This window comes from Ursus arctos, unplaced genomic scaffold, assembly GCF_023065955.2.
Source record: "Ursus arctos isolate Adak ecotype North America unplaced genomic scaffold, UrsArc2.0 scaffold_32, whole genome shotgun sequence".
NCBI classification, from domain to species: Eukaryota; Metazoa; Chordata; class Mammalia; order Carnivora; family Ursidae; genus Ursus; species Ursus arctos.
The window spans coordinates 15,709,615-15,766,439 of NW_026623008.1; the positions used below are offsets into that span (position 1 = coordinate 15,709,615).

The following is a 56,825-nucleotide window of genomic DNA, read 5'->3' on the forward strand; positions in this document are numbered from 1 at the left end:
GTGACACCCCATCAAGATATTGCTGCTCATTGAAAGGGCAGACATTGTCTACGGACATTCATGGGATCGTGAGAGGGGATGAAGGAAAGGTCACTGCCAACTGGCCTTGCAGAGGGAGAAAGCACAACCAGCTTTCCTCAAGTTTAAAAAAACAAGCGTACTCATTTTACAATACTCAAAAAGTTACAGTAGCCGAAAACGACCTAAATTCCAATAGTAGATTGATTAAACATATATTGTAATGCCCATACAGTAGAATATGACCTTTAAAAACAATGTTTCATTTGAGATGGAAAGATATCAATGTAGTTTTGCAAGAGAAAAACAGTACAGTTTTTGTGCAATAAATGTGTATACACCTCTCTCCATCTCTATATATCTGGGAAGCTGTACACCAAAATGTTAATATTTTGTATCTGTAGGGATAGGACCACAGCGGAAGCTTATCTTCTGATTTCTTTATAATCACCTTCTGGGTAGTATGATCAATTAGAGCCAGCCCCTTGGGTCCAAGTCCCAACTCTGCCACTGCCTGGTTTGGCAACCTTGGGCAAGTGCCTTAACACTTCCGAGCCTCAGTTCATTCATCAATAGATGGTAATGGTTCTTAACTGATAGAGTAGTGGTGAGCATTACATTAGCTACTATTACATGCAAAGCTGTTAGCAACGTGCCTATAGTACACACTCAAAAATATAGTTATTCTTCTTGTGCAATTGAAAAGCCCAGAAGAAACTACGACTATTACATCAGAGGTATTGGAAATAGGTGTCTTTCTTGGCCAAATAGCTGTGGTAGTCACCAATAAATGAAGTATTATTAAGATAAGCGTTTTTCCTCTAACACTGGGAAACATCTGAGACTAAGATCGAGAGCTCCTATTCTCCCGAAGCCTGCACACTAGCAGGGAAGACAGATGATAAACAGGTGCTGTGAGGATAGGGTGATCAGGAAGGCGGTGACATTTGAGGGCTGAGAGCCAACCGAAGGCTGCTGAAGAGAAAGCCAGGGGAAACGGAGAGTGCGAGGCCTTGTAGCAGGGAGGAAGTCCCGGAACCAAAAGACTGCTGAAGTGACTGGAGCGAGGGACACTGCAGTGTAGGCAGATGAGATGCGTGGCGCTGGGAGGGGGGTGGTCTCAGGCAAGTCGTTTCCCTTAGGCAAGTCAAAGCCTCCGTCTATTTTTTTTTTTTTTTTAGCCTCCGTCTTTTTTTTGCAGAATAGGGATGATAATACTTTGCCTCAGAAGGTTGGAAGGAACAAAAGCATTGTCAGTGGCAGCGCTTTGCAAATGACTGTTTGTAGTATCATTACAAACACAACCGTCGGAGAAACACAGCCAGAGCTTAGGAGCGAACTAGCAAACCTTGCTGGTCGGCGCGTGCGCGGTAACCAGCCAGAGCCGGGGCGGGGGATGAACTCAGGCCCCGCCTCTAACCGCTTTGCCTGGACTAGCCTCCGGGCCCCGCCCACTTCCGCGGGCACCCAACCCTGCGTTGCCTGCGTGCTGACGTCAGGCGCGTGCCCCTGTCCGGCAGCCGAGGAGACCCCGCGCAGTGCTGCCAACGCCCCGGCGGAGAAGCTGAGGTGAGTGCGGGGCCCGAGGCTCCCCGCGGGAGCGGCTCCCCCACCGTCCCGTCCCCGCCGCGCGGCCCCCGGCCTCTCCCCGTCCGCGGGGACACCCCGCCTCTGGGATCCCGGGAACCCTGGGAGCGCGGGGCGCGGGGAGGGGTGCCGGCTCGCGCGGCGCCGTCCGGGCGAGCGCGGGTCCGGGTTCTGTCGGGGAGCGGAGGGGAGAGGGTGGTGGTGGGGCAGGCGGGGGTGCTCGGCCGCCGAGAGGTGCGCGGCCCGGGGGCGCGGGGTGCCGGCCTGAGGGCGCGGGCGGGGCCGGGCTGTCACCGGGCAGCGGCGGAAGGAAGGGGTCACACCCATCCCGACCGCCTGGGCGCCCCCCCCCCCCCCCCGCCCCGGCCCGGCCCCACGGGCTCGGAGGGCGGGCGGCGGGCCGGGGCCGCGGAGCTGCTCGCGGGTGGCTCGGGCTCCCGGGCCGGGTCTGCCCCCTGCGCCCGGGCTTGGACTTCCTGCTTCTCCAGGCGCCGCCGCGGACATTTTGCGGCGGGCGGGGGGAGGGGAGCGGAATCGCTAGCGCGGCGGGGAAGTGGCGGCCGGGGAGGGGGCGGCTCGCCTACCCCTGGGCTGTGCCTGCGACGCGCTTCCCTCCGCAGCCCCGCGGCCCGGCGCCCGGCGCCCGGTCCGGCGGGCCGGGTCACTGTTTCTTCAGGCTCCTTTATTCCGGCCTTAGGTTGAGTTCCTAGCACTATTTCCGTTTGCTTCTCCAATTCTCCTGCTTATTCAGCTGAAGCTTCCCTTTCAGGGAGTTACCTAACCACCTCTCGAAACTGTCGTTTTGCCGCTTGCTTAATTCCTCTTATAAGGGTGAAATTTTCTTTGTTCATTTGTTTTTTCCTCCCCTTTAAGTCCAAGAGAAATGCAGTGTGGAGGATTACGTCATTGCAATATAAGGGGTGAGAGTTTTAACTCCTACAAGTCAGGGACTCACCGAATGAAGACAGCGTTTTGCAGCCTCAGTTGGGCTCTCAGTGGCACATCCTGCCTGCTTCCCAACGCATCGTGTTCATAGACGATCCTTTGAAATCTTTTGGCTGTCTCAAAGGCATCTAAAAGCCAGGAGGGTTTAAAATCTCAAGATTAGCTTGTGCCGGGGAGTATAGCGTAAGACAACACCTACAGCCACTTGTGTAGGCAGTAACTTCGAAGATCCCTTTGCAGTCGAATGAAGTGATTTGTGGGAGTATTTCTTCGGTCCAAAATGATTTTTCCAGACTGTTTAACTTCTCCCATATAACTAACCGATGCCCAGTACGGACCTAAGTTGGCTCACGTGCGTTTTTTGTGGCAAGGGTGTGGTGGAAAGAGAATTAGTTCATTTTACGCCTTACCTTGGCTTGCTAGACAATTTAATTTTGTAATTAAAAACGAATTTTGGATTTTTAACCAAAAACACTTAAATAACATTTTCAGACTTTTGGGATCCCAATATTCGATCCCCAGAATATTAGATACATCCCCAGATGTATATCCTTCATTGATTACAGGGATATAGCCCAGAAAAATGTTAGCGTTGTAAAGCAAATGAGATCCCATTGTGTAATGGCATTGTAATAAGGGTAGTTCACGTTGGAACAAGTACTTTCCTATTGTTTCTCTTGTGTGTAGAGAGAACATGTTTTGTTAATAGACTTAAAAGAAGGGGTAGGTTTAAATGAACTTTCTGTGGTGTGTAGGTGTTGTAGATGGTTGGATAGGCATTGAGCTTGGATCTTCTGAAAAAATCTGTCATGTGGTATTTCATTTTAAAAACACTCTCTGCTCCCATATTTCTTAAGACTTCTGCATTTGAGAAGTTTAAATATACGTACATCAGTTTGCATCTTTCTTTTTAAAATATAGCAGAATGGTTTAAATGTACAGTTTTTAAACTGAGGCAAGGAGATAAGAGATTGATAAGTAACTGAGTATTAAAAATGAGCTGTTTTCCAGTAATTTCTTCAAGACCCGGAAGGTATCACATCCTCTTAAAATGTTTTCTCGTGCTAACGAAAACCTGTGTTCAATTAAACTTAGTTTTTCGGGAATCTAAGGCCCGTGTTACAGCAGCGGAGGTCAGGGGTCTTAAATCAAACATCTGTGAAATTCTTAAAGTCCAGCAAGACCAAATCTTGACGTTTTCTGTAATTTCAAGGTTGGTTTTCCTTCATTCAGATACTTCTTCTGCTTAGAACTTTATGGTCTATTAGAAAAGCATTTCTAATTATTTTTAAGATGGTTACACTAATACAGTGTTTTGATTCAAGAGCTGTCACATTTGGAAAACTTTGAAGTACAGTTTATTGTGCCTGTCTGGGAGTAGTATTTATAGGCATTCTTGGGAGTAAAAGATTGTCCTTTTATTTGTAGATACATTTTAGATGCATTTCTTTAGTTTTTTTTTTTTAAGATTTTATTTTTATTTATTTGACAGAGAGAGACACAGCCAGTGAGAGAGGGAACACAAGCAGGGGGAGTGGGAGAGGAAGAAGCAGGCTCCCAGCAGAGGAGCCTGATGGGGGGCTTGATCCCAGAACGCCGGGATCATGCCCTGAGCCGAAGGCAGATGCTTAACGACTGAGCCACCAGGGCGCCCCATTTCTTAAGTGTTTTTAGGGTCTTTTTGAGAGGGTAAGAAACACAATGAGAAGCACTTCAGTCTGTAAGGGCTTCCTCTGCAGGGGAAGGAGGGATTACTATTTTGTTGACTTATGTCCCATAATAGTTCCCTGTATCCTCCTATATTAAAAGGCTTCATTCTAGACTTTTATGATAATACCTTTTTCAGTGTTCTGTTTCAAATCTATTATTGTCCCCCACCAGAATGTAAGTGATATGAGGGTAGGACTTTGACCTGGCATGGTCACCCCTGTATCCTTAGCACCTAGAATAGTGCCAGATATATGGTCAGTCTCAAGAAATGTTTGTCAAATGAATAAATTTAATGATGTCTGAGGGTTAACATTTTCTCTTTCTGCATATTCCATAGGCTTGTTTACTGTGTTCCCTGAGACTTGTGCTTGGTCAGCCATATCCGTATTCAGGCTCATTGAAGTGATGATTCCTAATCAACTCTTGCTTGATCTTACCCATCTGTTTAGTCCAGTGTCTTCCACAGCTGTACTGTCTGGACTGTTCGCCATCGCTTAGAACGTTTTTTCTGATGACCAGTTCTTATTCTCCTGAAAATTATTTAGGCTTTAATGTTTGCTTCTTTCCTGTCTTTCTTTTGTTTGTTGTAGCAGCTTATTTTTGCCACTTTTCCCACTCTGCTCAACAGTTATCAGATTCCTGGTCATGTTATGCTTTGTCCCTTACCAGTTTCTACTTTTAGTTACTCATCCTTTCAGTCCAAAATATTTTTGCTAAAGCAGTTTTTATTACTTGTTATTTCGTTTATGTCTGCTGCTGCTGTTATAATTCCTGGATGTTAAAACTCTACTAGTTGCCCCTGAGACATTGGTCTCAGAATGCTTATTGCATGAAGTTAAACCAGGTGGTTTGGTGTTTTTTTTAATTTTTAAATTTTTTTAGGATTTTATTTTTAAGTGATCTCTACACCCAGTGTGGGGCTCGAACTCAAAACCCCAAGATCAAGAGTTGCACGCTCTACCGATTGAGCCCGGCAGGCACCCCGTGAAACCAGGTGTTTTCCTCCTTTAAAAAAATTTTGTAGGGGCGCCTGCGTGGCTCAGTTGGTTAAGTGTCTGACTCTTGATTTCGGCTCAGGTCATGATATCAGGGTGGTGAGATTGAGGCCCACGTGGGGCTCTGCGGTCAGTGCCCAGTGTGCTTCAGATTCTCTCTCCCTCTACCCCTTCTCTCACTCGTGTGGACGTGTGCTTTCTCTCTCAGACAAATAAAATAAAACATTACAAAAAATACTGTAGAGAAATATTTCTCAAATACTTAGCTATTATGCCGTCTTGCTCACTCAGTTCTTTAACTCGTGCTTCATTTTCTCCAACAAAAGTAAGCCATTTTGATTTGCCATTTTAATTCTGCTGTCTTGGGAGCTATACTGCTAGTATCATAATTAAAGATGTAGACTCTGGAACCAGACTGCCTGGATTCAAATCCTGCCATTTACTGTCAACGTGCAGTCTGAGTGATGTCTTTGTGACTCAGGTTTACCTTCTGTAAAACAGGGCCAGCAATAGTCCCTACCTCACAGTGTTGTTTCAAGAATCGAATCAGTTAATCTATGTGAAGTACTTAAGACCACTGGGGCACATACCAGGTGCTCTGTAGGTGTGTGTTCTTGTTATTATTACAGCCTCTCTCAGGCCCTCATGTTGGAGAAGCTGGATTTTCTCCCCCAAATCAAAATTTTGATAACCACCCCTCCCCCAGATTAATCTCATGAAACCATAACAATTATTAAATGAAGTGGAGATTGTTGCCTGCTCTAAGTTTTTGTCCACTATCTTAACCAGTGTTACATAAACAAGGGTGTAAAGTCAAATACAGTGTGTGGACTGTGGACCAGCAGCATAAGATCACTTTGGAGTTCCAACCCAGTCCCACCGAATCAGAATCTGCATTTTAACAAGACACCCACGTGATTTTTATGCACATTATAAAGTTTGAAGCATCCTCTTTAGGACTGCTAGAGTGATGTCTTAAGAGATTTCAGAAACAGCGTTGGGTGCTTTATTTTTATTTTTCTTCCTGCTTAAGTGTGAACTGGTTTCTTTTAGGCAGTGTACCACAACTTATTGCGAGGATCCTAATCTGAAAGGGGGTGAAACCAGTTTGGCTTTTAAAGAAGCGAGTTATAGTGTCTTGCCTGTTGTGTAGAATCGCCTCATGTCTGTGCTCACTATCAGGAGTGTAAAGTTGTTAAAGTACCATTGCCTGCTTAGTACTAGCTAATCATAAGTTCTAGTTTAGAATCTCAGTTACACATTTGAACTCAAATGACATTTTATTGAAAACATTGTTATGAAGAGCATATGATCAGGATAATTCCTATAATTGTTGGTTATGAAAACAGGTGAATGACGAAGCTGGCATTTGGCTGGTGATATGTAACAAATCTTTTCTGTTTTCTTTCCTAAAATAAACCATATTTCTAATCTCAAGGGAAAATATTAATAACTAAAGTCTAGTCTTCTTTAGCTACCATCTTTTTTTTAAAGGACCAGATTGAATTTTTTTCCAGTAACTTTTTCTTAAACTGTTTGGTGTAGGAGAAATCCACCAGTACTATCCTTGTGCAGTATATGCTTTAGAGTAGTGTTTCCTAATCCTTTTCAAATCAAGGCAGACATAGAAAAGGATTCATATGCCACACTGAAGTGAATGGGTGAGGCCCCTCTTGGCTGGCTAGATATGTTGCAGACCCCAGGAGAGCTGGGGAAGCAGTGTCTCAGGCATACCTGTGTCCGTTCTGTTCCAGATGGCAGTGTGAAGCCATCTAGTGTTGGATATCTTAAGGCACAGCCATTCTTTTCAGTTAAAAAGATTATCACTGTTTGCTGCTCCTTGTGGGAACAGAAGAAAAGAGAACAGACCAGATGAAGAGAAAATGAAACCAGGGGGAGAGTTGGAGGCAGAATACAAAAAGGCTGTGTTAATTCGTGTTAAGGAGTATGATAAGATGATCATCGCTTATAGAAGAAAGCATAAATGAGGCTTCAGCTACAAGTCATTTGTTTTGTTGATAGGCAGTTTAAGAGTATTTGTAATTTTGGTTTGCTCTGAAATCTGTTTAAAAGCAGATGAAGAGCTGGGGCACCTGGGTGGCTTAGTTGGTTAAGGTCTGCCTTCGGCCCATGTCATGATCCCAGGTCATAGTTCCAGGGAGCCTGCCTCTCCCTCTGCTCCTGTCCTCACTCGTGTTCTCTCTCTTTCTCTCACTTTCTAATAAATAAATAAGATCTTAAAAAACAAAAAGTAGATGAAGAGGATTGGGAAGTAATTCAATAAAGTTTCTTAGCAAGTAATTGTTGGTATTTGTGGGATTTTCATTATATAACCTCACTATAGCAACTAGTATTTATTTCACTAGCCGAATGCTACTTGAGAGGAGCTCGACTTTAGAATCTTTTGAAGTGGAATTAAACCATCTATATATCACTTATTAATTCCCAGAAAACCATATTTTTATTGTGGAGTTTAAGATTAACAGGTTTTAAATAAACTAGTAGATTTTATTTATTTAAAAAAATATTTTATTTATTTTTAGGGAGAGAGAGAGAGAGTGACCCCGGGGGGAGGGGCAGAGGGGGAAAGAGGGAATCTCAAGTAGAATCCATACTGAGCATGGAGCCTGACGCAGGGCTCAGTCTCACCACCCTGAGATCATGACCTGAACCAAAATCAAGAGTCCAGCGCTCAACTACTGGAGCAGCCCAGGTGCCTCAAACTATTAGATTTTAGAATGTAAATTTTCATTTATCAGATAACTAGGAAAAAAAATGAATTGTTCCTATGAATATTAGAGGGCTAGGGTTTGTTTATTGTTTATTTTTTTTTAAAGATTTTATTTATTTATTTATTTGACAGAGAGAGCACAAGCAGGGGGAGCAGCAGGCAGAGGGAGAAGCAGGCTCCCCGCTGAGCAGGGAGCCTGACGTGGGGCTTGATCCCAGGACCCCGGGATCATGACCTGAACCGAAGGCAGACACTTAACCGACTGAGCCACCTAGGCACCCTAGAGTACGAGGGTTTAAATCAATATCTCATGCCCTCATTTGTTTCAGAAAGTGTTCAGACAGAATAAATAGTACAAAATATAAGCTGTGGAAATGTTTGAATTATTTTAGGTTATGTTATTTATTTACTCTGGTCACCACAGGGCCAAAGGTTGTTAGATCATTCTGAGAGCTCATAAACCAATAGAAATGGGGTTAGGGGATAATTTTAATTTTAAGAGCAATGCCTGTGTTTTTCAGAGTACCCGAGGAATGTTTCCAGGGGGTTGGCATCAAGTTGGAAACTGTAGTTTGTATATCCCCATCTTGGAAATTCCTAATCTACATGTAAAGTTTATTAAAGGTTCAGAAAAATTAGGAGTCTGTTTAATTCAGTGTTTCTTAAACTTGTTTGATGGGGGCCCCCTTCTTTTTTTTTTTCTTTCTCCTTTAAAGTTTTGAGAAAATTACTGGGAGGTGTGGTGTCTGGTGGTTTATTCATCTCCATTAGATTCAAGGACTGTTGGTGTGTCCAAACAATGCTTGCTATGGATAGAAAAATGGGAACAATTTTCTCAAGTTCTTGAGGCAGGTGAATGAATGGTGGAGACTTCAGCAGAGGCCATGGATGTTCTGTTCTTGGTGTATTAAGCCCCACTCAAGAGGTGTTGCATAGAAATTGCTAATTTGCAACTTCTTGGGATTGAACCGAGTATGTTATATATGAAACACACCTTTGGGGTCTCTGGGCAAGTAGCTCCCATCTCAACTTAAAATTGGGGCAAGGTATTGGAAGGGAGAAGCAGACCAGTATTAGGAACTGGAGAAGTGATTGTCCAGTGACTGCAAGGGAATCCTCTGAAACGGGTGTTACAATCTTGTTTCTTCTGTTCTTGGATCAGTGATCCTAGTTAGAGTATTAAACTGTGTTCCTGTATTCTGAAAAGCTTGCAGTAATTTCAAAGCCAACATTTTAATGTTCTGAAAGTTATAGAATTCATAACTTTTATTTTTTTAAATTATTTTAAAAAAAGATTTTATTTGAGAGAGAGAGAGACTGAGACTGAGAGCATGAGCCAGGGGGAGGGCCAGAGAGAGAGGGAGAAGCAGACTGTCTGCTGGGCAGGGAGCCCGATGTGGGGCTTGATCCCAGGACCCTGAGATCATGACCTGAGGCGAAGGCAGATGCCTAACCAACTGAGTCACCCAGGCACCCCCTGAAAGTCATAGAATTTATAACTGTTTTATTTGTGATTCAAAGAATTTCTCTGACGTTTTTAAAAAATAATTTTCACATTCATGAGAAGTTAAATTTTCTTAGGAGCTTGTAATCTATAAAGTCTTTGTATTTTACCATTTGACATTTCTTTTGCTTTCTCTTCCTTGTCACACATACTGCCCATCCCTGCCCCCAAGAAAGAACCCTATCTCAGATCCTATCTTTTAGATGAATGTTTTTTTTTTCCTGGTTGCACCTGTTATATTACATGGCAGTGAAGGTATATTCTCCTAAAAACTTGTCCTTGGTTCTAGTTAAATCAGAGTCAGGAAAAATCATTTCACTTATAACTGTGTTGCTAATTATTCCAGAGACCAGAGAGAGGGGAAAGATACGACTAGATATAACTTTATATATCCAGGTCAGGGTTAGATACTTAGGTTGGGCTGTCTTACTTCTTTAAAAAAAATTACCGTTTTTTAGTAATTTAGTACATCTTCAGGAGCAAGATTAATTCATGTCCTGGATGTGACGTGTTAAAGGTACAAAAGTTTGTTTTCTGCTGAAACCAGAGTCTTTACCTCTGCTGCTTTCATTTGTAGAAATTGGTATCATTTTTGACCTTATAAAATATAAATCTGTCTCTCTTGCTTTCAGTCTTTTTTTTTTTTTTTAAGATTTTATTTATTTGACAGCGAGAGACACAGCGAGAGGGAACACAAGCAGGGGGAGTGGGAGAGGGAGAAGCAGGCTTCCCGCTGAGCAGGGAGCCCGATGCGGGGCTCGATCCCAGGACCTTGGGATCATGACCTGAGCCGAAGGCAGATGCTTAATGACTGAGCCACCCAGGCACCGCTCAGTTTCTATTTTTAATATGAAAATGAGATGATTCTTTACAAAAATTTAAAAAACACCAAGTAAAAATCTATCTAAAAGAAGAAATTACATCGAAGCAGCTTTTAAAGTAGAACTAATCAATGGTAAAGATTTTTGTGAAGACCTAAATTCTGAGATAAATTTTTTGGCAATTTTGTGATTCCTTAAGTTCATTGTACACTTTTAATTAATTTGAATCTAAGTGAATTGTTCCAAAGTTAGACTAGACATATTTTCATTATCTAAAACTACTGAGTGAATGTAAGATGTATGTTAACTATTTCACTGTGGTACAGTTGCAGTCACAGTGAGATACACAGTAATTCTTAGGAATGCTGCTTTTTTAGGTTTTTGTTTTGCTTTTTGTTTTGTTTTGTTTTTGCTAGTTTGAAAGTTGGTAGAATTGGGCATTCCCAGAACAGAGGACAGAGTATTCCCTGAAAATAATCCTGGGTGGCTTCGAACACTTGGTGTTAACTACTTCAGCTAGTTCCTGCCTTAGGAATATGAGTTTTCTCTTCAGAAGGGTAGCAGTTAATTTTTGTTTGTTTTTGGTTCTTTATCCAGATAGTAACAGAAGAGAGTTTAGGAGCCTAGAGGACAGTTAAAGGCGATATTTTGAGTACAGAGAACAAGTTTTTTGACCTGCGTTGCTCATCCATACTATCTTATTAATTTACGAATTCAACAACTCGAGTGCCTGCTGTGTATCAGTCACCGTTCCAGGGGTTGGGGATAAAGCAGTGAATGAAATAGGCCCAAACAAAGCTGTGCCGTCATGATTTACATCATGGTGTGTGAGTTGGAGGTTTGTGTGGAGAAGAACGAAGGGGAGGGTGATCGGGGACGGCTGGTGGTAGGGTATAGTGGAGTGCTTCAGAGTTTGGTAGAACTTAGGGTGCGATTTAAAATAAGATGAGGGGCGCCTGGGCGGCTCAGTGGCTTAAGCATCTGATTTTGCCTCAGGTCATGATCCCAGGGTTCTGGGATCAAGCCCCACATGAGGCATGAGCCACGAGCCTGCTTCTCCCTCTCCCCCTCCCCGCTGCTTGTGTTCTCTATCAAATAAATAAATAAAATCTTTAAAAAGATAGAGGAGTTCTTCAAAATGACATTCAAGCAAAGACCCATGGGAATGACTGAATGAGCTATCCAGGCAAGAGCATTCTAGAGGGGACAACTGTAACCACTTTGAATCCGCAACAAGTACTGGTACCATTTTAGTAGCTTAGTTTCACAAAATCTGGTGTATGTGTCTGTTAACCACAGAAACAGTTGATGGTCAGAGGAGAAGTTTGTGCTTTGATGGTGTTGCTTTTGGTTTCAAAGTGCTCTTGAAAAGGCACATTTGTTGCCAACACATATTGGTTATTTTTCAGAGTATTTGCAACTCTGTCTTTGTTGTTTTTGTTTCTCTTGCTCTCTTAGAGTGGATAAAACTACACGTATCTGCTGTGCAACCAAACTGAAACGTCCGTCTTCATTCCGGGTGTCCTGCATGGACACGGACTTTGGTGCAAATGTTACAGCCTCTCTCATTATTCTTTGTCAAACTATGCCTTAAAGCATGTGGTTGAATGCTTCTGTCGAAGTTCACCCCATTAACAATAAATTCTACATCAAAATTGGTAGACTTTTTTGATTTAGGGTCTTGGTAATCTTGTCTTGTTCTTTTAAAATACGGCTTATGGAGATTGTATGAGAATCTAAATGAGATACCGCTGCCTCATCAGATGTGACAAAGTCATGGTTAGTTTTGTTGCTGGCATCTCACTTAGTAATTTTTCAAAATAAAGATTCTTAGGTTGTCATTCATTTTACGGTGTATGTTGTTGCCTTGGTAATATAGTGACTTATTTTTTTGCTGCAAATGTATGCTTGTATGTGGTATTTCTGATACAGGCTGGCACATGATTTCATCCTCGATAGACTTAGGACCAAATTATTGTGTACTGATTGTGAAAAGGCTATTGTGTGTTTTCTTACAAGAGGGCTTTAAGAACATACAGCCTGACCTTAAGGTTTCGTCTAGCTTCTCCATCTGTGGTACAAACCAGTCCTCTAATTTTCAAAACTAAAAAACTTCCTCATAATTTACCATCTTAAACCCATTCTCCACTCCCAAACCCATCAACTGTTTCTACTCTTTTTCCATGCTTCTACCCTAGTGCAGATCCTTCATTATTAAAGTAGTTTCTTAGCTGAGTTCGTTTAATTTCTCTGGTTACCTTTGACAGTCCACCTTGGAATACAGGTACAAGATTGGTAGTCTAAAACAGAGCTTTTCTTCATGAGTTTCCCACCCAGGTTAATTGCAAACTCCTCTGCTTAGCTTTCACAGGCTGTATGACTTGGATTTACCCAGTTTTTTTCGTTTCTTCCACTTTGCAGGTTGACACTACTTGTACTCTTTCTGCTGATATTCCATTTTAGAGATTCTCACATTCTTCTAGGCCACTCTGATATCATTACTCTTTTGAAAATCTGCGGCATTTGTAGTTTATAGTGTAATTTTGTAACAATCAGACTACTAAAACTGTGTTCCCCTGTAGTGTTTATAACCTGTTAAAATATATGTTGTTATATGTGACGTATGTAAAGCTATTTAGCATAATGTTTGGCACAGAGTAGGCATTCAGTAAATTATTGAAATGTTTTGAATGCCTTTAAAGGCAGGATTTCTGTCTTACCCAATGTAGTGCTATAACAGGCACTTAAATATCTTGCTGACTTACAGTTAATAGAGTTTTTCTTGGAAGAACAGAAGCCTATTGTAACGTGCTCTAAGTCCCAGCTTGTGTCCTGATTCAGGGAAGATTGGAGATCTGTTAGGTGCTTGGATCTTGTTCTTTAACTGACCCCCACACATGTGCCAACACAGCTACTGTTTAACTCCTTTTGCATTTTTTTTTTTTTTTTGCACATGAGAACTCAAAATTTTAACAATTAGTGATAATATATGTTTGTTTTTAAATATTTTATTTGAGAGAGAGAGAGCATGAGCGGTGGGGAGGGGGGCAGAGGGAGAAGCAGGCTCCCTGCTGAGCAGGGAGCTTGATGCGGGGCTCAATCCCAGAATCCTGGAATCACAACCTGAGCTGAGGGCAAATGCCTAACCGACTGAGCCACCCAGGTGCCCCAATAATATATGTTTTTAATAATATTGTGTTATCATGTAGTCTTCACAGCTATTTTTAATGTGTATAGCTTTTCATCCTGTGGTATATTGTTAGTGACTTTTCTCTTGCATTAACTATTTTAATGTTACAGCATTCCATTCTTTCTTTCTTTCTTTCTTTCTTTCTTTCTTTCTTTCTTTCTTTCTTTCTTTCTTTCTTTCTTTTTTTTAAAAGATTTTATTTATTTATTTGACAGAGAGAGAGACAGCCAGCGAGAGAGGGAACACAAACAGGGGGAGTGGGAGAGGAAGAAGCAGGCTCCTAGCAGAGAAGCCTGATGTGGGGCTCAATCCCAGAACGCTGGGATCACGCCCTGAGCTGAAGGCAGACGCTTAACGACTGCACCACCCAGGCGCCCCCCCATTGTTTCTTCATAAAGTATTTTATTCATTTTGGATAAATTGTCTAAAGTGGAATTATTTTTTAAAGGGGGATACAGATGGTTTAAGAGGGGCAGATGGAGAGGGAGAGAGAGAATCTCAAGCGGACTCCCCATGAGTGTGGAGCCCAGCGGGGAGCTTGCTACTGTGAGCCTGAGCCAAAATCAAGAGTCAGATGCTCAACTGACTGAGTCACCCAGGTGCCCCATGTACTTTGCATTTTAAAAACTTTTTTTTTTTTTTTTAAGATTTTATTTTTTTATTTGACAGGGAGCACAAGTAGGGGGAGCAGCAGGCAGAGGGAGAGGGAGAAGCAGGCTCCTCACTGATCCAGGAGCCTGATGCAGGGCTTGATCCCAGGGCCCTGGGATCATGACCTGAGCCTAAGGCAGTTGCTTAATGACTGAGCCACCCAGGTGCCCCTGCATTTTAAATACTTAATACATTTTGCAGGTCTTCCATATTGGCACTGTATTAGCTTGCTAGGGCTGCCATGACAAAGACTGGATGATTTAAATAGTAGAAATGTATTTCCTGACAGTCCTGGAGGTTAGAAGCCCAAGATCAAAGTGTTGACAGGTCTAGTTTCTTCTGAGGGCTTCTCTCCCTTGGCTTATAGGTAGCTGACTTTTAGTGTCTTCATCTGGGTCTTCCCTCTTTGTCTGTGTACTAATTTCCTTATAGGGACACCAGCCATGTTGGGTTAGGGCCCACTGGTATGACCTCATTTTACCTTAATTACTTCATTAAAGGCTCTATCTCCAAATACTGTCAGTCATATTCTGAGATACCAGGGGTTAGGACTTCAATATAAAAATTTGGGGGGGGGGCACAGTTTTGTCTGTAACAGGCACTATGGTTCATTCTTTTTAATAGTTGGGTAATATTCCTTTGTGTTATAACTTACCAGTCCCCTGTTAGTTCACATGTAGGTAGTCTCCTGTTTTGGTTCCTGTAAGCAAGGCTGTGGTAAATATCCTTATGCTTACCTCTTTGCGTACTTGGAGAAATGTAGTTGCTGGGTCAGAGAATGTACATGTTTAATTTTGATATCTGGGCCAAAACCTTGGGCCCAGCCTTGTTTCTTATTTTTCTGTTGTTTTGAAAGCAAAAATATGCCTTGTGTATCTAAAACCAGATTGAGTTATGAAGAGTACATGATTGGCTTTCACTTAGCACTTTTTTTTTTTTTTAAAGATTTTATTTATTTATTCGACAGGATAGAGACAGCCAGCGAGAGAGGAAACACAAGCAGGGGGAGTGGGAGAGGAAGAAGCAGGCTCATAGCAGAGGAGCCTGATGTGGGGCTCGATCCCACAACGCCGGGATCACGCCCTGAGCCGAAGGCAGACGCTCAACCGCTGTGCCACCCAGGCGCCCCTCACTTAGCACTTTGATGGAGTATAAACACAACCCCCAAACAGGATTGTCTAGATAATCATATTCTAAATTGATCGCTTATTGGGGTTGTTTTATGATAAAAAAGGGCTCATATTTTGAGTGTTAAGTGCTGTACAGAAGAGTAACTCAGTTAATTCTTACAGCCTATGATGTTAATACTATTTCTGTTTTATGGATTGAGAAACAAAGTCTTGTTTTAAAAAATTTGATTTTGTTTATTTATTAGAGAGAGCATGAGAGGGGTGAGGGAGAGAGCGAAAAGCAGACTCCCTGCAGAGCAGAGAGCCCGACATGGGGCTGGATCCTAGAACCTGAAGTCATGACCTGGGCTGAAGGCAGACATTCAATCTACTGAGCCACCCAGGCGCCTCTGGAGAAACAAGGTCTTAAAGGGGTAGACTAGCTTGCCCAAAGTTGCACAAGAAGGGGGATATGAGTTTAGGGCTGCTTGACTTGAAAGCCTCTGTGCTTGACTACTACTCTTGGATTGTCTTCCTTGAGCATATTAGAGACCCGACAATGCTTGTTGTGGAATTAAGTTATGTTAATTTAGCTCTTCTTAAAATAGAGGCGGATTACAACCCTTTCTGTAACATTCCGAATCCTCTGACTACAAACATGACATTTAGTTTAAACTGTTCTTCAAGATCAGAGTGTGGGGATTTTAGAAAGGATTAATTTAGCAAATAAGCCTGTCAAGTAGAACTGAGGATTTTTCTGAGTTTCCTCTTACTTATACAGTGTTTTGATGCTTTCATTTAACAGTTGTAGTTCTGATCTTTATATTAGGGCCATTTTGGTGTTTTGCAAGTTTTAGTTGGGGATGAGAATGCCATATTACGTGTTTATTCTGTGCCAAGTGATCTATTAGTTGCTTTATATACATCATTTCTCTTTATGGCAGTTCTGTAAGTTAGATGTTGTTGCGTAGATGAGAAACTTAAGGTGTAGCAGTGAAGTAGCATGCGGTGAGCTGAGATTTGAACCCATGTTTGTTTGTTGTTAGAAATCCCATACTTTTTTCATGTTATTTAGTCAGCAAGATTTTTTTTAAGTTTTTTTAAATTTAATTAAAACAAATTTCCCCTTAATATAAAAGGTCAGTACTGCATTAGGTCTCTTGGGAAGTGCAAGCCTAGTGTTTCAGAGAGCTTGAAAGCTATTAGAATAAAGACATGTGAATAAAACCAGCATGATCAAGTACTGAGTTGTGTGATTCATTTGTTCATTGAGTGCCTGTTGTGTGTTCAGTATTGAACTGTTTTCTGGCAGCACAGCAGAGTCCCTACCTTTTTAGAGATTTCCTTATTTTTTATGTCTCCTTTACTGCAGTATAACAAACAAGATAATTATAGATTATGACCATAGTATAAAGGAAATAAACAGGGTAATATGAGAGAAGTAAGAGGGAGGAAGCTGGATATTACTGAGGATAGAGTGCTCAAGGGAGGCTTTTCTGAGAAGAGGTTGATTTGAGCTGAGATCCGAAGAAGTCAGCAGCTTTAAGAGCAGGGGCAACAGTACTGGCGAGTATAAAGATCTGCAGGAAGGACTGGGCGTATTGGAGGGATAGAAAGAAGCCTGTGTAGTTAGAGCACAGGAAGTGAAGCGGAGAGGACTATGAAATGAGATCTCAGGACTGAGAAGGGCCTTGCCGTGGGGGTTCAGAGAATTGGGGCAGTTTTTGGTAGCTGTGATAGTTAGGGAAGGTGTCTCAGATAAAGTAGGAATCGGGGGTGGAAAGCTAGGATAGAAGTAGGAAGAGTTGTAAGGCCAGACATCCAGGGTTTAGAGAGAGGATGTGAAAAAAGGCTTAGACTTTGAAATAAGTACAAACCATATTGGATAATTTAAATAGTACCAGGCAATCGGCCATTGATTAGATGGGCAGAATAAGATGCATAGAAGCTAGTTGAACAATTTTGGTCCTCTTTTTTCCCGTTTCTTTCTCTCTTTCCAGACCTCAGAGCTATGGCAAATTCACATTTGAGATTTGGGATAGGCAAGATGTCCTTATCTTTAGTTAATCTCTCTCTCTTTTCTTTCTTTTTTTTTTTTTTAAAGATTTTGTTTTTAAGTAATCTCTACACCCAGTGTGGGGCTCGAACTCACAATCGTGAGACCAAGAGTTTCATGCTCTACTGACTGAGCCAGTCAGGCACCCATAGTTATCTGTTCTTTTGCATGAAATTGAGGGAACTTTGAATGTGTTTAATATCTCCTTGCCCTTTCTTAAGAGAATAGAGTAATATTGCCCTTAATTGAGAGACCAGAATGCGAAAATTGCATATGAGGGTGTCAGTAATGTTACAAAGGAAGAGTGTGCATGTTTGGGGGTGGTGGTTGTGGTGTGGTGTTATTGGTTATTGTCTGGATACTCCACTTAGGCTTGTTGCCCCAAGAGGACATGAACTTTGTTCCAGGCATGGGGGATATGGACAATGATGGCACATATTAGGTGCTTAAGTGGAGAAGTCCCCTTCTACGTGGAAAAGTAGATCAAGACTGTTATCAAAAGTTTGTCTCTGTTATTGCACATGACCTTAGGATCCAAAAAAAATTTTTTTGTTAAGTTGTGCCTTTCCTCCTGGAATTGTAACTTGAACACAATACTACTAGTACCTACTTACATAGTGAAGAGGTTCTTGTTACAGAGGACACACTCAGAGGCTTTATCACTGTTAAGCAAATAATGCCTTGTGAATGTATGATCTGTGGAGTAACTCCTGTAGTTTTACCTGCTGATGCTGTCTGTCTTGTTGGAGAATAAATTTTGGATGTCTCCTTCCTCCCCTCCCAAATTTATAAGTCTCGAATGTTTTGAGAGAAAATCTTACTATAATTTCATTCTCTTCTAATTAAATAGAACTCTTATACATTATTACATACTCTTCAGTTTTACTGAATTTTTTGGAAATGTTAAATTTAAAAATTATGTATCTTACTTAAATGCTTACTAATTGGATTTTTAAACGTTATTTTTTTTTTGGTCACAAGTAAAATATAAAATGATGACTCTGGCTAGTATCCCTTGTTTTCACCAATTTGAGGAAGGAAGACTCAACATTATAGTAAAAATCAGGTCTTGTTCTTATTGGATCAGACATTTTGGAATGAAGTCATTTTCATGAAGCTGACACAACAAACTTCTAGCACTGCGGAGATCATCTTTTATCATGTAGACTCGTAATCTTTCACTTTATGAGTGCTGCTCTCAGCATTTTTTTGCTGACTGTGGCTTCATTTTTGTCATCCTGAGGACCCATAGAACCCTTCATTTTTGTCAATCTGGGGACGCATAGAACGCTTCTCTCTTAGGTAGTTTGTGATTTGACATGTATCAGTTTCTTTCACAAGTGGTAGAAAATGGAGAAGTTTGAATAATTCCTTTAATGAGCAGTTAATATTTGCCATCTGACACTCTGAATTTATTAATGCTTTTTTTTTTTTTTTGAGTGTGCATCTATGGGGAAGTGGGGGAGGGGGGTTGGGGGTGGAGCAGAGGGAAAGGGAAAGCGAGAATCCCAAACAGGTTCCACGCTCAGTGTGGAGCCCAGTGCAGGGCTCAGTCTGATGATCCTGAGATCACAACCTGAGCCGAAATTAAGAGTTGGATGCTTAACTGATTGAGCCACCCCGGTGTCCCTATATTAATGCGTTTAATTGGCAGCTGGAGATACTAGGAGTTTTGCAACCATTCTGTGGGAAAGATCTATACACAAAGAACTTGAGGTGCTGTGTATTTGTCAAAAACCCAAAGGTACTTTTGTTTTATGCAGCATCTGAAAAGTGCATTTTGGGGGAGAAGCCACACTATCTTACAGCAGTGAAAAGCTGTAGTATTGCTGTTATCACTTATATTCTGCCTGGGTCTACTTCTCTGATTTTTTTTGACAGTTTTTTGGTAAAATATCTACCAATTTTGCATGTATGCATCAGTCTTGTGTCAGAAAACAAGAGAAAAGCAGCAGGGCTTTTGGACATGTACTGTGAAGACCCTGTCCTTTAAATTTCTGTAATGACTTAATTCTAAGGGTAAGTGGAATTTTTGGGGAAAATATTGTTATTCACAGCTTTTCAAGGATAGAAGAGAACAAAATAAGGTATTTTTTAAAAAAGTTAAACATTTTATTAGCCTTACTACTTTTTAATTTTTTAAAAAGCTTTTATTTATTTGAGAGAGAGAGAGCACACGTGCATGGGGGGGGGAGGGTCAGAGGGAGAAGCAGACTCCCTGCTGAATAGGGAGCCTGATGTGGGACTCCATCCCAGGACTCCAGGATCATAACCCGAGCTGAACGCAGTCACTTAACCAAATGAGCCACCCAGGCACCCCTAGCCTTACTACTTTAAAGCAAAACAAATTAATAATACATAATTTCCCTCATTTTTATATGCTCACTATGAGGAACCACCTTGCTTATCCCCTTTCTTGATGATAGGGTTCTGGCCTTCACTTATTTCTTCCTGTTGGAATAGACACCTAGAAGATGGAACCATAAACAAACTAAAAAAACAACCAATTTCTAGAAATGTGCTAGTTGGCTTGTGAGTGTGGAGGAGAAGGTGGAAAAGAAACCTTTAAGATTACTTCAGGAGGATTTTCTATAAAGAAAAAAATTTGAGTAATGAATAAAATATTTAAGACTGTGTATCTAGTAATTAGTGTAAAAAACTAAGCTATATTATTTACATACAAAACTTAAATTCACAGCAAAATGATGATGTCTCACGAAGCTCAATCAAGTAAATAGGTCTGGGATTTTATTTTACTTTCTTACAAGCTAATATGTTAGCCTGGTATTGTTTTATGGATGCTGGCTGAAGACATGAGACTCCTGGATCAGAGAAAAAGAGTTTAATTACTAAAGGCGCAGCCAGCAGCACATCAGTGTCTGTATTACTTCTCTTTGCCCCTAAGACTTCCATGGGGAGATGTAGTGGGTTTGTGTCACAGCTGAGGAGCTTAAGTTGAGCTTGGGGCACCCACTGTTTAATAGTAAGCAGGAAGTAAGCCTGCTCTTTGTCCTGGAGGGAGACATTACTGTATTCTTCAAGGTCGTTTGCTACAAACATGACCCTACAGCGCGACCTGGGTTGGGGTGGTCAGGACCTTGCATTTCTTCGCATACCCAGCCACATGTATAGGAGCATAAGGGACCTGTGGGGGACTGTCTTTACCAACACAGGGTTGTCTACTTCTTTAGTAATTGAAAGATACTTTACAGAATTCTAATTTTATTTTTCAAATTGGAACGGGTACAGTTACTGAAAACCGAGGCAAACTGCTGATCATATTAAGCTTCTTTTGGATTTTTATTAGGGCAAATAACTTTGAGCAGTAGCTGTATTGCTTTGGCTTTTTGAATGAATGCCAGAGTTTTCTAAGATTATTTGCTGTTCACTGAGGACTCTGAAAACAAATTAGAAAATTCTGAAAGAATGGTCTTTATGTGGTTGGTTCTTTATTTGCTTGAAGTCTGAAGAGTTGGAAAAGAATATCAGGGTACATGGGTGTTAACAGTCTGGCTTTGGGCTAAGTCCTTTGCTTTTAGGCAAGAATATCTGCAAAATGATGGGGTTAAGTTAGTTCATGAAAGGGTATTTCAATTCTAAAAAAAAATTCTTGATATTTATTTTGGTTCTTTTATGTAGTATTGGGTGAACTCATATAAATTGACCTCTCAAACTTTGTTTGAAGCTTAACATTTATTTCAAGGTTTAAAAACATTCCTCTTACAGTGTATTGTTTGTTCTGGGGGGAGAAAGGTAATTATGATGGAGGTAATTATAATAGGAGAACCAAACAAGACGATGTGTTAGAACACGTGCATACATATGAATGCATGGGGTACATCTCTGTAGTTTGAGTAGTTTGTTTTTTTTTTTAAAGATTTTATTTGTTTATCTGACAGGGAGAGATAGATAGCCAGAGAGTACACATGGAGGGGGAGCAGCAGGCAGAGGGAGAGGGAGAAGCAGACTCCCGAGTAGGGAGCCCGCTGAGGGGCTTGATACCAGGATCCTGGGATCATGACGTGAGCTGAAGGCAGACACTTAACCGTCTGAGCCACCCAGGCGCCCTGTAGTTTGAGTACTTTGTTTTGGGTTACTTAACGATCACATGGGCAGATGTTTTAAAAACTACGCTTCGCATGTGCTGCTATAACTTACAGCAGAAAGTTATATAAAGTACTCTCTGCAGTGACTGGGTTTGATTGAGGACAGACAGCTGGTGCTGATTTTATTCGTTCTATCTAATCCTGCAGCCGCACCATTCACTAGGTAAGGAAGGCTTGTGAAATTCAGGGTCACTGTTGCTTGTGTAGTGCCGCCTCTTTCCTGTATCCTAGGTATGAAAATGAGTTACTTCAGGGAGAAACATATTTAGAACAAAAACATTATTATTTTTGGTGTATTTCACGTTATTGTGAAAATAGTGTCTTTTTTTCTGATACCACTTCTGTCAGTTCAATTCTGACACTGACCCTAGAGTACAGACCCCACAGTTGAAGAGCTTATCCCACAAGACTGCTTCCATTTCAGGCCCCAGTTGTGAATGGGCTCCTCAGGCTGTCCACCTTTCTGCCTAACCTGTTCCCCTGACCCCCCTCAGGTTTGACAGTTCACTAGAATGACTTACAGAACTCAAGAAAATACATTTACTTAGTTAAGGATACAACTCAGTAGTCAAATGGAAGAGATGTATTGGACAAGCCGTGGGGTGGGGGTAGGCACAGAGCTTCTGTGTCCTTCCTCGGCATGGCACACTCCTCCAAGGCTTGTGTTCACCAACTTGTGTTCACCAACTTGCTCCAGATCTCTTTGTTCAAGAAGAGTTTTCATAGAGCTCAATCTCCAGTGGGCTTCCCAGCGCCCCTTCCTGAGGTTGGTAAAGTTCCAGCCCGTTAATCACTTGGTCTTTCTGGTGAGCAGTCCCTTCCCAAAGCTGTCTGGGGGCCCCAGCCTAATGTGGCCCTAAATTACATTAGGATAAACTCTTCTGTGGTGGAAGGGTCATTATGAAAGACAAAAACACTTCTGTCACCTAGGAAATTCCAAGGGTTTTAGAGCTCTGTACCAGGAACCCAGGCAAAGAGTAAACTTATTTTTACCACAGTGAAATTACCAGAAATTTTACTTGCTTTTCTTATCTATCTACCTATCTGTCTTTTCCCCTTTTTTTAACTTGCTTTTCATTCACTTTGTTTACTGTTAATATTGGACATAGTTTTATAATCTGATTGAGAATATACATTTTTTGCAAAAGATGCTCGTTATTAGCAAAACTTAATCTTCAAATCTTTTCATGCACTTTTCGTGCTTTGTGCCTAGAATGAACCACTGGGCATGGGACACCTGTAGCTAGGAGCCTCCTTTTCCCCCATATAGATCTTTTCCCTAGGGACTGGATTGTCTGGTGGATACTACAGAGAGGGTTCCATGGCTTCTTTAAATTTAGAGCTCAAGGACTCCAGAAAACTGAAGGGGGCTATAGTTCTGAGATGCCTAACAGGGAATTGGACCTCTAAAGCATTTAAGAACCTAGGAGATAGGGGTTTTAGTGTTGCTGTGTGGTGGAACAGTGGATACTGGGAAGGAATGTGGAAGATACACCTTATTTCACAACTTACTTTGCTTATGATTGGCAGAATCACTTTTTATGCTTAAAGTTGCCCAGCCCCAGTTCTAAGTGCTGGTACGATTGAACTTCAGTATTAAAGAGGGAGAGTGTTTAGTTATTGATGTAAAATAACTTTTCTAGCTGCTCTGGATGGCAAAACGGTAATTGGTACTACATAGCCTCTTTGCTGCTATAGCGATTTGACTTTTTAGAAAGGAAGCTAATATAGGATACAGACGTGTCTGGCCTAGTTATTTCCATGTTGCTGAAGCTGGTGTTGTATGTATTGCAAAGCCAAAGTCTTTTCCCTGGTTGCCTGCTCCCTCCCCATCTGTGGCTCATCTGCTGACTTTTTAGTACATGTCAAATGCTTTGTAGAATAGTCTTGATTGAATTGCAACTTGACCACCTTTGTAGTTACAGCTAAATTTGACTAATTTGTAGTAAGAACAATGAGTACTATAATTATTTTGGAAATAAAAAAATTTACGTGCTCTTTTCTAAGTGGGTTGGAATTGTTGCTGTTTTAAAATTTATATTGACTTAAAAGTGCCTTTACTCATTCAAGAGTAATAGCTAACATTTAGTAAGCATTTACTGTATGCCAGACACTCTTCTAAATTCTTTTTTTTTTTTTTTTTAAGATTATTTATTTGACAGAGACAGCCAGCGAGAGAGGGAACACAAGCAGGGGGAGTGGGAGAGGAAGAAGCAGGCTCCCAGTGGAGGAGCCTGATGTGGGGCTCGATCCCAGGACCCTGGGATCACGCCCTGAGCCGAAGGCAGACGCTTAACGACTGAGCCACCCAGGCGCCCCTCTTCTAAATTCTTTACGTGTATTAATATATTCTATAAAGAAGGGAAAACCACCACAGAGAAGTTAAGTAAATTGCCTAAGGTCACATAGCTAGAGTGGTAGACCCAGTCTGACTCTTGAACTGGTGCTTTTAACAGGGGACCCAAAACCAGTTTCTGACAGATTGCTGAGCATAGGAAGCCTAAGAAATGGAAGATTTATGGGAATATAGAAAGGGGAAGAGCAAGGTCTCTCTTACTAATTCTTCCCTTCTCCCAATAAAATCTAGTCGTTGTCTGCAGGGTGAAGAAACAGGAAGTGAATTTAGCTCCTGTTTTTTTGCTTCCTCCTCTCCCTTCCTCTTGCAAGAGCTGGCAACTGTCATAGGTATAGACTTGCCATTCCATTTGCAGTGATCGTGTTTGTTTTTAATTACTGTCACTTCTCAGGAGAGGTCGTGAGAGGAGAGGTGGTGACTAGTATAGTGTTTAAGAGCAGGGGCTTCGCAGTCATACCACTCGGGTTTAAATTCCAGTTCTGCCATTAACTGGCGGAGTAATCTTGGCCTACTTAACTTTATTGAGCCTCACTTTTCTTACCTGCAAAATGGGGATAATATATTACATACTTCGTTGGGTTGTTGGGAGGATGAAATGTATAAAAATGTGAAGTATGTTTAGAACAGTATATACCACATAGTAAGTGCTATATAAGTATTTGCTCCTATTATTATTATTTGAGAACACTTTTAGGTTAAACCAGTTATTGAAGCACCTTCGAAGTATCTTGGTTCATGCTCTCTCAATATCTAACATGAGTTTTTCATTTTAAATATGTAAAATGCCTGGTTGATACAGCTAATTCATGTTGGTAATTTTGATTGTACCTTAAGAAATTCACTTCTAGATGATCTAATAAAATGCCAGTAATGTTTATCTTAGCTTAGATTCTTGTGTAGTCCTTGTCTTGCTATCATATAAGATAGTAGTTCTCAAACTTCATTGTGCATTAGGATTATGTAGGGAGTGTTGAGTCCTGATTTATTAGATTTGGGGTGAGGGTCTGGGAATCTGAATTGTTAACAGACCCATTCCAGGTAATTCTGGTGGTTTGATAATTTTGGAATTGCTGATTTACAGGCTAAATTCAAACATGTAGGCAGTGATGATTTGTATACTAAAAAACATTTAATTCACCATTTAACAATAGTGATTGATTCTATTCTCATACTAAATTACTTTGTTAACACCTGTTAGGTAACTTATATTTAGGAACTACTCTGTAAAATACAGAAATAAGATATAGGAAATACAAAAAGAAATAATACAGAAGTCTTCAGGTGAAGAAATATTTGGGTGGATTTCTAGTTTCATTTAATTTTTTTTTTTGTGTGTGTGTCATTAGCTTAAATAGCAAATATATTCAGTTCATCTTATGTTTTTGGTATACCTATTATGTGCAAAGTGTGAAAAGTTTTGATTAGGCAATAAATCTGCCAGTGTAAGTTTTGACTCACTGGATGAAAATAGGTGTGAAGTAGGATCGATTTAACTAGCACACTTGGTAGATGAATTTATGTATATTGAGTATGTGCTGTGAGCCATGAGGTCCTTTTATATTATTTAATCTTTATAACAACTGTTCACAGTGTTGACATAATTAGTTCTGTTTTACAAATGAGAACATTTAGGCAAAAAGAGTTAAGAACCTTGCCCAGGTCATTAGTAAGTGCTGAGCAGAGATTAAAGCGTAGAGTTTTCCTGACTTCAGAGTTAAGAAAATTACTATTATTTATAAATGAAGTTTATGTATTAGTGGTATTCTTTGCAACTTTTTAGGCAGGACACACAAAGAATGGCCCAGTTGCCTTGAGGGCTGTTTCTTCTGCTGGGACAGGAAAAGATACAGACTTCTAAAGTTCTCAAAGTGATAATGTTTGTTCAGTGACCTAGCCAAACTATATGCAGAGCACATCTCTGTTACTCGAATCTATTACCTTCCATTGGAAAATCTTAAAGATTGCCCTCAGAAAGTTTGTCATTTAGTTTTAATGAATTCGTGCTTAAGTATGCAGAGGGAGGAGGCACCTGGGTGACTTGGTTATGTGTCTGACTCTTGATCTAGGCTTGGATCTTGATCTCAGGGTCGTGAGTTCAAGCCCTGGGTATGCTGGGAGTGGAACCTACTTAAAAAAAAAAAAAAAAAAAAAAAAGAAGAATGCTGAGGGATTTATGAGCCCATTTGAAATAGTGTTACCTGTGTTCCTAAACTTAATATTGTGGATTTCTTCTAGTACAAATTGTGTTGTATCCATATGTTTTACTTTACAGTTGAAAGTTTCCTGGTGGCCAGAATGATCTCTCTTCTCTCTCTCTCTCTCTTTTTTTTTTTAAGATTTGTTTGTTTGAGAGAGAGAGAGAGAGTGAGTGGCAGAAGGGGCAGAAGGAGAGAATCTTCATGTAGACTCCCAGTGGAGCATGGATCCCATCGCGGGGCTGGATCTCACAATCCATGAGATCATGACCTGAGCCAAAATGAAGAGTTGGGCACTTAACCGACTGAGCCACCCAGGCACCCCAAGAATGATATCATTAACATTTTCTTGCTCTTGCTGGTATCAGAGAGGGGTACTGCATTTAAGGTTTCCACAGAAAGAACCAGTTTTCTAAGACTGCTATTTGTGAATGGGCTGCCAAAGGCAGCTAATTTTGGTGGAATTTCCAAATATGTTTATAATATATAAAAAAGGGAATTCAGTGTGAATCAGATTTAAATTATTCTTTTTAAATACAGTTATTAATGAAAGCTCTTTTTTGGAATGTTTTAGACCAGCTCCAACCTTGTCCTTCACGGCTTGTGATAGTTGTGATTTAGCACATGAGGCAGTCATCTTCATAGCTCTGATCATGGGAACTTTTCATTCTCAGTTTCTTCTTTCTTCTTCCCTAGGGAATCTTAATGAAAATTTTAAGAAACAGTGGCTCTTCCTCCACTAGATGTTTCAAGCTTATAAGTGGCCTGTTGATTTTGTATTTGCTTGTTAGTATGGGTTATAAGTCTTAAAAGAGAATACCAGATACTGATTGAAGATAAGGAGCTTCATGGTTAGGGATGACAATCAATTTGATTTCAACCACAATTAAAATTTAGAAGGAGCATTTATCTTAGATGTTTTTGAGACAGTCTCAGAAGTGGTCAGCTTTACTGTAAAGTTACTTGATAAATCCAGATACTTCTAGAATTTCAGTGATTCTAAGACATGTTTCTCCCACATTTAACACTTCTAAATTTAGGGTGTATTTAAAAATCATTGGCTTCTTACAGTCAATGAAATACCGTAATTAGGATATCAGTTCTGCTGCTGTAACAGAGAAATCCAAAATACTAAGGACTTAATGAAAGAGAAGTTTTTCTTTCTTGTGTAAAATTCCTGGAGGCAGTCCAGGGCTGGCCCGTCCTATTGTATTACTCATCCTTAACGTGTAATTTGTGTCTTGTGGTTCAGTATGACTGCTTCAGCTCTCATCATCGCGTCTGCATTCCAGCCTACAGGCTGGAACAGGGAGACTATTCGCCTTGCTTTTAAGGCTAGTCCTGAAGGTTGCATCCATCATTTCCTCTCCCATTAATCACAGTGGTCACATCCAGCTGCAAAGGAATTGAGGAAATGTAGTCTGTGTTTACTGGGGACCATATACTTAAATGAAAATTCTATTACTGAAGAAGAAAGGAAGAAGTGGCAGACTGCTAGCAGTCTGTGCCACAGTGGCAACTGTTACTTTCTGCCCAGTGTTCATGATTAAACTCTACGTAAAAAAGTCACCTGGTAATAATGATCAGGAGAAATAGAATGTGTAAGAACTGAACTTGCAATAGATTTGTAGGCACCTGGAAAATATTCTGTAGAATGATCAGAACTCTCTGCTTACCTTTCTTTTCTTCACTGTGAATTGAGAAGAAATTCTGCAGAAGATCTTATTTTATTTTTTTTACCAGAACATTAAGCTTCTTTTCAGCGGTAGATTGAGGAACCAGGAGAAGACAGCTCTTCCTCTTTCCTCTTCTTTATTATTATGTAAAAGACATTCTTTAGGAGTAATTCTCTATAATTAGCACTCAGTGTGCTTAAGTATTTTGATAAATAATTTTGATTTAGTTTAGGGATTAGGATCTTTAACCTTTAATGCTGTATTAGTATGAGTGCTTCTTTAGTGCATCATAAGGAAAAGGAAAGGAACAAGATAAAAGGAGGTTAAAGAGAAATAAAATCAGGATGATTTTGATGAGAAATGGGAGAGTGTATATTTCGTGTAAGTTACTCCTAATATATGTACAGAGATGTTAACAAGCATTTATAGCTCATTATGATTAAGAGTTGTGATGGGTACTGTAGGACTAAGTAGGCATGGCATCCTAGCTCAGTTAGGTGGTTCTCACATTTTTATGTTTAGTAAGGTGGCGGTTCTAGCCAACAAGAAATTGCAACTCCTTCAGGACTGTAATTGAAATAGGACTTTATCTCAAAATGCAGGTATATAGGGCATGATGTTTCTTTTTTATTCTCCCAGAAAAACTTCAAAGGCTTCTGGCTCTTGGTTTCAGCTCAGGTCATGATCTCAGGGTCCTGGGATTGAGCCCCATGTTGGGCTCCATGCTCAGTGGGGAGTCTGCTTGAGGGTTCTCCCCCTCTTCCTTTGCCCCTCCTCTGCGTGCACGCACTCACTCTCTAAGATAAAGAAATCTTAAAAAAAAAAAGTTTTCATTGACTCTAAGATGCCATTTATCCTGATTTCTTAGATGTCAAAATGTGGGGGGAAAATGACTGGTAATGATTTTAAGAATCTTTCAGTAAAGACATGTTCTGTTTTTTGTTTGTTTATTTGTAAAAGATTTTATTTATTGGGGGGGGGCACAGGTTGAGGGGGAAGTGCTGAGGGAGAGGCAGAAGCAAACTCCCTGCAGAGCAGGGAGCCTAATGTGGGGGTCCGTCCCAGGATCCTGGGATCGTGATCTGAGCCGAAGACAGATGCTTAACCAACGGAGTCACTCAGGCACCCTGATTTTAGAGATGTTTAAATGTGAAAGCAACCATCTCTGAACTGATGAAATACAATAAATCTTTGGTGCATTTGTAATCAATAGCTTCTTAGAATGGAGGACTACAATAAGAGACACTAATTGTATCTGTTTATAAGTCAGTGTGCCTTAGAGTGATCTGACTCTTTGTTATAAAAATGTAGGTTTTGGCCTCTTCGTGCCATGAATATTGAGTTAGTGACTAGGCAACATGGTGTCACAATAGCTGCTGAGACCAGGGATCACCCTGATCTTTGTCCAATTCCTCATATTGCTCTTCTGTTACAAGGGGTTGGTGGTGGTGCTCTGTAGCTTGTTGGTTACATCCTGGGTAACTGTAGTTCTAAGATCGGACAAATGGACCATTCTTTAAATCAGTGACTTCTGTATTGCAGTCTAGGACACATACACACGTGTGCACATGCAACTGAAGGAAAAGTTTCACACAGTCATACCTGGCACACTACATGGAATTCATTCTGAAATAGCCTCTTCTCTTTCTTTTTTTCTTTTTAATTTTTTTATTAGAGCACATGTGCAGTGGGGGAGGGGCAGAGAGAGAGGGAGAGAGAGAATCCCAAGTGGGCTCCATACCTAGCACAGAGCTCAACACAGGGCTTGATCTCACAACTTTGAGATCATGACCTGAGCCAAAATCAAGAGTCGGACACTTAACTGACAGGTGCCCCCTTCTCTTTCATTATAGAAATAAATATGCTGCTCTTAACACTACTTTGGTCTTTAAAAAAAAGAACACTTTACGTTGAAAACAACCAGGGATCAGAAACTTAGCAAATTGACTCTTATTTGTTATCGTGATTTTGAGGTAGTCACTATTTCTCTTTTTAGGTTCTTTCAGCCACAGTAGTTGGGGTGCTAGTTTGTTCTTGCTCTGAATGAGTGAATCTCTTGCTAGTAACAGAAAAAAAAAATCACTACAAATGAAACAAATATCCTTTATCTTTTTGTAGGTCATCATCGAATTTGAAATATTTAAAGTGGATACAAAACTGTTTCAGCAATGCAGACAATTAAGTGTGTTGTTGTGGGCGATGGTGCCGTTGGTAAAACATGTCTCCTGATATCCTACACAACAAACAAATTTCCATCTGAGTATGTACCGACTGTAAGTATAAAGGCTTCCATCTGTTAGTGAAATGTATTCTATTTGGATATCTTTTGAAAACTCTGTGTGTACTGAAATTTTTCTGTTGTCTGCCTTTGTGTCCTGTTTTTAAAGATCTTCTCATGGGTAAATTATATACACTTTAAAATTAACTGAAAAATCAGTGAATAGTCAGAAGGGGTGATAGAAGGGTATGCAAGAAGTGCTGGGAGACCACACTCCAACAGACAAGATTCTAAAGAGTGGTGGTCTCAGTTTGGAGAAGTATGCTCTGTGTCTTAGAATGAGGTGACCTTCCACCCCCCCCCCCCCCCCCCCGCCCGTTAACTTGGCCAGTGGGTAATCAGAGCTTGGAGGTCTGGGATGCGTTTTGGGGTCTTGTAACTTCAGAGAAAGTAGTATGTGTCTCCACTTATTCTCCTTAGGGGATAGAAGAGGATCTCATGGAGCTGTTGTCTTAGCATTAATGGAGTTGCAAATTGGTTTTTAAGGGCAGAGACCTGTTTTTGTTTTGAGAACACTAGCAGAAGCCTTTGGGGGTCCACTCCTTAGAAGAGTAGAGGGAAAATGGGAATAATAAAGATAATGAAGTGAGAGAGAGAAGAGTTATTTGGAGTAACACTCACTTGTGGAAGAACATGTTTGGGGATCCACTGTTTGTCCCAGGTTGGGTGACCCAACCCAGTGGTATAATTACGTTAAACACAGATGTTCCCTCAGTGATTCAGGCCAAGCTAGGGTTGGCCTGGCTTGCAGTGACCACCTCTGTTAAGTGAGTTATTTTAGGGGTTATGAAGAACCTATATATGGGTAATATGGGATTAGTATTGTTTGGCAATAAAAAGAAAGAAAATGTATGAATACTTTAGGTTAATCTTAAGAGACATGAACATTGTGAAGAGGCTGAATATAGGTTAAGAGTTTGGTGATTATGTTTAATTAGAATTGACAATCTGTAATATCCCAAAGCAGATAGAGTGATTGAGGTAGGCCAAGACTGTAGGAAGCAGGAAGGTTAGGTTTCTTGGATGGGGAGAATTTGAAGGTATAATTAAATATGAAATCATATTTTTGGGGTTGGCCCATTTGGGGACAGGGTAAGTGAAAAGTTCTGAGGTTGAGAGGGACTTTTAGGGGACTTTCAGAGATACATGAATCTTGTTTCAGAGTGAGGACAGCTATTGGAATTTTGGCATTTCAGTCTCCATTAAAGTTATTTTCTTGTAAACATGGTTTCTGAGTCTGTGTTATGACTTTGGTCATGAGGTTCTGTTTAAGGGGGCTAGTGGGTGTTTCATATATGTATTTGTATGTGAGTCTCTGGAATAGGGTTAGGTATGACTTAAATAATCTATGTGGTTGAGAGCTTAACCACATTCTTTATAATTTTCTGTGTTCTTGTTTGTTTTTTTTTTTAAAGATTTTATTTATTTGAGATTGAGAGAGAGAGGGGGAGAGAGAGCAAGTGTGAGCAGGGGGCAGAGGGGGAGAGGGAGAAGCAGACTCCCTGCTGAGCAGGGGGTGGGCTGCGGGACTTGATCCCAGGACCCCAGGATCATGACCTGAGCCGAAGGCAGACGCTTAACTCTCTGAGCCACCCGGGTGCCCCTTCCTTGTTCTGTTACCAAGAACTGACTTTCCTTTAACTACCACGCCCCATGCCCTTTCTTCCACTCTTGTTTACATTTAAACAATCCATCAAAGCCTGAACCAGAAAGTTAGAGTTAGATGAAGCCGGGCTGATCTGAAAATGTAACATCCTTCTATTCGGAAAGATTGCTTTTCATTTGTCAATTCAGAGCAATCCATGAATTAGTATTGGGTCTTTTTCCATTTAGCGCCATTACCTCCCATTTTCACAAATTATTTAGCACAAGCAATATTAGTATATACTGAGTTTGTCATGGGTTTTACAGTTTTTGCAAATAAAAGCATCTGGTCACAAAAGATCTCTTCAGTCATGTGGTTTGTATCCAGTAACATAAGTTTTATTCATGAAATCTCAACAAATAATCGCCAACCTTTTTTTGGACACTTGCCTTGACCTTGAGGGAACCTTTATTTCTCTCTGATGGTCTTATTTGTAACAAGGCGCTGCTTGTCTTGAACCCTGAAAGGAAGATTATCATGAATCTAGGATATTTAAATTCTAGATGAAAATGAAATGGTCTATGAAGAATTAATTTCTTAGGAATCAGATTGAGCGTTAAGATAAACTATAAACTTATTGTCTCAAAGTTTTAAACTTGAAGAGGATCGTTTTATATAGCTCGGGGACTCTACTTCTTTGATACCTCTAGCTTTTTTGTGGCTTTTAATCCAGGCTGCTGGGGTAGAACAGACCTCCCAGAATAAGTCCCCCATCACTTTTTCCCAAGAATCATTTAGTTCATGCAAGGACTTAGTTGGCAAGGTTGGTTATATAAGAATCATATGGACTAAGAGAGGAATTAAGTCTTAGAGAGGAAATATTGCCTTTACTTAAGAGTTGTCCTATCCCATTTTGACCATCCCCTTGCACACTAACGATGTTGTATTTTTGTGTTTTTAGGTTTTTGACAACTATGCAGTCACAGTTATGATTGGTGGAGAGCCATATACTCTTGGACTTTTTGATACTGCAGGTGAAAACTTGATGTCCTTTATGTTTTAGTCTCTAACTATTAACAGTTGCTGGTTGTGTGCCTTTTTTTGTGGACATTTTGGGAAACTAGCATATTAGCAAAGCACTTGCCTTTTGTTGATACTTAGGATCGAATATTGTGATGGCCCGATGCTTGACTCAGGAGGCAGCCCCGGACCTGGAATCGCAGTAGGAGTGTGGAGTTCCTTGGGTGGATGGTGTGGAAGGAAGTAAAGTAGAGTGAGAGCAGAGTACATTAGGCAAACTGGATTACCACTCTCTGAAATTTGAAGGCTTATTTAGGATTTGTGTCTGTATAATAACATGTGCAGACAGCTTCTTGTAGAGATAGTTTGTTATATTACCTCTGAAAATGCTTTGAACATGAACCAATACCTCGTTCACATTATTGACTTTTGTGGTCAGCTTTTGAAATTTCAGGAGTAAATTGCTTTCTTCCTTACGTGTACCCAATTCCTCAGTGTTATTTCCTCGTTTTAACAGGGGCTGCACATCTTAATTTCTGACTTCTCTCTCTGCAGTCTCTGTTGTTATCAGCTTAATTAGCCAAAGGAAAATTTCAGAAAGATAACATTTTCATATTTAGGAATTCTCAGTGGTTCACTTTTTATGAGTTACCCTCTCCCTGTCTGCCAGCTGACCTACTGCTCTGACGGAGTATGTTATACTACTCACTTTGAGGGACTGTCTAGGTTTAGTTGGGAGGGTGAAATGGAGAGACAGTAGGACAGTAGTAAGCAGTTCAGCTTAGAGATCAGTGGCTTTCTACTGGTGGTTTAGGCCTTTCAAATGTTTATGAATTAAATTACAGGAGTAACGGTATCCTGGAGGAAACTTAGAAAATAGAAAAAGTAGTGACCTATTCTTTGCGATAGGTGAGGGATTTTTCTGTGTTTATATGTGCCCTTGGAGGCAATGTATATGCAGAAAAAAGATAATTTATGGCCTCCTGGGGTTGAAAATTAACTTAAAATTTTATTTTTAATTTTCAACTCGGTATTTAACCAGTATTTTGTTTTTTAGCTTTAGTCAAGTATATAATACAGTAGAATTCAGTCATTTTAAGTGTTCAGTTGATCAGTTTTACTGATTATATAGTCATGTAACCTCCACCATAATCAAGGTCTATCACTTAAAACACTTCTTCGTGCTCTTTAAGAGTCCCTTTTTGATTTGGCCTCAGGCAGCCACAGCTTTGCTGTCGTTGCAGTTTTCCTTTTTTAGAATTTTATGTAAATGGAATCCTATACTAATACGTAGTCTTTTGCGCTTGATCTCTTTCACTCAGCATCATGCTTTTGAGATTCATCTATTTGTATGTATCAGTAGTTTTTTCTAATTGCTGAGTAGTAGTCCATACTGTGAATATAGCACAGTTTGCTTATCTGTCTATAAGTTGGTGGACGTTTGGGTTCCAGTTTTAAGTTACTGTGAATAGTGTTGCTGTGTGCATTTGTATACAAGTCTTTGTATGGACATATTTTATTTCTCTTCAGTATTTAGTTTTGGAGTGGATGAGCCTTTAAATTTAGTTGTACAACGTAATAACATTTTTTATTAAAATAGTCACTTTTAAGAAATCATTCTCAAGGTGGCCAAGGGTCCTTTGATTAATACTGGTTTATTTAACTTATTTGATAAGACTTTACTCCCAATCAGCCTCATTTACAACTGTGTTAAATATCTTCCGGCACTGTAAATTGGATTTATAAATTTAATATATTCAGTTTTCTGTTTTAATCAATTTGCTTGACCTGACAAGTGAAGCATTCCCAGGCTTTTATATACATGGCCTCAGGTAGCCTGATAACTTATGATTTCCTGTATTTATGTTTTAATTTATCATAAACAGTATTATTTATAACCTTTATAACATTCTCAACATTTTTCAACAAAAAAGTCCTGAGGTGTTAAGATCAGTTACTCAGTTACACATTTTAAATTGGAATGACAGAATAAATCTATCATGTTCTTTAATATGGCAGATTATTTTAAATATTCTAGGCACTGCATGTTAAATAAGGGTAGATTATTCCTAAATGTGACTGAAAATTAGCAATAATAGTATTTGATTTATTTCATCTTTATATTAGATTCTGGATCTTTCTGGGGGTTAAAAAACATTCACTAAGGAAATTATTTTATCAGCCCATGCAAGTTGGGGGGTTTCCGTCTTCACTAATGAGGTCACTATAAGCCAGAGGTTTTTTTTAGGTTTTTTTTTGTTGTTGTTTTTGTTTTTTGACAGGCATTGGAGAATTGGGGCAGTAGGCATCCCTAGTGAGTCTCTGTCTTTGACACACTCGGGGAGACTTGTATCCTTCTACAGAGGCCTTAATCTCAGAGTCCCTGTCCCTGGTTCAAGTCATGTGATTAACTTAGTTTTCTTTCTGCTAAAGCTTTCATCCCCACTGAGATGGCCTTGGATTGTTTGATTGTGTTTAATCTGCTGGCTTTATGTCATTTTGTTCTGAATTCTTTTTATAGCATTCCTGTCTCACCTCTGGCTACAATTCTCTCTCTCTTTTTTTTAAGTGTGAAACAAAAACTGACAAGGGAGAACTATACTTCTCATACAAAGTCTCTAAACAAAGCTAATGGGTTATGTATAAGGGGTTCATGAGGTGCTGGCTGCAGCTCTTACAGATACATTTAATACCATTTAAGATCAGAGATAGGTGGTACCTGGCTGGCTCAGTTGGTGGAGCATGTGACTCCTGATCTCAGGGTCATTTAAGCCTCAGGGTAGTTTAAGCCCCAGGTTGGGGGGGTAGAGCCTACTTATTTTTTTAATTAAATAATTAAAGAATTTTTTAAATTTATTTTCAGTGATTTATTAAAAAATTTTTTTGAGAGAACAAGCAGGGAGGAGGGGCAGAGGGAGAGAGAGGAGCAGATTCCCTGCTGAGCAGGGAGCCTGACTTGGGGCTCAATCCCAGGACCTGGAGATCGTGACCTGAGCCGAAAGCAGACACTTAACTGACTGAGCCATCCAGGAGCCCCTCTTTTTTTTTTTAATTTAAAAAAATTTTTTTAAAGATTTTATTTATTTGTCAGAGAGAGAGAGACATTGAGATTGAGCAAGCAGGCGGAGCAGCAGCCAGAGGGAGAGGGAGAAGTAGGTTCCCCGCCCAGCAGGAAAGCCTGATGTGGGAGTGGATCCCAGGGCTCTGGGATCATGACCTGAGCCGAAGGCAGACACTTAACCGACTGAGCCACCCAGGTGTCTCTAGAATCTACTTGAAAGGAAAAAAAAAAAAAGATTCCGTGTAGGGCTCTGTCTCTGTCTCACAGCTTTTATTTCTGTCTCTGTGTTCACGACACTGAATTTTTGTTCATGAGTTTCCCCCCCAGTTCTTTTCTTTTTTTTTCCTTTCACATGTTGTACTGTTTTGTATTTTGTTCTTTATTTAGCTTTTTTTAACTTAACATCTTTATCATGTTAAGTTGTATAATCGTTGTTTTGTTGTATAATCATCACCGCACGGTCCATTCCTTTCTATGTCAGACTTTTAAATGTTACTCTTTATTACAAAGATGCAGGTTTTACTTACAGGGAAAAATAATAAAAACGTAGATAAAAAATGAAAAAGCATCTGTATTCAGAGACAGTCATGTCTTAGTGTACGTCCTAAACAGAGCTCTTCCTGTAACACTCATTGTATTTATCCTTAGGGAGAGGGGATATTATTATTTTCTCCCCCTCTCTTTACCTTCCTTTTTCTCTTAAAACAATATGGTGATGTCTCTCAAGGTTGTGCTTGTCTGTCCTAGTCCTCATCGTGACACAGTCTGTCGTATGGCAGATCACACCACAGTTTAGTTTCTTTTGTTAATGTTTGGGGTCTGTTTGCAGTATTTTGTATTATATATATATATATATATATATATATGTTTTTAAAGATTTTATTTTATATATATATATATGTTTTTAAAGATTTTATTTTATATATATATGTTTTTATATATATATATGTTTATATATATGTTTTTAAAGATTTTATTTTATTATTATTTATTATTATTTTATTTACATATATATATATATATATATATATATATATATATATATATATATATATGTTTTTAAAGATTTTATTTTATTTATTTGACAGAGAGAGAGACAGCCAGCGAGAGAGGGAACACAAGCAGGGAGAGTGGGAGAGGAAGAAGCAGGCTCCCAGCAGAAGAGCCTGACGTGGGGCTCCATCCCATGCCCTGAGCCGAAGGCAGACGCTTAACGGCTGAGCCACCCAGGCGCCCTGAACATTTTTATATTTTAACACACATTCTTTTTTGTCTTTTTTTTTTTTTTTTTAAGTAAGCTTCATGCCCAGCATAGAACCCATTGTGGGGTTTGAACTCACAATCCTGAGATGAGATCAGGAGTCAGGCTCTTAACCGACTGAGCCACCCAGGCACCCCCTTTTTTGTCACTTTTTATCCTGATTCAGTTTCGGACTTACAGAAAAGTTGCTAGTACAAAGAACTCCTTACGAGACTCACCAGTTCTTAATGGTGTGACTTTCTCTTGCTCTGTATGCATGTTGTTTTTATTTCCAAACCATTTGAGAGTAAGTTGAATACATTATGCCCTTTTGCTTTTTAATGCTTCAGTGTATGTATTTCTTAAGAGCAAGGATATTCTCTCACAGTATACTTATCACATTCAGGAAATATAACATTATATATAACATTTTAAATTTTAATCTACAGTCAGTGCCTAAAAATGTCCCTTACAGCAAAATTTCTTTCTGAAACAGAAAGAAACATGCATGTCACATAGGAAGCAGGATTACTAAGTGCCATTAAATTTTGAATAATTGGTTGTAGAAAAAAATGATTAGGTTTGAGTCTGTAGTGGTAAATACCGTGAAATGTTTAGTTTGTTTTCTTCTTGTATTTATAGTGCCCTACTGGAATGCTCTAAAAATGTGGCTTTTGGCAGTAAATTCTTATTTTTCATGCCATGAGATTCTTTCAGACTTTCATATGGGCTGGAGTCCTCAGTTCACACTGACTTAGTTCCTCTTGAATTTCAGTTTTATATATGAGATTAAACAAGGGAAAGGTCAGCAGCCCATGGGAGGTATCCCTGCTCTTCAGCAAATGTTGAAAGTTAAGCAGTGAGTTGGTGTGCTGTTAGAGTAGGTACAATTTAAGACTTGTAGTCAAAACCTGACTTGCACGTAGAGTGAAATTTTCTTCTTCTTCTTTTTTTTTTTAAGGTTTTATTTATTTGACAGAGGGACAGTGAGAGAGGGAACACAAGCAGGGGGAGTGGGAGAGGGAGAGGGAGAAGCAGGCTTCCCGCTGAGCAGGGATCCCGATGCCAGGCTCCATTCCAGGATCCTGGGATGATGACCTGAGCTGAAGGCAGACTGAGCCACCAAAGTGCCCCTAAAGAGAAATTTTCTTGATCATGTTGTGTACCTTAAAGGATGCTCAGTGAGGACATTGACTCTATCAAGTGAATAATGGTATTTATGGTGTACTTAGAGGATAAATTTTAGCTGGATCACTTATGCTTGGATAATGAAGAATCTTGCTCATCTTAAGGGATTGCATTCATTCTTTTTCCTTAAATGTAGCACTTGAAGCAGAAGTAGAGGTAAGGTAGCCTACTTTCTGTTTATTGAACAATTTTATTTCTGATTTTTTTTCTCCTTTGGAAAGGAAAAGAAATATATTTATAACTTCGAAGGTTTGTTTATCAGAAATAAACAGACTGACCAATACTGCTTTGGACCTAGTATTCAAAAAAGAACGGCTATTTATTTTCTGTCTTCATTGGAGTAGAAGGTTCGCATCTAACACATTGGACACTCATTTAGACGCTCTTAGTGGTGCTCAGGAATATAGAGTTGGATCTGTTTTTGATGTGCAGTAACATGGATTGATTGCAGTGGCTGAATGACTAAAAATGAAGCCCTTTTGTAGTCTATGTCAGGCTTAATTTTTTTGAAATATATTCATTCCATTTGAATAGAGAATAAAGCTAAGAAGAGGTATGTGAATGTGCTTTTTTTTTTTTTTTTTAAATAAGGCTTGGTTAGTTGTTTTATCTCCTTATTTTTAAAACCTATTTTTTGTTTGGTTTTATTGGAGCTTTGGTATGCAGTGTGGCAAAGCTCCAGCCAGTGTTAGAGCTCAAGCTGTTTAGATTGAGAGAATTAAGGAGTTTGGCTGATTTTGTTTTCTTTAAGCCCGTTCTTTTCTTTTTAAATCTCTTCCATGTCTGTCATTATACATTCTACATTATAATTTAAGAAGTGAAAGTTACACTTCTAAGTGCATACCCTTAAAGCCTTTGACTCTGACCCTAGCGTATTGTTAGAGTAAGCATGCACTCAGTACTAGAGGTGGTGATGGTTTTCTTTTTTTGTAACCTCCTTCCTTCTTCCCTTTTTGTTTAACCTTTATTTTAATCTCTGTATTGTCCTGAAGGTAGATACCTTTATTGTCTACTCACAATGTATTGCTCATTCAAGTGGCAATAACAGTAATGTCTTTAATTACCGTGTTTTGATAGCTACCCTAAATTCTTGTGTTCTCTCTCAGTGCTGGCAAAAAATGTTTTTTCACTGGCATGCAGAATATTTAACTCTCCTTTTCCCTTCCTTTAAACATTTTTTATTGTGGTAAAATACATATAATGTAGAATTTATCATTTTAACCAGTTTTAAGTGTACAGTTCAGTGGCACTAAGTACTTAACTGTTCTTTTAAAACATAGGATTGCTGTAGCTCATTTTTAAAATTGGAGTGTTAGACCCTGTCCTGGCCACTCCTCCCCTCCCCTCATGGTTATGGAAATATGTGTAGATACTTTAAAAAACTTTTTATCTGGAAATAATTTTTAAGCCTACAGAACAGTTGGGAGAATTGTACCAGAAGCCTCCAAACACCCTTTAACAAGATTTACCAATTAGCATTTTGCCCTGTTTGCTTTATTATTGTCTTTCAATATAATATGCACATGAATTGTTTTTCCCTGAGCTGTTTGAGAGTAAGTTGACAGCATAGCCATTTAGTCTTGAATAAATACATATTTCTTAAGAACGGAGACATTCTTGTGTAACAGTAAACAACTTATGGAAATTTAACATTGATACAGAACTTGAATCCAACATCTCTATTCCAGCTTTGTCAGCTGAGCCGAGTCCAGCGTTTTCTGCTTTCAGTACAGGCTCATGTATAGCGTTTAGTTGTCCTGTGTTTTTAGTCTTTTAATTTGGATCAGTTCTTTAGCTTTTTTTTTTTTTTTTTTGTCCTTCATGACATTATTTTTATAGAATACAGGTGCATCTTCTCCCTTTTCTCCCCTTTTAAAACATTCCACACTTTGGATTTGGTCTGCGTTTCCTCATGATTAGGTTCCGATTATATATAGAATAGTACATTAGGGATGTGTCTTTCTCAGGATGTAAAGCTAAGGGCACACGATACTCATCCGCCACTCACTGGTGATGGTAATTTTAATGACTCAGCCAAGGTGATGTCCAGTTTCTTGGCAATATAGTTCCATTTTTTCCCCTTGCGGTTTATCAGCAGTCTTTAAGACCATACAAATATTCTCATTTTCACTAGGATAATCGTCACATAGGGGTGGCATCCATTGATTCTTGCCCAGGTATTTTTTTCTAGGTGTTCTCATTTTCACATACTGGCCTTTAATGCACACGGTAACTAAGCCTGTGAATATGCTTTGGGAGTCATGACGGGCAGTGGATTTTGTCAGCTGGGTTTCCCTGAGATTTTTGTTTCCTTAGATGGTATCACTGTTATTATTTCTTAACCAGATCTGAACAGGATTGATTTTAACCATTTCTGTAGCAACAACTTAACTGTTTTTATTGCATTATCGTTGGGTTGCTTATGGACACAAAGATTGAAAACTACAAACTGGTAATAAACAACTAATGTATAACAATTTCATTGCTGTTTTCAGGGATTGAAATATTAAATAGAATTAGCTGAGTAAGAATGTTCATCAAGTATTATATTACAAAAGCCATACATTTTATTAGATGAGTAAGTTGCTTTCTCAGTAATGGTTAGCATGCTCTTAGCTGCTTGCTTAATCTGTTGACTGACTTGTGATTTTGATGCTGTGAGGACACCAAGATTCAGTTGCTGACTTCTCCAATTTTTTTCCTCCAGGGCAAGAGGATTATGACAGATTACGACCGCTGAGTTATCCACAAACAGATGTATTTCTAGTCTGTTTTTCAGTGGTCTCTCCATCCTCATTTGAAAATGTGAAGGAAAAGGTGAGTTGATCAGATACTCTTGCCCTGAGAAAGGTGGTCCCAGAACTTCTGTTGAGTTGTTGTAAAAAGCTTTATAAGGCTTGTGGATTAATTCAGATGTATTTTTTAAAATACTTCTTCTCTAGTGGGTGCCTGAGATAACTCACCATTGTCCAAAGACTCCTTTCTTGCTTGTTGGGACCCAAATTGATCTCCGAGATGACCCCTCTACGATTGAGAAACTTGCCAAGAACAAACAGAAGCCTATCACTCCAGAGACTGCTGAAAAGCTGGCCCGTGACCTGAAGGCGGTCAAGTATGTGGAGTGTTCTGCACTCACACAGGTGAGGACTATGTAACCCCTTGTTTATTTACAGTTGGGTAGTTTCTTAAGAGTATTAGGGTTCGGGGGTTATTTTTTTTTTTTTTTAAAGATTTTATTTATTTATTTGACAGAGATAGAGATAGCCAGCGAGAGAGGGAACACAAGCAGGGGGAGTGAGAGAGGAAGAAGCAGGCTCATAGCGGAGAGCCTGATGTGGGGCTCGATCCCAGAACGCCAGGATCATGCCCTGAGCCGAAGGCAGACGCTTAACCGCTGTGCCACCCAGGCGCCCCTCGGGGGTTATTTTTAACAGTGGTCTGCAGTGCTCAAGAAAGCTGCTTGGGAAGACTAGGGCCAGCTTCATAGTATATATTCTTTTGCTAGAGGTTCTGTGTTTATGGAGAAAATTATTAAGCTCTGAGTAAAACGCTTGTGTTGGTGAGCTCCCATATTGTACTGACCCATTTGTAGTGGTTAGGGATTGTGTTAAAAATTTTTTATGGGAGGGTTCCAGATTAGCACTAATTTGCAAGAGAGTATGTGAATGATCCCCCCCAGACACTTTTTATCTAAATGTATCTGATCTTTTCCTGTCAATTCTGACCCCTCATGCTACAATTCAACTGTCATAGGGAATTAGAGTAATTGAAACTTTCATGTCAGAGAAAGCTGCGTTTGCTATTTCTCAAGCATGCTTTATAAAAGAGCATCAGTTCTTGTGTTTTTAGAGACATTCCTTCCTCATATGGTCCTCTCTGTCCTTCTGTCCTTTCCTGAATAATTTAATTGGAGCTCTTCTCCTAGTTTGATGGGAAACATGAGATTTTGAGGATAGGGAACAGTGTCCGAATATTTAGAGTGGGAGCTATAACTGACCTATGTGGTTTCATCTTTTCCACCCTCATGGTTTTACTGGCTGATTCTTCCCTTTGAGTACTGTTCTGGGGGCAAAGGGAAAAATTATGGAAATAGCACAGAATTATTTTATTCTATTGGTACCGGCGCTCTGAAGTTTGAACATTGAGCAAACATGTCTAATTAAAACAGGGCAGGGCTAAAGAGGTTTCTTATAATTACGTTAAATCCATTTAGATTTATCATGCTTACTTGTTTAAGTAATTGCTCTTTTTATTAAGTTTTTTAAAAAACACTATTAGATTCTTGATTATATGTATACTAAGGCAGATGGCATATATAATCAACCTATTATGCATGTACTAGGTGCTTAGTATGTATGGCCTAGACATAATTTAATAATCTCCAGTTCAGTGCTAGGTTGGATATTTAAAGATAAAATTTTTATGCTTAGCTGGGTATTCCACAGAATAATTTACAGGTCTAAAATCATTCTCCCAAACCCAGTTTTCCTTGGCAGTTCCGTTCTGTTGTAAAAGCAGATGTTTTAAAGTTCAGAAGATTTTATATCCTCTCACACACAGCACTGACTGAGATTAAAAAAAAAAAAATGCCTGATGCGTCTGTGTTTTGATACCATCATCAGGAAAGTGAGAGGTGTGTGTGTGTGTGTGTGGGGGGGGGGAGGATATATGTGGAACACATGCGTCAGATGATAACTAACTCTCTCTGCATCCTTCGCATAGCCCTCTCCTCCAAGTATGGGTTGCTTTTGGGGGGAAGTGGAAGCAAATAGACCATGTGGACCCAATTCTAGGTCGCTGGTGAAGTTTAAAGAATTGGATGCTCCCATTCAAGATTTTTTGCAATATGAACAGGTTTATACAGTAAGTCACTTTGTAGACAGTAGGAATTCGAAAAGGTCTTAGCAGCTACGTTTTTCTTACCAGATTTTGACGTTTGGAGAAGTCAAAAGAGAAGATAGAAAATGGGGTGGCTGGTTGTGTTTGGGAGATAGAACTTTCAGAATTCCAGATTCTGTTTGTCGATTCCTCTAAAACTGAACTCTTTATATAATCAGATAGTGTGAGTAAAGCAGAGATTTGTTTTATAGAGGATTAGTTATCTTGGTCAATAAGGAAGAAAGGGTTTGCTTTTTATGAAGGGGTGCCCTAATTTCTCATGGTCATCCTCTTTTTTTTCCCTTATAAAATGCATTTCCCTTTTCACCCTTCCCTTTTCCTGTTATATTTGACTACCAGTTTGCTCTGAGATGTGTAGAGAGAATTTTAGAGGAACTTTACTTTTGTTTAGCATTTCTGCTTTGTAAAAGACTTAGAAGAAAACTTCTTAACCTCTTTGCTTCTTTTTAAGTACTTAATGTTATTTCTCATTTATTTTGTACCTCATGGGATGTGTGGGTGCCAGTCTTCTGGGTTGCCTAGGGTTGGGGTGGGAATACCTGGGGTAATCTGGGGCTGGTACTTGTTACTGGAGCTGTGTTCTGGGACTTATGGGAGATTTTTACTTGGGATCAAACTGACTTAAAGAACACGTGACACCTCTTTGGGTGGTAAACTGTGGCTTCAGATTTAGGTGAGTTTAGGTGAGTCTTTAGACCTGGGCCCAAGGTACCAGTGCTGCTGAGTCACACTGTCACGTTGGAGTTCTGCCTGAGGTGTAAGTGTATTTCTGCATCTTAATCCCTGTAGATCTGAGAATATTCTTTGTTTTCACTCCATGCTTTATGCTCTGATATCCATGAAGACATCTTAAAGCATTGGACTGCTTGCTAAAACTCATTCTAGTACCCCATTCTTTGTTTTCCTATGACTTGGGTGGTGGTTACTTGCTCTAATAACATTACTGAATAACTGAAGTATATGCTGTTTCTAGAGTCTGTTTCTTAAACTTCTCCCAGGTGGTACTGTTGAACAATTAACACTCTTTTTAAATGTCTGAACCATTTTGTTCTGGGAAGCTGATTTACTCTAAATCCTGATTAATCCCATCCAGATATGTCATTGAATCTAGAAACATGTAGCATGCCTGTTAGTCTGCTGTTTGTGTCCTTCAGTTATTCAGGGGCTGAATTCACAGAAGCCTGAAATTGTAATTGATTTATTTCCAAAAGGTGTGTGTGCCATTCTTCTCATTGGAGATACTGGGGAGTTCTACAAGACTTACCCGACGCATCTGTCTTTTGTTTACGTATCTTTTTTTTTTTCTCCTGGCTTTATTTTCATTAAAATGTTGTTTTTTCAAAGTGTGATTGTTTTAGAAGTCAACGTACAGCATTTTCATAAAAATTGCTTTCTTGCTCAGTTAATCTTTTTTGTGTAAGAAGTTTCTGTTCAGTTATCTACTGTCCTGATAATGGGCTTTAAGCTCTTGCTCTCTGGCACTTATTTTTCTGAAGGCACGTTGCTTCTGTGAATTCAGCCCGTTTAATCCGGACTGCTATTGTATCTGCTAGTCTTTCTAATCCTCTAACCTGGCTGCTATTCTCTCTCCTCCCCTCTGTCTTGTAGAGAGGTCTGAAGAATGTGTTTGATGAGGCTATCCTAGCTGCCCTCGAGCCTCCGGAAACTCAACCCAAAAGGAAGTGCTGTATATTCTAAACTGTTTTCTCCTTCCCCTCTTTGCTGCTGCTTCCTGTCCCACTACTGTAGAAAGAGCATTTAAAAACAAAAGGAATAAAACCATCCTGTTTGAAAGCCTCTGCGTCTTTTTACTCACCACCTAAGAGCAACCTCTGTATTAGTTTTTGATCAAGAATGCAATATCTTATAGAATATTTTTTTGTGATCAGTAGTCAAGTTGGACTTGTTTAACTTTCTGCTTCTTGAGTTGCCTGATGCTCAGAGCTATTTGGTTTGATTACTATTGCAAAAGGGAACTTGGTGTGGCATTAAGAATGTTCTCTTGGAAAAAATAAGAAGAGTTTTAACACTTCTTAGCTCTAGATGGAGAAAATAACACAAACATCATTTTACTCTTATGATCAATTGTAATTGTAATTGCATGACAAACTTTATGGAAAAGGGGTGACCTGCTAGTAGAGTGTAACGGGGAAGGGAGGATTCTTCTCTCGTTTTCTTTTGTGCAGTGAAACTTTGTGTTGCTATTGCTTTGGCTGTCTGTGCTGTAGTGGAGTATTTGTCAGTCGGGGTGGGAAAGGTATTAATGTATCTGCTCTGCTTTATGAAATCATTTGTTATACTATCTTTTAAGAACAGCATCCATTTTAACCGTTGACTTAAGGTTTGTTAATGTTGAGATGTAAAGCTGCCACCTTTATATTTTCCTGCTTCTGATTTTATTGTTGTGAGGGAAACATACAATTGTGGTTACCTTCAAATTTTGAAATTAAAAATATACAATTGTTTGTATAAATGCCTGATGAAGCTTTATTCCTTTTGCACGGACTGGTTCTAGTTTTACATATGTATCAGGTGCCCACATTTTGCTTCCTTGAGCCCCCTGGCTTTGTCTGATTGGTGGGATGCAGGGAGTTCAGAGTGAAGGTCTTTGACGCAGCCGGGGTATCCGCGCTCTCCATCTTTGCCTGCGCCTTCCATGTAACAAGGATGCCGCTGCCCGCTGCCGGCCCTCTTGGTCCTGTTCCATACTCCGCTGTTTCATTGGAATGCAGAGCTGCTTCACTTGTTTTTTTGTAAAATGTTTCAGCAGCATATTACACAACTCATATTGAATGAGCAAATGACACATGTGGCTTGTTCGCTTCTTGTGACATACTTTGGTCTGCAAAAAGCTTTCTCAGAGGACCACTGTCTCATTCATGAATATCCACTCCTCTGCTCCTGAATTGCTGAATCCTTCCCGTGTCCTGCCTGGACAGAACTTGGTGAAGTGGGATGATTGTGTTGTGATTCAGAGTTTTTAACGTTTCATTCTTTGCGCACTCTTGGGGGTTTGAATGTTTTTAATTTGATCTTCAGCTTTATTATACTGAAAATCAGACTGCCCATTTTTTTCTTTCTACCCCTTTTCAGAAAGGCCTAAAGAATGTATTTGACGAAGCAATATTGGCTGCCCTGGAGCCTCCAGAACCGAAGAAGAGCCGCAGGTGTGTGCTGCTATGAACATCTCTCCAGAGCCCTTTCTGCACAGCTGGTGTCAGCATCGTACTAAAAGCAATGTTAAATCAAACTAAAGATTAAAGATTAAAATTCGTTTTTGCAATAATGACAAATGCCCTGCACCTACCCACATGCACTCGTGTGAGACAAGGCCCGTAGGTATGGTCCCCTTCCCCCTCTCAGTACTAGTTAATTTGAGTAATTGTGTATTGTCAGAAAAGTGATTAGTACTAGTTTTTGTTTTGTCGTTTAAACAAAATTTTTTTTGTTTTTTTTTGTTTTTTTTTGTTTTTTTTTGTTTTTGTTTTTTTTTTTTTGTTTGTTTGTTTAAAAACGAGGCATGCTTGTGATGACTCTGTAACGGACTAATTTGGGTTGTTGAAGCTGCTCCCAGGCTCCATCCACTCTGGAGAATGATCTGGGACGTTTAGTTTGTTTTCGTTTTTGTTTTTGTTTTTCTTCTTTTTTTTTTTTGTGGGGGTGGGATGGGGTGCGGGGAGTGTGTGTGGGGTTTGTTTTTATTTAGTCATGTTTTTTTAAATTCATTAACCATTGGACAGCCCTTAAGGGGAGGAGGACGGATTGATTCCACATTCCACTTCCTAGATCTAGTTTAGAAAACTCGTTCCCCACCTGGTGCTCTTAGGAAGGAGTATAGTAAATGCCTCATTTAATAACATACTCCTTTTTGAAAGTTGCCTTTTCTCTCCACCCTTGAGTAGGTCCAGTATTTGATGAAACTCATGAAAGTGGGTGGAACCTGTCTTGCCCCTCCTCTTTTCTAGGATGCACTATATATGTGACTGTGACTTTCAAGGAAATTTGTTTGCCATTTGCTGATTTTTTTTTTTTTGAAGTTAATTTCTAACTTCTTTCACTGATAAATGAAGAAAAGTATTGCACCTTTTGAAATACACCAAATGGATTGAGTACGTAATTAAACACCATTTTTTTCCCTGTCAGTCATTGTCTTATATGCTTAGCATAGATGTCCAGCTTAATAGCGTACGATACGGTGTTCCTAGAACACAGCGGAAGACCTGGGAAATCGAGGAAATGTGAGGGGTGGCGCTAGGAGACAGATGTCTGTGGAATGATGCACATCCTCTTTCAAGTTGGGAGGATGGAGACCTGCTTCATGAAGAAGCTGGGGGTGTGGGTGGGGGTGGGGAGAACATTTAACAACATGGGGACCAGTTGGGGGAATCCCCTTATTTCTGTTTTGCATATGAGGAACCCTAGAGTAGCTAGTTATGGCTCTCTAGTTTAATAAAAAAATCATGGAGTCTTATGAAGACTCTTCATAAGTGTTAATAGGGATTTTATCCACTTATTTTGGTTGCAGTTTCCAATTTTTAAAAATGTTTAGGTAATCTTCTCCACCTTCCCCAAATCCTAATTCTTGTAGATTCATTAGTGTTGAACCAATGCTTTCTCATGTCTCAATTCTTTGTATATGCATTCTTTTCAGATGTATTAAACAAACAAAAAACCCTTCACAAGCCAGCCTGGGGGTTGTTCTTTTCCCTCCGCCTCTTTTTAGATCCGTAGGAGTCGGCACTTGACTCTTAGTAACATCAGTTTCTAACAAATTTTGGGATAAAATTTTAAAGCTTTATTGTTTTTAACGTACTTTATTTCCTTTCTGGCCTTCAGTTTGAGGTGATGGTTTCCGCTCAGTATGTGCAGCTTTGTGCCTTCTCTTGTGAGTTTGGCAGGTAGCCTGCAGACTCCTTCTCTTTAAAACCAGGTGGGTTCATGGCAGTCCTTAGTGAAGGCGATGCTCCGGAAGCTCCCTGCTCACGTTGGGAGGGAATGGCAACACACCTCTCGCATCCATTTGTTAGTTGGAAAGCAGCCAGTTTTTTTCTCAAGTTTTCTGTGTCAGTGCTTTTCAGACTTTGTTGCTTACTGGAGTACAGCTTGAGCAACGGGTTTTTAAAAGCTTTCCATGTATTTGCAGAACACAGCCAAGTTGGAGAACCATTGCTCCTCGATTGTTACCCAGACTGCTTCCATCAGATTCCGGATTCTATGCTGTGAATCTGAATATGGGACACATCTTCTTTAAGTGATAGGAATGATTCATTTACCTTGAGGGCATTATGCTGCTCTGTAGCAGAGTCTTAGAAACTAAGAGCTGTTGGTACAGTGTAACCTCATTTTGGTGGTTTTCTAAGTGGAATCGTGTTTGGCTTGATTCCATGCTTTGCTGGAGCTAAGCTGGGTGGCTTGGTTGGGAAGGGGTTAGGCAGAGGCAGATCCAAGCTCTACTGTTTAAACCAATGTTTCTTGCTCCTTCTTGACCATGCTAGGGAGAGGTACCGGGGTTGTGCTCTGAGAGCCTAGGGAACTGGGACCGTATATCCCTAATTCTTAGTACAGTGGCACATAGGTCCATCCCGATTATTGCTGTGTCCCTGGCCTACGGTGGCGTTTGACACATGAGAGATGGCTCTAAAAATGGTCATTGGATGGTACACGATTTCAAGAATGAATGAATGAAATAAAGGTCACATGGTTGTGTCAGTGAAATATCCATACATCAGAACAAAGACAAGGGGATTGATGGAAGCTAAAATATTAAATATTTTCTTATGAAGATTTTATTTATTTATTTAGCATGAGCGAGGTGGTGGGGAAGAGGGAGAGAGAATCTCAAGCAGATGCCACACTGAGTGTGGAGCCTGACATGGGGCTCGATCTCAGTCCTTAGCTGGCTTAGCTTGTGACAAAATGTACATTTAGGCTAATATGACACTAATACATCACTGGTTTTTTAAAATATCAAATGTTTTACTGAAGCTGTTAGAAATAGGTTCTGTGGTTTGTTAAAGTTGTACCCTTAGGGCTGGATTTTATGCCAATAGGGGAGCATATTCCAAGGGGAAAGGGAGGATGATGGTATGTAAGCACCAGTCGCAGCATTTCCTTCATTCTAAGGTATATTTGTCCTCAGTCTTCATGTTGTAGTCAGAATACCTTTTAAAATTTGTACAGTTAATGTAGTAGTATGTTTTTGGTTTTGAAAAGCTGTCATTAAATCCGCTGGTATCATAATTGCTGTCTTCATAGACTGGATAAAAATAATGGTCTTTCTTTTTCTTCATCGTTAGGTTTGGACTATTTTCTTTTTTTCTCCTCCCATTTTGCTATTATTAGTAGTTTTTTGGGTACTCAGTGCTAAGAAACTCTGGTACACAAGGTCCCTGCTTCTTGAGTAGGATTGGAACTTAGTCCCCCTGGGTACAGCTCACCTGCTGTCGGAGATCTGGTGTATAGCCTGTGGGAAGGGGACAGTATTTCACCAGGAAGTCCCGACTTCATTATCTTTTGGGAGGGGTTGAGCTCTTCCTGGTTAGGGTCCCTCTGAATGACATGTGAGAGAAGTAGGTTGAAACCACATTTCTAATTCAGATCTCCTTGTTGCCTGTAGGCCTTACTCTGAGTTCCCCCAACTTTAGAGTGTGATCCTTTAAGAACATGGAACAACAGAAGACCTTACTTTATAATTTTCTTTTTGGGACTGTTTAAATACTTTTAAGATTATACAGTATATTACTTTTGAGTTTTTTCCGAAGTGCCCTCCCTTTTTCTCAAGCCTCATTTCATTAGCTTTTGCTTAATGCATTCCAAACTGCCCTAACCCTCTGGCTTACTACAAGCTTATTTTTCTCTCACTAATGGGTCAATTGGGCTTTGCCTTCAGGGTTCAGCTTTGGCTCAGGTTGGGTCCAAGCTTCTCATGTTGGAGCCCAGCTCCAGAGAGCAGTAGCTACCTAAGAGTGAACTTCTCATGGTGAGCCTGGTGAACCAAAGGGGGTGCAAGGTCAAGCACATTGAATTTCTGATATTTCATTGTGCAGAAAATTTCATATAGCCAAGCCTAAAGTCTGTACCACTTATTCATTCATTCATTCATTCATTCATTCATATATAGTAAATTCAAAAATAGTTTTTTTTAAAGCACTTAATAAGGCCATGAAGATATAGAATAAAATAGATGCAGGATCCTAACTTCTACTTGGAATTTTCCTGGCAAATTTGATAGCTTTTTTTGAATAACCATTTGGTCTCATTGCCCTTGGAATGGCTGTTAAGAAAGTGAAAGTCTTGTCTGTGTGTGCCTGCCCATGGTACACATTCATCAGAGGGCTTGTTCCATATTGGGCCCTGGAGATAATTGGAGCAGGACAACCTTAACCCAGTGTGCCCTTCGGCAGGTAGCTTTCACTCTCCTGGGCTCTTTATCTGTAAAATAATTATGCATTTAGTCATCATTGGGGTCTCAGATACAAGTCTGTTGCCTGATTGGTCAACAATTAATGGGAAACTTAAAAAATAAATTCCTCTGAGATTCTGAATGTATAGGTATGGGGTGGGGCCTGGGAATCAATTTAGTTTTTAAAAGTTTCCCAGGTAGGGGTGTCTGGGTGGCTCAGTCATTAAGCGTCTGCCTTCGGCTCAGGGCGTGGTCCTGGGATCGAGCCCCACATCAGACTCCTACACTGGGAGTCTGCTTCTTTCTCTCCTACTCCCCCGGCTTGTGTTCCCTCTCTCACTGGCTGTCTCTCTCTCTCTGTCAAATAAATAAATAAAACCTTAAAAAAAAAAAATCTTCCCAGGTAGAGCCTTGGTTAGATATGTTTGGGGACCAGTGCACACCTCAGTGGTTCTTTTTTCTTTCTTTCTTTCTTTCCTTTTTTTTTTTTTTTTTAAGATTGATTTATTTATTTTAGAGAGCATGCAGCGGGGATGCAGGGGGGAGGAGCAGAGGGAAAGGGAGAACCTCAAGCAGACTGCCTGCTGAGTGCGGAGCATGAAGCAGAGCTTCCTCCCAGGACACAGACATCATGACCTGAGCAGAAATCAAGAGTTGTTTGCTCAACCAACTGAGCCATCCAGGTGCCCCACCTTGGTGGTTCTTAACTCTGGTTGTGTGAATGTTACCTAGGGAGGTAATTTTTTTAAAAAAGGAAAATAATGCCTGGGGCTGTTTTAGGCAGTCTCTGGAGATAGGGTCACTTAAATTTATCACTTAATTTGTTTTTCAAATTATGTTTTGACGGGCATCACTTTAAATCTCCTCAGATTATTTTAGTGTTCCTCCAGGTTTGAGAACGATGTCCCTAAATGATTTCTTAAGGTTTCGTTTATATCTGACATGAGTTTTAGAGTAATTTTGGGTCACAAGTCTTCAGTTTAACTGTTCTTTGAGGAAAGAGATTTTCCAAACTTGTGGCTCCAACCAGCATTCAGTTCTTGATTCTTTAACCAGAAAGGAACGTGTGGAGAGTTCATTGTCATATAATTTATTGGTGAACTGGCACTGAGATAGTTTGGGCAGACACCTAAGTAATTAAATTTCTTAAGCAGCAGTGTGAGAGAGAGCAGTTACTTGAGTTACAGAGATCAGCTAAGGTTTTCTAACTCAAAGCTAGAATGTAGGCAGCTATATTTCCCCGATAATTTCAAGACAAGTATAATTTCACGGGAGATGGATATCTCTTTCATTCCCCTCACGAGTATTCAGTTCACCTGCAAAGAGTACACTGAACCATATTCCAAATAGTGTAAAGTTAGTACTAGAAATGAGTATGAAAGTGAAGTTATTCCAACAGACTAAATTGGACTTCTAGGAGATGAAGTCTCTTGCTAACTTAGAAACAAGGTTAAGGTTACTTTGTTCCTCTGATGTAGCTGTTCTCCGACATGTGTCGTGGCTCCCCCCCAAGCCCCCCACCACATGCATGTGCATGCTTTGTCAGACCTTTTTTGGCTGGCTGTGGGCCAGTGTTAATGTGGCTTTATTTCCCCCTTTTGTCAGTGAATATTTAGTTCTGGGTAGATTGATCTAAATCTGAGTGATTAAACAGCGGCTCCCTTTGTGTTCTGGCCCGATATTGAAGAATTAACATTTGATTGGATAGGGTCTTAGTTTTTGTGTCTTAGTTTGTGGTTGAGCTGTAAATTGGTGTGGAGTCATATGGCCAGTCAGAGGCAGGAATTAGAGAGGGGTTTGCAGATATTCAGTGCTTTTGAGCCAGAAGCACAATTCTTTCTTAACTCCCTGATTATGGGCTGTTGGGGCATAGCCTCAAAAAGGTGGGCAAGCTTGTGCCATACCATGCAATCTGTTTCTTGCTTTTGAACAATTTATTGAGCTACTTTTTACCCTGCCCCTCTGCTCATTGCCAGTGAGCTAACCCATGAGCTTCTTGGATTGTTCAGATTAGCTCCACCTAGTGGTGAATTTAAGTTAAAACTGGCAGTTGAATCTAGGGTACCCTGTACCTACTATCTGGACACCACCACACTCCTTATGGGGTTTTGATAGATGGCGGAAGGGTGGGGAGAAGGTGGTGAGGTAGAAAGGAGTAGAGGCTGAGTCAGTACACTGATGGACTGGGGAGACTCTGAATTACCTAGGAGAGGCTCTTAAGGGTCAGCCTGAGGCTTTATAGTCAATCAGAATTTAAACTTCAGGATGGTGTTGGCTGTAGAGACGTAATTGCCCCGAGTCTTGACTCTGGCCTTACTAGCCACGTGATCTTGGATAAGTCAGTGAATGTCCCTAAGCTCCATTTGCTTCATCTGTAAATGAGGAATAATGATAATATCTACATCTCGGGTGAGTGTGAAGACTAAGTGGGATCATATAGGTGAGCATATTATAAGTGCAAAAGTGCTATGAAACTGTTAACAGCTGCCAGATTTGCACTGCAATAGGAAGAATTTAGAGCAGGGAACCCAAAGTGGGACTCGATCCCAGGACCCTGGAATCATGTCCTGAGCAGAAGGCAGACGCTTAACTGACTGAGCCACCCAGGTACGCCTTGGGAGTTTATTAAAAGTAGAATGACAGGGGCGCCTGGGTGGCACAGCAGTTAAGCGTCTGCCTTTGGCTCAGGGCGTGATCCCGGCGTTCTGGGATCGAGCGCCACATCAGGCTCTTCCGCTATGAGCCTGCTTCTTCCTCTCCCACTCCCCCTGCTTGTGTTCCCTCTCTCGCTGGCTGTCTCTATCTCTGTCGAATAAATAAATAAAATCTTAAAAAAAAAAAAGTAGAATGACAAATCCGTGTTGAGTCTTGTAGAAAGAGAAGTGTTTGACTGTTCAGCTGCCTTTTTTTTCATTATTGCAACTCTGTGAGTTGGCAGAGCAGGGATTGTTGATGAGAAAGCTGGACCTTAGTGAGTACCCAAGGCCAAGGGGATGATGGGAGTACCAGTTCTGAAACCTGGCACGCTTTCCCTTTTCTCCTTACCATCCCACAGGATGGCCTTTAGGATAGCACCATTGTTTTCCGTATATTTAATATGCTCCTGATTAGTAGGAGAAAGGAACCTCATTATTAGGTCACAAAATCTCATTAGCTTGACCCAAATAAAGCGAGGTGATTAGGATTCTGGAGCTCCATCTTCTCTCCACATAGGGGTCTTCACACTGGAGTTTAGGTGGTGGACTCAGAAACCTCAGATCATGTTTGTATTAGTGATTTCACTTGATCCTTAATACAACCCTGTAAGGGAGGTGGGATAGATGGTACCATTTGTCAGATGGCAAGACTGAGGTTAAACAACTTGGCATTGTGTGATAGAAAATGCATAACTGGCTTTGGATGTGAGTTTTGGTTCTGTCACTAACTTGATCCTTTGACCTTGGGCAAGTAACTTAAACTTTCTGAGCCTTGTATTCTCCTCTGTGAAATGGAAATAGCTATACTGAACTTTACCTGTGAGTTGTGAGGGTTACACGAAATGCTGTATGTAAAGTACTTAGCACAGTGCTTGCAAGTAGGAGATACTAGGCAGTAAATGGAATGGATTGAATGTGTCATCGCCATCCTCATCCTCATCCTCATAAGCTCTCCAGACTAGGGCTAGAGAACCCTGCTGACTTCTGGGTCTCAGGCTGCTATGTGAGAGAGGGCCCTCAGCCCCCTTGCTAGGACTAGGAGAAGACTTCCAGGGGGCATGCGAGTATATCTTATTCTCCCTTACATCTGATCTTCAGCCAACTCTGTGATTGGGCTGGCTGTTTGTTTGCAGCTCCAGACCCACAGTGGAGCCTCATTTCCAGCTTCCTGGACCTCCTTTGTAAAGCTTTGGAAGGTCTGCATTGGTCTGATGGGAGAGAGATTTTGGGCTTGATTCTGAATCTCTTACTCCCTGAAGAGCTGCCCCCTTTCCTCCATAACTTGAGGACTTCACAGTTGTTTCAGTGTTAGGGAGTTCGGTGCATCCCTTGGCAGCTTGTGAAGGGTGGGCAGGCACTGTGAATTCTTCACTTGCCTCATGTGAGAATGACTTCACCCCAGGGCGCTGAGTTTGCAGAAATTTCCCTGTCTCAGATGGCAGTGTGCTCTAAGACCAGTCTTTCCTTAGCCCGTAGGGATCTTGGCCCCTGGTAAATGTAGCGAGACTAAATGGAGTCCTGTTTTTGCATTTAGCTTGCGTTATGGTGTTTGATGTTTCTCCGTTTCTCCCATGATAGTAATATAATTCTCTGGATTAGGAGTTGGAAACCCAGGTTCTAGTTGGGGCAACAGTTTCCTTGGATGAGTTGCTGTACCTCTTTGGGCCTCAGTTTCCCCATGAATAGATAAAACTGATGTTCTGTTCCTTTTTGGTTTATGTCTTCTTAGCAGTAAACCTCTTTTCTTCCGAATAAAATCTTATGGGGGGCCCATGGGGGAATAGAAAAGGTGTCCTATGGAACAGAGGTGCTGGGGTTGAAGCCAGGCAAACAGTTTTCTCTCCCACTGCTTCCTTGTCCCAAATGCAGATGCACACGCTTTGTGCCCCCCTGTGGGACTTCTAGGGCTCTACTAAGAGATGTGAACATCACTGCTACAGGGTCATCTCTCCAGCTCTAAGAAGTTTTGCTGTTGACAGGTGGTTAATAAAAATCTGTAAAACCAGTATATGAAATGTACAGATAGACCACTGAGTCTTTAAGAATTAGATTTTTATTGATGTATTTTGAGAGATTCTAAAGTTTGGTTCAGTCTGTAATGCTTTAATATATTGCAGTGTCCAGTAAAGACTGACTTAGTTTTTGCATGTAGGGTAAATAATGTTCTTAAAAGGGGCAGACACCATATTTCCCTCTCTTAGGTATCACTTCCTTCTGGGGATACCAGTATGATCCAAGCATTAATACAATTCAGTAGTGAAACTAGATGCTTTTACAGATACCTCTCTTATAAGTATCCTGGTGTTCCTGCTGTTTAAAGCAGATAGAACATTTGCTGTTGTTTGTGTTTTGAGAATCAATACAGTGCCAGTTTCATATTAAGGGATCTAGGAATATTGAATAGTAAGAAAAGCATATATACTTTGGAGTGGAGGGATGTAAATTTGAATTAGATTCTGTCAGTGACTAACTGTGTTTGAACAAACTGCTTTAACTTTTCAGTCTTGATTTACACTTCTTTAAATTGAGCCAGTAATACCTGCTAACCTTTTGCAGAATTGTCAGAAGGATTAGGGGATAACGTATCTTTAACCCCCAGTGAACATACAGTCAGACAAAAGACAAGATTGGTCTGTTAGGGAATTCTCTTAGAAAAGCATCCAGTTTTATGTTAGTGGATTCAAAATAAGTCACCTAGTGTGATTTACTCGTTGGTGTTTGCTCATTTCAGGGAACATTTGTTTTTATCTTGTCCATTTTGCAAGAGACAGTATAGAGGAATAATTGGGAACAGGGACTCTAGAACCAGACTGACTGCCTATGTTTGAATCTTAGCCTAACACTGTTTACCTGCTGTGTGATCTTCGCTGAGTTATTTAACTTTGATATATTTCTTGTGGGGATAATAGTAATACCTTCTCAGGAGTTTATTTTTTTATTATTATTTTTGATTTTTTTTTAAAGATTTTATTTATTCGACAGAGATAGAGACAGCCAGCGAGAGGGGGAACACAAGCAAGGGGAGTGGGAGAGGAAGAAGCAGGCTTATAGCGGAAGAGCCTGATGTGGGGCTCGATCCCATAACGCCGGGATCACGCCCTGAGCCGAAGGCAGGCGCTTAACCGCTGTGCCACCCAGGCGCCCCTATTTTTGATTTTTTAAAAAAGATTTTATTAGAGAGATCACAAGTAGGGGTGGGGTGGGTAGAGGGAGAAGCGGACTCCCTGCTGAGCAGGGAATGGGAAGCGGGACTTGATCCCAGGACCCTGGGATCATGAGTGACCTGAGCTGAAGGCAGATGCTTAACCTACTGAGCCACCCAGGCGCCCGTTAGGAGTTTATTAAAAGTAGGATGACAAATCCGTGTTGAGTCTTGTAGAAGGAGAAAAGTTAGAGCGTGCAGTCAACTAGTGGGTCTGGTAGTATGGTACCAACGATATGGCTAAAAATTTAGCAAGTGGCTGGTCTGACCCTGACAGCGTTTTTCTGGTTATAGACGTCTTTTCTACCATACTTGGATGAAGTGTGTGTTTGAGTGATTGTTAGATCAGTATTAGCGACCACAGGTTTTCAGGGCAGGTCTTACACACCTAGAGGAGATCTCAGGTTATAGAGGGTGCTTACTCGAAGTCACACACAGCACAGTTAGTGGCAAAACCAGCCTAGATCAGTATATACAGACAGGACTTTGTTCCTATTTCACAACAGAGGATACTCACTTTTTTTTTTTGTTGAGAGTGAGAAAGAGAGCAAGAGTGGTGGTGTGGGGATAAGAGGGGGAGAGAGAATCTGAAGCATGCTCCATG

The 56,825-nt window shown here is 40.3% G+C and overlaps 1 protein-coding gene across 3 annotated transcripts; it reads left to right on the forward strand.

The window, feature by feature from the left end:
* Positions 1–979: 979 nt before the first annotated feature.
* Positions 980–47,600, forward strand: CDC42 (cell division cycle 42). 3 transcript variants are annotated; one of them, XM_026517110.4, is made up of 6 exons: positions 980–1,587; positions 29,769–29,923; positions 32,475–32,547; positions 40,730–40,839; positions 40,965–41,162; positions 46,015–47,600. In XM_026517110.4, the coding sequence occupies exons 2-6, from the start codon at positions 29,819–29,821 to the stop codon at positions 46,102–46,104; spliced, it is 576 nt and encodes a 191-aa protein (XP_026372895.1). In that variant the 5' UTR covers positions 980–1,587; positions 29,769–29,818; the 3' UTR covers positions 46,105–47,600. The 3 variants fall into 3 exon arrangements, with proteins under 3 accessions (XP_026372895.1, XP_048077956.1, XP_048077955.1); XM_048221999.2 differs by lacking the exon at positions 980–1,587 and adding an exon at positions 2,421–2,525; XM_048221998.2 differs by lacking the exon at positions 980–1,587 and adding an exon at positions 16,705–16,827.
* Positions 47,601–56,825: the final 9,225 nt, after the last annotated feature.

Excerpts from the sequence above, each read along its gene's own strand:
- CDC42 (XM_026517110.4), top strand. The coding sequence starts at position 29,819 with ATGCAGACAATTAAGTGTGTTGTTGTGGGCGATGGTGCCGTTGGTAAA. Across the intron at positions 29,924-32,474 it reads CATCTGAGTATGTACCGACT|GTTTTTGACAACTATGCAGT; the intron begins GTAAGTATAAAG and ends TTGTGTTTTTAG. Across the intron at positions 40,840-40,964 it reads TTGAAAATGTGAAGGAAAAG|TGGGTGCCTGAGATAACTCA; the intron begins GTGAGTTGATCA and ends CTTCTTCTCTAG.